This window comes from Zea mays, chromosome 10 (genome assembly GCF_902167145.1).
Source record: "Zea mays cultivar B73 chromosome 10, Zm-B73-REFERENCE-NAM-5.0, whole genome shotgun sequence".
NCBI lineage: Eukaryota > Viridiplantae > Streptophyta > Magnoliopsida > Poales > Poaceae > Zea > Zea mays.
In genome coordinates this window covers 35146773-35218861 of record NC_050105.1, presented here as the reverse complement: position 1 = coordinate 35218861, position 72089 = coordinate 35146773, and positions in this window count along the sequence as shown.

The window sequence follows — 72089 nt, the reverse complement described above, 5'->3', positions numbered from 1 at the left end:
TGTGGTTGAGCTCGAGCCCGTAGAACTTGTCTTCCAGGCACCGAACCTCATCGCAGTAGGCCTCCATCTTCGGGTCGCGGCAGTGGGAGTTCTTCATGACTTGGTCGATGACGAGCTGCGAGTCACCGTGAGCGTCGAGGCGTCGGACCCCTAGCTCGATGGCGATCCGCAACCCGTTGACCAGAGCCTCATACTCGGCCACATTGTTGGACGCCGGGAAATGGAGGCGTAGCACGTAGCGTAGGTGCTTCCCGAGGGGCGAGATGAAGAGTAGGCCTGCGCCGGCTCCTGTCTTCATCAGCGACCCGTCGAAGAACATGGTCCAGAGTTCCGGCTGGATCGGAGCTATTGGGAGCTGGGTGTCGACCCATTCAGCGACGAAGTCCGCTAAGACCTGGGACTTGATGGCCTTCCGAGGGGCGAACGAGATTGTTTCGCCCATGATTTCCACCGCCCACTTTGCGATTCTACCCGAGGCCTCTCGGCACTGGATGATCTCCCCCAAGGGGAAGGATGACACCACAGTTACCGGATGAGACTCGAAGTAGTGTCGCAACTTCCTCCACGTCAGGATCACCGCGTACAGCAGCTTCTGCACTTGTGGGTAGCGGGTTTTGGTCTCGGATAGTACCTCGCTGATGAAGTAGGCTAGCCTCTGGACGGGCAATGCATGCCCCTCTTCTCGTCTCTCAACCACAATCGCGGCGCTAACCACCTGAGTGGTCGCGGCGACGTAGATCAAGAGGGCTTCTCCGGCGGCTGGGGGCACCAAGATAGGCGCATTCGTGAGGAGCGCCTTCAGGTTCCCGAGGGCCTCCTCGGCCTCAGGGGTCCAAGTGAAGCACTCGACCTTCCTTAAGAGGCGATACAGAGGCAGAGCTCTTTCGCCGAGGCGTGAGATGAAGCGGCTCAGGGCCGCAAGACATCCCATGACCCTCTGTACGCCCTTCAAGTCCTTGATGGGCCCCATGCTGGTGATGGCTGCGATCTTCTCCGGGTTGGCTTCGATGCCTCGCTCGGAGACGATGAACCCCAAGAGCATGCCTCGGGGTACCCCGAAGACACACTTTTCGGGATTGAGCTTCACGCCTTTCGCCTTGAGACATCGGAATGTCACTTCAAGGTCGGAAAGGAGGTCGGAGGCTTTCTTCGTCTTGACTACGATGTCATCGACGTTGGCCTCGACCGTCCGGCCAATGTGTTCGCCAAACACATGGTTCATGCACCGCTGGTACGTCGCACCCGCATTCCTCAAGCCGAACGGCATGGTGACATAGCAGTACATGTCGAAGGGTGTGATGAAAGAAGTCGCGAGCTGGTCGGACTCTTTCATCCTGATTTGGTGATACCCTGAGTAGGCATCAAGGAAAGACAGGGTTTCGCACCCAGCAGTGGAATCCACGATTTGATCGATGCGAGGCCGAGGGTAGGGAACCTTCGGACATGCTTTGTTTAGACCAGTGTAGTCTACACGCATCCGCCATTTCCCTCCTTTCTTTCTCACAAGCACAGGGTTGGCAAGCCATTCAGGATGGAATACCTCTTTGACGAACCCTGCCGCCATTAGCTTGTGGATCTCCTCGCCTATGGCTCTGCTCTTTTCTTCATCGAATCGGCGTAGAGGCTGCTTGACGGGTCGAGCTCCGGCTCGGATATCCAGCGAGTGCTCGGCGACATCCCTCGGTATGCTGGGCATGTCCGAGGGACTCCACGCGAAAATGTCGGTGTTTGCGCGGAGGAAGTCGACGAGCACTGCTTCCTATTTGGGATCGAGCTCGGAGCCAATCCGGATCTGCTTGGAGGCGTCGCCGCTGGGGTCGAGGGGGACGGACTTAGCCGTCTCCGCTGGCTCGAAGTTGCCGACGTGACGCTTCACGTCTGGCACCTCCTTAGAGAGGCTTTCCAGGTCGGCGATGAGAGCCTCGGACTCGGCGAGGGCCTCAGCGTACTCCACGCACTCCACGTCGCATTCGAACGCGTGTTTGTACGTGGGGCCGACGGTGATGACCCGTTGGGGCCCGGCATCTTGAGCTTGAGGTAGGTGTAGTTGGGGACGGCCATGAACTTCGCGTAGCATGGCCTCCCCAGTACCGCGTGGTAGGTTCCTCGGAACCCGACCACCTCGAACGTAAGGGTCTCCCTTCGGAAGTTGGAGGGCGTTCCGAAGCAGACGGGAAGGTCGAGTTGTCCGAGGGGCTGGACGCGCTTCCCGGGAATGATCCCGTGGAAAGGCGCAGCGCCTGCCCGGACCGAGGACAGACCGACACACAGGAGCCCGAGGGTCTCGGCCTAGATGATGTTGAGGCTGCTGCCTCCGTCCATGAGGACCTTGGTGAGCCTGACGTCGCCGATGACGGGGTCGACGACGAGCGGGTATTTCCCCGGGCTCGGCACGTGGTCGGGGTGGTCGGCTCGGTCGAAGGTGATGGGCTTGTCGGGCCAGTCTAGGTAGACTAGCGCCGCCTCCTTCGCTGAACAGACCTCCCGGCGCTCTTGCTTGCGGTGCCGAGCCGAGGCGTTCGCCGCTTGCCCACTGTAGATCATGAAACAGTCACGAACCTCGGGGAACTCTCCTGCCTGGTGATCTTCCTTCTTGTCTTCGTCGCGGGCCCTGCCACCCTCCGCGGGTGGCCCGGCCCTGTAAAAGTGGCGCCGAAGCATGAAGCACTCCTCAAGGGTGTGCTTGACGGGCCCCTGGTGATAGGGGCACGGCTCCTTGAGCATCTTGTCGAAGAGGTTGGCGCCTTCGGGGGGTTTCCGAGGGTTCTTGTACTCGGCGGCGGCGACAAGGTCCGCGTCGGCGGCGTCGCGTTTCGCTTGCGACTTTTCTTGCCCTTCTTCTTGGCGCCGCGCTGAGTTGACGCCTCGGGGGCATCTTCCGGTGGGCGGCCCTTGGGCTACTTGTCCTTCCGGAAGATAGCCTCGACTGCCTCCTGGCCAGAGGCGAACTTGGTGGCGATGTCCATCAGCTCGCTCGCCCTTGTGGGGGTCTTGCGACCCAGCTTGCTCACCAGGTCGCGGCAAGTGGTGCCGGCGAGGAACGCGCCGATGACATCCGAGTCGGTGATGTTGGGCAGCTCGGTGCGCTGCTTCGAGAATCGCCGGATGTAGTCCCAGAGAGACTCTCCCGGCTGCTGCCGGCAGCTTCGAAGGTCCCAGGAGTTTCCAGGGCGCACGTACGTGCCCTGGAAATTGCCGGCGAAGGCCTGGACCAGGTCGTCCCAGTTGGATATCTGCCCCGGATGCAGGTGCTCCAACCAGGCGCGAGCGGTGTCGGAGAGGAACAGGGGGAGGTTGCGGATGATGAGGTTGTCATCGTCCGTTCCACCCAGTTGGCAGGCCAGCCGGTAGTCCGCGAGCCACAGTTCCGGTCTTGTCTCCCCCGAGTACTTCATGATAGTAGTCGGGGGTCAGAACCGGGTCGGGAACGGCGCCCGGCGTATGGCGCGGCTGAAAGCCTGCGGACCGGGTGGTTCGGGCGAGGGACTCCGATCCTCCCCGCTGTCGTAGCGCCCCCCACGCCTGGGGTGGTAGCCTCGGCGCACCCTTTCGTCGAGGTGGGCCCGACGGTCGCGGTGATGGTGCTCGCTGCCGAGGCGACCCGGGGCCACAGGCGCTGTGTTGCGCGTGCGCCCGGTGTGGACCGAGGCTTCCCGCATGAATCGGGAAGTCGCAGCATGATGTTCCGAGGGGTACCCCTGCCTCCGGCAGGCGGAGCTCTCGGCCCATCGGATCGCGGCGCCCTCTAGGAGATTCCTGAGCTCTCCCTGGATTCGCCGTCCCTCGGTGGTTGATGGCTCTGGCATCGCGCGGAGAAGCATTGCTGCTGCAGCCAGGTTCTGGCCGACTCCACTGGAAGCGGGCGGCGGCCTCATCCTGGCATCGTCGGCGATGCGATGCTGGAAGCCTTGGGGTAGATGACGTGTTTCCCCGGCCGGAGGTTGGCCCGCCCATTCCTGCCCGACGTCCCGGCGGATCGGCTCAAGTGCTCCTGCTCCCTCGTCGAGCCTGGCGGGCACCCCGCGGATTTGCTCGAGCTGTGGGTCATGACCCCCCACCTGAACGGGGACCACAGCTAGCTCCCGTAGGATGTCAACATGAGGCACCGGCCTAGGAAGATCACCGTCCTCCGGCGTACCGAGATGGTTGCCTTCGGAGGGACCCCCTAGATCGACATGGAAACATTCGCGGCTTGGGCCGCAGTCCTCGTCGCGGAGGCTGCGGCTACCGTCGGAACAGTCGGAAAGGCAGTAGTCGCATGCGGTCATGAAGTCCCGCATGGCACTGGGGTTGCCAAGTCCGGAGAAATCCCAACAGAAGTCGGGCACGTCGTCTTCCTTGGACCCAGAGGGCCCATAGGTCGAGACGTCCGTCAGCCGGTCCCAAGGTGACCGCATACGAAACCCCAGAGGGTTTGGACTCGCCTCTACGAGGGCGCCCGCCAAAGCGAGGTCGCTTGGCGGGTCGAGGCTGAATCCAGGGGGCGTGACATGAGAATCGGTCGGTACCTCTTGGTCGACGGGCTGTGATGAAGTCACGTCAGGGACTGACTGCACCGTCGTCTCTGGTACGAGGGTGACGCCCAGCAAGCCTTTCGCGAGCGTGCTGGCGTCGTCCGTTTGCTTGGAATTGGCGCGTTGCGGGGAGACGGCGCTCGTCTTCGTCTCAAACGCGAGGTCGATGCCTGGCGCACCCCCCGTTGGGGTGCTGGCGCTGTCGACTCGCTCGACGGCCGACGAGGCGCTGCCTCCTGCATGGCCTTGGTTGCCCCACCTCCTCCTCCGTCGGCGGGGGAGAGGACGGGGTGAGCTCGAATGTTGTTCTTCCACCACGCGGGGAAGATGTCGTCGATTCTGCCGCCGGCGGGCGGGCTGTCGGCCGCCATTGCTGTTATTGCACGACGGAGGAAGGAGTATCATGTCGTAGCTGCCGTCGAGGGACATGAACTCAAGACTCCCGAAACGGAGCACCGTCCCAGGCTGGAGAGGTTGCTGGAGACTGCCCATCTGGAGCTTGACGGGAAGCTGTTTGTCAACACGCAGCAGGCCCCTACCTGGTGCGCCAACTGTCGACGTTTCGAGACCGGGGGGTCCCTGGGCTGACGAGTGAAATGTCGTTGTGTGCCCCAGCCCAGATGGGTCGGCGCGAGGCCGAGCGCGAAGGGGGGAGAAAGGTGGCCGGAGACGGGCGTGAGAGAGGTGGAAATCTCGCGGCCTTCGTGTTCGTCCCGCGCCCAGGTCGGGTGCGCTTGCAGTAGGGGGTTACAAGCGTCCACGCGGGAGAGGGAGCGAGCGGCCTCACGCGAGCGCCTGTCTCGTCCTCGTCCCCGCGCGGCCAACCCTCTGTAAGAGGGCCCTGGTCCTTCCTTTTATAGGCGTAAGGAGAGGATCCAGGTGTACAATGGGGGTGTAGCAGAGTGCTAACGTGTCTAGCGGAGGAGAGCTAGCGCCCTAAGTACATGCCATCGTGGCAACCGGAGAGGTTTTGGCACCCGGTTCGTGTGGTGTCGTGGTCGTCGGAGGAGCGCTGGAGCCTGGTGGAGGGACAGCTGTCGGGGCTGTCGAGTCCTTGATGACGTCCTCTTGCTTCCGTAAGGGGGCTGAGAGCCGCCGTCGTCAGGGAGCGTGCGGGGCATCATCATTGCCTATCTGGTGGAGCGAGCCAGATGGGACGCCGGTCTTGTTCCCCGTAGCCTAAGTCAGCTTGGGGTAGGGTGATGATGGCGCCTCCTGTCGACGTGGTCGGTCCGTGCCCTAGGTTAGGCGATGTGGAGGCTCCTCCAAAGTCGAGGTCGAGTCTGTCTTCCGTGGCTGTGGTCGAGTCCGAGCCCCTAGGTCGGGTGAGGCGGAGACCGTCGGCTGAGGCCAAGACTGAGTCCGAGCCCTGGGGTCGGGCGAAGCGGAGTTCGTCGTCTTCCGGGGCTGAGCCCTAGTCCGAGCCCTGGGTCGGGCGGAGCGGAGTTCGCCGTCTTCCAGGGCTTAGCCCGAGTCCGAGCCCTGGGTCGGGCGGAGCGGAGTTCGCCGTCTTCCGGGGCTGAGCCCTAGTCCGAGCCCTCGGTCGGGCGGAGCGGAGTTCGCCGTCTTCCGGGGCTTAGCCCGAGTCCGAGCCCTGGGTCGGGCGGAGCGGAGTTTCCTATGGTGCCTGAGGCCGGGCCTGACTGCCTGTCAGCCTCACTCTGTCAAGTGACACTGCAGTCGGAGCGGCGCAGGCGGCGCTGTCTTTCTGTCAGGTCAGTCAGTGGAGCGGCGAAGTGACGGCGGTCACTTCGGCTCTGTCGACTGAAGGGCGCGCGTCAGGATAAAGGTGTCAGGCCACCTTTGCATTAAATGCTCCTGCGATTTGGTCGGTCGGCGCGGCGATTTAGTCAGGGTTGCTTCTTGGCAAAGACAGGGCCTCGGGTGAGCCGGAAATATGTTCGTCGCTGGAGGGGGGCCTCGGGCGAGACGGAGATCCTCCGGGGTCGGCTGCCCTTGTCCGAGGCTAGGCTCAGGCGAGGCGTGATCGAGTCCCTCGAATGGACCGATCCCTGACTTAATCGCACCCATCAGGCCTTTGCAGCTTTGTGCTGATGGGGGTTACCAGCTGAGAATTAGGAGTCTTGAGGGTACCCCTAATTATGGTCCCCGACAGGTCTGTAACCCCGCTTTATGGGAATATTCCGGGGATAACCTAGGTGTCTGAGGGCACATGCGTCCTTAACACAGGACGCTGGGCACTCAGATACATATAAATACCCCCGCACAGTGCCCTTGAGAGGCTAGATTAACAGGGCTATTGCCATCTCGTGCGAAAACCCTGTTTACGTTACTACACACCCCCGTTGGATCAACTTGCGCCGGAGAGCAAGTTCCAACATTTGGCGCCCACCGTTCGTGCTACGAAAAAAACCACCCGCGATGGCACCCAAGAAAGCTAGCTCAAAGGCTGACAAGGCTGCGAAGGCAGCACTGCTGGCCGCAAAAAAGGGCAAGGCCCTCGCCCTCACCCACTCCACCCACCAAGAGGCTACTGAAGACGACGTTCTCCGCACCTGCGAAGACGATGCTCACCGCACCTGCGGCCCTGAAGGACAGCCGCAACCTCCCCCAGGCTTTGCTCCACCAGAGGGCACGGACTTCACCAAGGACGGCGAAGTCATCGGTGTCTCCGCAGAAGAACAGCTACAGCTGCGCGCCCTACGCAACAAGAACCGCAATCTCCAGAAGCAAAAAGAAATACTTGAGGCCAAGCGCCAACGTGTGTCTGCACAAGCCAAGGTGCGGCAAATGATACGAGACGAAGAGCAGAAGGCCCAGGAGCTCGAGCAAGAGTTCGCGCTAATGTAGCGCGAAGGCCACTTCGGCCTGCAACAAGGGCCACCTGCAACAGTGCGCACAAGTCGAAGACCTACACTTCCCCCACCGCGACCACGCCATCCCACACGCCGCGGCATTCCAAGGTGTCAACTACCTCGACGAGCGAAGTCCCCTGGCGCCACACCTGCAAGTGACACCCTGGCCTGCCAACTTCCGGGCAGGGACCTATCCCATGTACAACGGCAGCACTGACCCAGCACAGTACATCATGAGTTATCAGGTCGCCGTTGCATCTTCTGGAGGGGACGACGCCACGATGGCCAAGTCTTCCATCATCGCCCTCGAGGGCCCAGCTCTCACCTAGTTCACCAGGTTGCCCCCGGTGTCCATTGACTCCTGGAGAAGCCTTCGGGACAAATTCCTGCTCAACTTCCAAGGGTACCGCCCAGACACCGACGCCTTGGCCGAACTCTCACTCTGGAAGCAGCTGGAAAAAGAGACTCTGCGGGAGTACTACCGCAAGTTTCTGACACTCAAGTCACAACTGCCCTCGGTCGATGACCAGATCGCCATCCACTACGCCATCAGTGGCCTTCGAGCCGGCGTCCTTTACAGCCACTGCATCAGAGATCCGCCCAAGAACCTCCAGGAGTTATATCAGCTATTTGAAAAATACGCTAAATCTGAAGAGCTCCACCAGCGCAAAGTTGAGTCTTAGAGGAAACCCAAAGACGATCCACAGTCCAGCCGCACGTGGACGAGGACTCCGCAGCCAGACTCCGGTCGGGACGGCCGCAATCAGCAGCAGGTGCACAACATCGCCAACCAGCACCCCGCTGGTGAGGCCCCTCGCCGCCAGGAATATCCCCCAGGGCCGCGGAAACGGAACTCGCGGATGGGGTCGGGGATGCGCGCAACCGCCGCACCGATTTTACTGCCTGTTTCATGGCAAAGACTGCGCCCATCAAACCAGAGACTGCCCAGAGACGAAGGCCACCAGAGACAGGATGGCACGGGCGCAACCAGCCGACAACCCTAGAGTTGTCGCGCACACATATCAGCAGCCCCCTCCACCATACATCCACGCCCCCGCTCTGCATCCACCACACCACGCATACCAACACCACCAGGAAGTACAAATCGTACCTCCCCCACCCCCACCTCCACATCAGCAACAACAAAACATCCACCACCCCCATGCCCCAAAACAAGAGGACTTCGCCGATCAGCCGTATCGCAGAGTCATTCATATGATCACTGGGGGGTCAAGCACCGACTTCGACACGAAGCGGCAGAAGCGGGACCACTACCGCAGCATCAACCACGTCGCCATCACCGGTCCGGTCGTGCAGACGAAGTGGTCCCATGTGCCACTAACCTTCGACGCTCGAGACGTCGATCTGCGCAGCGCCCCCCACATCGACGCCATGGTTATCAACTGCAGCGTGGCAGGCTGGGACCTGCACAAAGTCCTAGTCGACAATGGCAGTCAAGCAGACATCATTTTCCTCCATGCCTTCGACCGCATGGGCATAAGCCACAGCCTGCTCAAGCCTTCGGACAACCCGTTGTATGGTTTTGGCGGCAAGGGCACATTTCCCGTCGGCAAAATAGAGTTGCCTCTCTCCTTCGGTGTAGCACCCAATGCCCGAAGTGAGCAAGTGACCTTCGATATCGTTGATATGGTGTATCCGTAAAACTCCATTATGGGTCGGGGCTCCATCAACAAGTTTGAGGCAGCCATTCACGGACTTTACCTGTGCATGAAGATACCAGGTCCGTTAGGCGCCATCACAGTCTACGGCAACCAACAGACCGTGCGCAACATAGAACGGGACTTCGTCCCCGGGCAAAGAAACGTGCACTGCCTCACGGCCTAGCGCGAGGTCCCTGCGTCCGCCAGCCCAACAGACAAAGAACACGACAAAGCACAGCTACAGAGCAACGACGGGACCAAGACTGTTCCCCTTGACCAGGCCACGCCCAAGCAGACAGTCACCATCAGCGAAGACCTCACTTCGCATGACGAGGAGAAACTCCTCTGCTGCTTGTCCAAGAACAAAGACGTCTTCGCCTGGTCTGCCCTCGACCTGGTTGGGGTCAGCCGATCCATAATTGAGCACAGCTTGGGAATTGACCCTTCGGTGAGACCGAAAAAACAGCGGCTCCGCAAAATGTCTGACGAGAAGACAGAAGCTGCCAAGGCCGAGGTACATCGCCTCCTGGAGGCCAAATTTATCGTGCCAGTGGCTTACACCACGTGGCTCGCCAACGTTGTGATGGTGCAGAAAAAGAGCGGCAAGTGGCAGATGTGCATCGACTTCACCAGTCTCAACAAGGCCTGTCCAAAGGACAACTTCCCGCTTCCTCGGATCGACAAAATAGTCGATAGCGCGGCCGGGTGCGAAGTCATGTCACTCCTCGACTGCTTCTCCGGTTACCATCAAATATATATGGAGGAGGACAAGGCCAGCACCAGCTTCATCACACCCTTCGACACATATTGCTTCATCAGAATGCCGGAGGGACTCAAGAACGCCGGGTCCACTTTCTCCCGGCTCACCAAAGCGGTGCTCGAGGGGCAAGTCGGCAGAAATATATTCACCTATGTGGACGACATCGTCGTCGCCAGCAGGAGCAAAGAGGACCATCTTGCTGACCTCGCCGAGACATTTGCGAACATGCAGGACGCACGACTCCGCCTAAACCCCGAAAAGTGTGTCTTCGGCGTTCGCCAGGGGAAAATATTGGGTTACCTGGTATCACACCGCGGCATCGAGGCCAACCCAACCAAAATTCAGGCCATCATCAACATGACGCCCCTGCAGTCAGCCAGAGACGTTCAGCGCCTGACGGGCAGATTGGCCGCCCTCAACAGATTCATCTCCAAATCCGCAGAGCGAAGTCTACCCTTCCTCAAAACTCTCCGCGGCGCAAAAGACTTCTCTTGGGGACCAGAGCAGGCGGCGGCCTTCGCCTCATTGAAACAGTACCTGTCGAAATTGGCGGTTCTTACAAGCCCCGACTCTTCGCTACCCCTGTTGCTTTATGTTGCGGCCTCGCCGCACGCGGTCAGCGCGGCACTGGTGCAGGAGCAGACAGTAGAGGGCGTGATCAGGCAGTGTCCAGTTTATTACGTCTCCGAAGTGCTCACACCGTCAAAATGTAACATGACGGAACTGGAAAAGATTGCCTATGCAGTCGTTATGTCCTCGCGCAAATTGCGCCACTATTTTGAAGCATTCAAGGTCCGAGTCACCTCAGATAGGGGACTCAGCAAACTGTTCAGAAACCCGGAGGCATCGGTACGGATCGCCAAATGGGCGGCCGAACTCTCCGGTTACCACATCACTTTCGAGCCCAGGACAGCCATCAAGTCACAAGTTCTAGCAGACTTCGTCGTCGACTGGACTGGGCCAATAACACACCCGAACCCGTCCGCAGAGAAAGTTTGGACAATCCACTGCGACGGCGCATGTTGCCATGCGGGGGCAGGCGCTGCTGTAGTCATCACCTCACCCGCCGGGGTCAAGCACAGATACGCGGCACGCTTAAGCTTCGCTCTGGAATCTGACAGATGCACAAACAACATAGCAGAATACGAAGCCGTCATCCTCGGCCTCCGCAAGCTAAGGGCCCTTGGTGTCACAACCTGCATTGTCAGAACAGACTCCAAGGTAGTCGTCGGCCAAATCGAGAAAGACTATGCAGCAAAGGACCCCGCACTTATGCAATACCTCGCGGCCATCCGAAGTCTCGAGAGACAATTCAAGGGATTCACCTTGCAGCATGTGGACCGGGCCAAGAATGAAGAAGCCGACGCATTGGCCAAGGCTGCCGCCAGAGGCGAATCCCTGCCCTCCGACGTGTTCTACCATGTTATCGGCACGCCAGCCGTCCGGAGCCCCGAAGGGCTCCAAATAACCAATGACAGCGAGGGCCACCACATAGTCAACCTTATTATGACCGAAGACTGGCGGGCACCAATAACCCTGTTCCTACAGGGGTACTACCACCCAACTGACATCAACGAGGCCAAGCGCCTCAAACATCGAAGCCGGGACTTTGCACTGATTGAGGGCCAGCTCAACAAAAAGGGGGCCTGGACAATTCACAAAACTGATCGCCCACACATGGCCCCTGCCCACGGCTCTCCAGCGCCCACAAAAAGGGGGCCTGGACAATTCACAAAACTGATCGCCCACACATGGCCCCTGCCCACGGCTCCTCGATCAGGCAGCCCTTCGCAATTCACAAAACTGATCGCCCACACATGGCCTCTCCAGCGTTGGGGCCTGGACATCGTCGGGCCCCTGCCCACGGCTCAGGGGAACCTCAAGTTCACCTTCGTCGCTGTCGAGTATTTTACCAAATGGATCGAGGCGAGGGATGTTTCCACAATAACATCAAAGACTGCACAGAAATTCTTCTGGCAAAACATTGTTTGCCGCTTCGGAGTACCGTCCGAACTCACAGTTGACAACGACAAGCAGTTTGACAGCCAAGACTTCAAGGATTTCTGCTTCTCCATTGGCACCAAGCTTGCCTTCGCCTCAGTATATCACCCGCAGTCCAACGGAGTTGTGGAACGCGCCAATGGAAAAAATTTCACAGCTGTCAAGAAGATGCTCCTCGACGAAAAAAGGGCAGGTGGGCCGATTTGTTACCTGAAGCGGTATGGGCGCTAAACACGACTGAGTGCAGGGCGACTGGGTTCACCCCTTTCCGCCTTCTATATGGATCGGAGGCCATGACCCCACAAGAAATAAAACATGGGTCCCCGCGAACAGTTTCGTCAGCTGTCCCCGACATGGACGAACCCACTTCGAAGGATCTTATCGATGGAGACCGCGTCTTCGCTCTACAGGCTCTAAATAAATACCAAGCCCAGACAAAAGCATGGCGCGACCATGCAGTCATCCCGAGGGAATTCAGCGAAGGGGACCTCGTACTCGTCTGAACAGCTCGGACAGAGTCCAGGGGCAAGCTGGAGCCCAAGTGGGAGGGCCCTTTCATTGTCAAGAAGAAGGCATCCCCCAGCACATACAGGCTCGCAACACCAAACGGCGAAGACTTGGAGAATTCCTGGAACATCGACAATCTCCGCAATTTTTTATTTGACTCATCAGGGCCAGCTCGCCCTTGTAATTCGCAAAAACAATTTTATTCTGGCCCGCACTCTTTTCCTCCCGGGGGGTGAGGTTTTTAACGAGGCGGAGTCATGTAATATACAAGTGAAAAATCCCCCGCAAAAATCTACGTCGAAAAAAGACCGTGCCGACGGTCTTCGACATTCGACCAATACAAAGTCACCGCGAGGCCCAGCGCTAGCTACCCTCGCGTGCGACACTCCGCGCAAAAGTCGCCTAAGGGTGCAGCCGGACTAGCACAACAAGTGCGAAAAATCGAAGTCTTCCTCAAAAAAGACTATCCATGCAAAAGTCGCCTAAGGGTGCAGCCGAACTAGCACAACAAGTGCGAAAAATCGAAGTCTTCCTCAAAAAAGACTATCCGTGCAAAAGTCGCCTAAGGGTGCAGCCGGACTAGCACAACAAGTGCGAAAAATCGAAGTCTTCCTCAAAAAAGACTATCCGCGCAAAAGTCGCCTAAGGGTGCAGCCGGACTAGCACAACAAGTGCGAAAAATCGAAGTCTTCCTCAAAAAAGACTATCCGTGCAAAAGTCGCCTAAGGGTGCAGCCGGACTAGCACAACAAGTGCAAAAAAATCGAAGCCTTCCGCGAAGAGTATCCGTGCAAAAGTCGCCTAAGGGTGCAGCCGGACCAAGCACAACAAGTGCGAAAAAACTACACCAAACTGTCCGCGCAAAGACCGACTACATGCGCGCCAGACAGACATAACAAATACACAAGACCAAGTGCGCAACGCCTTTGTGAGCATAGCCGAATGTGCGAAGGCACACAACCTCATCATACAAGCCATTACATATGTACAGCGAGGGCATCACACTTTACATCGGCTCAACCTTCGGAATAATTCCCATCTCCCTATAGTTAAATAGCATTATCCTCACCTCCTCACCCGCAAAAAGACCTCGTAGCTCCCCCTAACCTACACTCGCAGCGGCCGGCAAGGACAACAGTTCCTGCCTGCGAGCCCTGCCCACATGAAGCCGAGTGCCGTCCGCCTCACTCACTCTACGCTTCGCAACCGCCCTTCGCCGCCTATGCCCCGCACTTGGACCAGGCACAACTTCAGCATCCACAGCACGCGGCGAAGCCTCCGCCGCTGCCACATCCAAGGCCGCAAAGTAATCCAAGTCCTCATCCGACGACTCTTCAGTCCACTCAACCGAACTCCCAGAGTCACCAAAATCAGAAAACTTAGACGCAGATTCATCCGATTCATTCCCATCATCCACGATCGAAGCCGACAAAAAAATAGCAGTAGCGGTTGCGTGCGCAGGCCCAAAATCTTGAACCTGCGCAGCAACCAAGGTTCAGCAACATATGCAAAATTCCCTAACTACCCACACCCACTAAGCCACCTGCGAAGACCCAGCCGTCGCGGGATCCTTCGCTGCCGGCTCCGCCGCCATCTTCACAGGATCCTCAGCCCTCGGCGCAGCAGTTGGCGACGAGCCACCGCCGGCCGTAGTGGCTGCGAGGGCATCAGGGGCGCCTTCGACGGTTTCTGGGGGCGGCGCCGGGGCGACCTTGGACATAGCCGCCACCGGGTTTGACTCCGAATCAGGCCGCGCGCTGTTCAAAGCCCCGAAGTCCTCCACTTTCTCGTTACGCGCCGCCTGAGACACAGCACACAGATTCAGCAAGCCCACATATAACCCACATTCAGCAACATTAAACAAGAGTCAAACATTACCTGACCCCTCGCCGTGTCGGACCTCTCCCTGACCACCTCCCGACCGTGGGGACCCCACATCCGGTCGAAGAGGGCTCCCGCGGATTCCTTCACCACAGGGTCCTCAACCTTGTAAATCTCGCGCTCGAAATCCTCATCAGATTGGTCGAAGACCTCATAGTGCCGGCACCCTTCGCGGGACAGCGCGTTCATCGCCCCTTCGCAGGTGACCAGGGAGGCATAGGACATAAACCCCTCCACAATGGCGGGGAGCGCCAGCAACTCCTCCTGCAGCCACTCGAGGCAGCAAAGTCCGGGCTCTTGGTCTGGCACTTCGAAGTCAGCGGTCCGCGCGCCCAGCTCGTGGTATGAATCCATAAGCTGTTTGCGCGTCCGCTCAGCCTCCGAGCGCGTCGAAGCCTCGGCCCTCTCCACACGGGTCTGCAGAGCGTTGAACCGCTCCTCCCATTCCTCGGCGTGCTGTCTGGCAAGGCTACCCTCCACCCGCGCCAAAATGGCCTCCGCCTGTGCAGATTGCGCCTTGGCGAGGACCTCATTAGCCTCCCTTCTCTCCTCCGCCAGTTGGCGCCGGAGGTCAGTCCTCTCGCCCTCCAGCGCGGCCACCTTCTCCGCCAGCTTGCGGCACTTGCTGTCAGCGGCCGACTTTTCCCGGACGGCGTCAACATGTTGCGCCCGAAGTCTCTCGACCTCAGCAGACACAACCGCCGTAAGGGCCCCCGATGCCACGCGGTCAGCGAAGTCAGCCGCCTACAAGACACACATAAGACCACAATCCCAATGAAACTGGTAAAAACCGAAGTCTAGCTCAACTTACCTGACTCAATGCCTCCTTCAGCCGGCGGGACACAGCGCCCGCCTCGTCCTTGACGGCAGTGAGCGCCGGAATCTCACCACCGGCGCTGAGAGCGCTACCCCTCGCCCTAGGCACCCCGGCAGCCGCCGCGGTCGCCACCGCAGGCGGAACAACAACAAGTTGCCCTTTGCCCGACCCTGCAACGCATCAACAGTTAAAAAGAAGAAGAAAAACCTCGGGCTAACGACTTACCAATGAGATAATCGTTCACGCTAATCTTGGTGGCGAAGTCGGCAACGTGCTTGCCCGGCGGAGGCAATTCTCGGGCCTTCGCAGCTCCGGCCGGGGCAGGCTTGGTTCTGCCGGCGCTGACCGCCTTGATGGCCTCCGGCACCCTGCTGGACCCAGGGGCGGCAGACTTCGCCGCCAGCGTCGGCTGGCTGCCGCCGGGGGCAGCAGCCTTCGCAGTCCCCCGCGACCTCTTCGACCTAGCCTCAGGCAGCCTGACGACCGCCTGGCGCTTCTGCGCAGCTCCCTGATGATCCTTGTCCATCACTGCCAACACAACAGCAGCAATATTCCGTCCATAAGGAAACACTCTCTAGTCACGAACCATGCGAGATGTAAAAAAGTCTTCGCCGGCCACGCGGGGGATAGGAACATTCTTAGGCCACCAACCCCCGGTAACCTTCAGCATCCGCGCCGAAGACTCCCGTAGCTCGGGCGAAGACATCCTCCCCCCGGGGGGCGCGCATGTCCTCATCAATTCCCTAGCAAAACCATCGGAAACCCCCAGTCCTCCCGTAGCAGTACCTAGCTTCCTCTTCTTAGAGGATGGGGCGACCGCCGGCGTGGGGTCGTCTCCAGTCTCTGCCGCCGGCTTCTTCCCGCGATGATCCACATCGTCTTGCCCGGGATAACCGCCATACGGCAGACGGTTCAACTCGAAGACCCTGTTCAAGCGGTCGTTGGACCTGCGTATATCCCAGCTACGCTGGCCCTCCGTCTTCGGCACGTACCGACCAACAATCCGCACTGCCCCATCCTCCGCCTCACGCACAAATGCGCCAGGATCGCGGCTATGCAGATCCAGTGCGAAGGCGGGACTTCGCACCAGCATCCCACCACAGGAAGGCATCTGGCGAGGGCATACTTCGCCCAGCGCCCAGCCATGTGCCAAAGGCCACACCCCATATGCCACAAACTCCTCAACCAAATCGCGCCTGCTACTCAGGCCGACCGTGCACTGCAGGGCCCCTTCGTCTGCATCCTCCTCCGCCACTTCAAACTGTGGGTATGCTGAGTAATAATGCGAGCACATCTCGGCCACGAGGAGCCCCGGATGGTCCTCGACTATGCCCTCCGCAACATAGAACCAAAACTCATACCAGTTGCCCCATTTATTGCGGGCGCAAGGAACCAACTCAACGACCTCCATCGAAGTCTTGCCGGTCTTCGGCGTAAATGTACAAGACCCAAACTGAGCAATCTTATTTCCGATCATCCTTTTCTGCCAGTGCAGACAATAGTACTTCGCGAAGACTTCGACCGATGGTTGTCCGCCGTACGAAGTCGTCGCCCAGACATATTTCGACAGGGCCACCACAGCATTCGGCGTCAGCTGGTGGATCTGGACGTTGAATCTGCGCAGGACTTCTCCCACGAATCGATGCGCAGGCAGGCGAAGACCAGCGGCAAAGAACGCCTCGAAGACAACCAACTCGCCTTCTGGCTCGGGTACCTCCTCCGCCCCCGGGACACGAGCGACTCCGCCGCCAAAGTAATCAAGCTGCTGCATATCTTGCAAGCGGACCGAGGACATCTACGACACACCAAAATCCACCGTGTCGCCGGCGCGCAACTCCTCCGCCGCCACAGTGCTCAGCGTCTCCTCAGACGACGCGTCAGCCGGCGGCGTAGCGGCAGCAGAAGAAGAAGAGGCGGCATCGCTACGTACCGTCGACGGCGGCGGGCGGTCTGCTTCACACGGGCCAGATCTCCGGCGAACAGGAGCAAGGAGGGCAGACGAGCAGCAAGAGGTTTGAGAAGGTGGTTAGGGTTTTCGCGGAGCGCGGAAAGATAAAGTTCAAAACGCGCCGCCCCCCGTCCCCTTTTATACACAGGGCGGCGCTTCGGGAAACCCGCAATCCAACAGTACGGCGTCAATCAACGGTCATGTCAAAAACCCCCGCGGAACCACTTCGAGCGAGGGCAGCGTCTCCGCCATATAGCGACGTCTTCGGCACCAGATGACTTAGTCGAACTGGTCCCTCGGAGGGCAAATGTTGGGGCGAAGGTGAAGACGCCACCCTTCGCTCGAGGCCTTCGCCGTACTCGCTGCACCAACGGTGACAAGACAACGGGCAGACTTACCCTTCGTCTCATACGCCACCGGACGAAGACCTGTGACGAGGTCGTCTCATCTTGCGACCTCGTCCAGAATGGAGGCCCGCGTGTGATCCGGCCCATTGTAACAGGCCCTGCGTGGCCGTTGCGCGTTACGGGCCTAATTTGTAAAGGCCTCCCTGTAATTACGGTCTGTAACCCCGCTTTATGGGAATATTCCGGGGATAACCTAGGTGTCTGAAGGCACATGCGTCCTTAACACGGGACGCTGGGCACTCAGATACCTATAAATACCCCCGCACAGTGCCCTTGAGAGGCTAGATTAACAGAGCTATTGGCATCTCGTGCGAAAACCTTGTTTATGTTACTACACACCCCCGTTGGATCAACTTGCGCTGGAGAGCAAGTTCCAACACCCACACTGACGGGCTTGCACGAGAGGGCTTTCCTCGTATTTTGTGGGAGGTACTTCAGGGGGCCGGATACACAACACCTCCTCAGTACGTGGTGCAGTAGTTCGAGAAGCACCGAGTGCCCCGCTGTAGGGTGAGGATGACCTTGGAGCCTCATCCCCTGCAGCCAGGCTGGCGTTCACTGGACTCTGAGTCCTTTGGATATCGGGCTGAGGATACGATCGAGGCGATTGCTCTGCATGGATTGACCACTTTCTGCGGATTCCATCCCTTGGAGCTGTCCACCCATCCCATTGGCTTGTTCCCCGCGGAGAAGGAGGACGACCCAATGTGGAAGGATTGGGTGGAGCATGCCAAGGACATCTGGGCTATCTACCCGGGCCAGACGGCTCACTTGACAGTGCGGTGCATGAATGCCCTGTACCGTCTGCAAGTGATGCATGGTGAGGCAATGTCCCATCTGATGGCATTGCTGGAGGCAACAAAGATCACCCTGGACAACAGAGAGGAGCTTCTGGTTGATTTGTCCACTGAGATGGTGGAAAAGGACTTGCAGGTGGAGCAGCTGTCAAATGAGATCCAAGAGATGGAGGAACTAGTGGGAACCAGAGAGAACACCATTGAGGTTCTCGAGGATCAGCTTATCAACACCCAGCAGCAGCTGGCCGAGGCTAATGAGCACCTGGATATGCATCACCAGGAGATCCAGGACATGGAGGCCAACGAGGACGTCGACATTGAGGGAGGAGAGGAGCCTGCCTCCAGCTTGGACACTGCTGGCTCAGGGAGACCACCTTCCCCCGAGTCGAGTGTTGCCTCGTTCGCTCACTAGGTATCAGGAGTAGGGCTAGAAGTCGGTAATGGTGGGACTCCTCTAAGCTAGCTTAGCTTTTGCACCCTTGGGGTACTAGGCTAGATAGAGTTGAGTCTTTTGGGCCATTGATGTAATCGTGATAAACTCTTTTGGAAACATGGTTGATGGATGATGTTAGTCTTAATTTGGGAAGAAAAGTTTATGCCTTAAGAAATCCTTTATATTTATGCAAGAATCTATCAATTTCGCCTTTTGACTCTTTCACCGCGATTAAACCTTAAACTTGAAGATGTGGTATTAAGAAAATATGTGATTTTTCAGATGGCCGGGAGAGCGCGTCGTGGCCAGAATGAGCGCATTCCTCCACCGCCGCCACCGCCTCCCACTCTGCAGGAGCTAATGGCTCAGCAGAATGAGATCTTGAGGCAGCTAGCTCAGCGCCAGCCACCACCTCAGCACTATGGTGGTGGAGATCATCAACGTCACCCCGCGGCAGCTACCTACCAGGAGTTCCTCAGTACCCAGCCTCCATTGTTCACCAGGGCAGAGGACCCACTTGATGCAGATGTATGGTTGAGAGTAGTGGAATCCAAATTCCCGCTACTCCATGGAGTTTGCTCAGAGGTCACTAAGGTCAGGTTCGCCACCCAGCAGCTTCGTAGACCCGCAAGGACTTGGTGGGACCATTTTCTTGCTACGCAGCCAGAGGACCGAGAGGTGGAATGGAGAGAATTCAAGGCAGCTTTCAGGGGGCACCATATACCAGCCGAAATTATGGACCGAAAGCTCAACGGGTTTCTGGCACTCACTCAGGGCAACCGGACAGTATTGCAGTATGCTCAGGCCTTTAATGACCTGTGCCAGTATGCCGGGTATCATGCAGATACGGACGAGAAGAAGAGAGACAGGTTCAGGAGGGGGCTCAGCACTAAGCTCCGTGACCGTCTCAACACCGTTAGGGCCAACAACTATAATGAGTTGGTCAACATGGCCATCTCCCAGGAGGACTGTATCACCGCTCGTCAGGCAGAGAAGAAGAGGAAGACCCCGGTGGCAGGACCCTCAGCTCAGCCGCAGCGCTTCAGGATTGTGTCTGACACCCAGAGCAGGGGACCTCAGCAGCAGCAAGGGCGTTGGGTGATCCGACCACAGCAGCAGCAGACACCCAACCGTACCCAGTTTCCAGCTCAGAGGAACAATCAGCAGCAGCAGCAATATTGCCAGGCAAATGACAACAGGTGTTTCACATGCGGCAACACCGGACATTATGCCAAGAATTGCCCCAGAAACCAGCAGAGGCAGGGGCAGAATGTTAATCAGAACCAAGGCAAGAGGAAGAAGGTGCAAGTGAGGCAAGGCAGGCTGAACTTCACCACCATGACTGATATTCCAGAGGGAGCACCCGTCTTGACTGGTATCTTTACAGTTTTGAATTATCCTGCTATTGTTCTTTTTGATTCTGGTGCATCACACAGTTTTATCAGTACCAAATTTAGTGCCAAGTGTCAGTTACCTTTCCTCCACACCAACGGGGGTATTACAATTTCAACACCAGGAGGCAGGATTGCCACCTATCAGATCAATAGACACATACCAATTAAGCTGGGTAGTTTCATTTTTAAAACCACTCTCTTGATAATGGGATTGGATAGTGTGGATATCATCCTAGGGACTGATTGGTTATCGTGGCACCACACGGTGATTGATGTCGCAGCCAGAGCCATAGAAATCCACTCCCCTTTGGATGGCGAGATCACCTTGTATCTACCCGACCAGGGTTGTACCCGTTCTTGTGCATTCACTATGATAGAGTCACCAGTGGAAGGGATCTCAGTGGTCTGTGATTACCCAGATGTTTTTTTGGATGAATTGCCAGGGATGCCACCTGACCGAGACATTGAGTTCGCCATTGAATTGCAACCCGGGACTGCTCCTATCTCCAAGAGACCCTATAGGATGCCTCCCGCAAAATTAGCAGAACTAAAAAAGCAACTGCAGGAGTTGTTGGACAAGGGGTTCATTCGCCCAAGTACTTCCCCTTGGGGATGTCCGGCCTTATTTGTGAAGAAAAAGGATGAGAGTTTGAGAATGTGTGTCGATTACCGCCCTCTCAATGCGGTGACTATCAAGAACAAATACCCACTGCCCCGCATTGATGTCTTGTTTGATCAGTTGGTGGGAGCCAAAGTGTTCTCCAAGATAGATCTTCGCTCGGGCTACCATCAGATCAAGATCCGTACCAGTGATATTCCCAAGACGGCCTTCTCAACCAGATATGGGCTTTATGAGTTTTTGGTGATGTCTTTTGGGCTGACCAATGCCCCGTCTTATTTTATGTACCTGATGAACTCAGTATTCATGCCAAAGTTGGACAAATTCGTGGTCGTTTTCATTGATGATATTCTGGTCTATTCCAAGAATGAAGCCGAGCACACTAAACACTTGCATATTGTACTTCAGAGACTGCGTGACCATCAGTTGTATGCCAAATTGTCTAAATGTGAATTTTGGCTGAAGGAAATTAAATTCTTAGGTCACCCAATTTCTCAGGATGGGATATCTGTTGATCCTGAGAAGGTACAAGAGGTGATGGATTTGAAACCCCCGACTACAGTGAGGCAGATTCGGAGTTTTCTAGGATTGGCATGGTATTATCGACGATTTATTCCAGATTTCTCCAGGATTGCCAAGCCAATGACTGAACTGTTGAAGAAGGGAGTCAAGTATAATTGGAGCCAGAAGTGTGAAGAAGCCTTTCATACACTAAGGCAGCATTTGACAACAGCCCCAGTGCTGGCTCAACCTGATAACACCAAGCCCTTTGAAGTTTATTGTGATGCTTCCGGCACCGGATTGGGATGCGTCTTAATGCAAGATAACAGAGTGATTGCTTATGCCTCCCGGGCACTCAGACCCCATGAGCAGAACTACCCTACACATGATCTGGAATTAGCAGCTGTGGTTCATGCTCTCAAGATATGGAGACACTACCTGATGGGAGCTCACTGTAACGTTTACACGGATCACAAGAGCCTCAAATACATTTTCACTCAGGCAGATCTGTACATGAGGCAGAGGAGATGGTTAGAATTAATCAAGGATTATGATTTGGAGGTGCATTACCATCCTGGCAAAGCCAATGTCGTGGCAGATGCCTTGAGCAGAAAGGCCCAGTGCAATTGTATGAGCATGGATTCAAGAGTTACCACCCTGTGTGATGAGTTGTGCAAATTGAACCTGGAAGTTGTTTCCTCGGGTGATTTAAATTATATCTCGGTGGAGCCCACACTGCAAGAGCAAATAGTCAGGGCATAGATTGAAGACAAGGGTGTGCAGGTTATCAAAGAAATGATCAAGCAGAAGGTGGAGAAATACAAGTGCTTCCGTCAGGACAACAAGGGAATTCTATGGTTTGGAGATCGATTGGTTGTCCCCAAGGACCCTGAACTCAGAAAGAGGATATTGGATGAAGCTCACCTTTCCAAATTCTCCATGCACCCTGGTAGCAACAAGATGTACCATGATCTCAGATCCTTATACTGGTGGACCAGGATGAAGAGGGAAATTGCCAAGTACATATCCGAGTGCGATACCTGCCAGAGAATCAAAGCCAGTCATTTGAAGGCAGCAGGCCCTTTGCAACCCCTTCCCATACCATCTTGGAAATTGGAGGACATTTGCATGGACTTTATCGTGGGATTGCCCAATACCTCTAGGCACCATGATTCCATTTGGGTTATTATGGACACATTGACCAAGACCGCTCATTTCTTACCAATGCATACCACCCACAAGACAGAGAAATATGCAAAAATTTATGTTGATCAAATAGTGTGGTTGCATGGTATTCCAAAAACCATTATATCTGACAGAGGAGCACCGTTTGTGGCACGCTTTTGGGAGCAGCTGCAAGACTCACTTGGGACCCAGGTAATACGAAGCTTAGCATACCATCCTCAAACAGATGGCCAGACGGAAAGGGTAAATCAGATTTTGGAAGACATGTTGCAGGCATGTGTCCTACACTACGGAAAGGATTGGGACAAGTGTCTTTCTTTGGCAGAGTTTTCTTATAATAACAGCTACCAGTCCAGTCTGAAGATGGCACCTTTTGAAGCCTTATATGGGAGAAGATGTAGAACCCCGCTAAATTGGTCTCAAGCCGGAGAGAGGGAAATATTTGGACCAGACTTGGTACTTGAAGCAGAGGAAAAGGTCAGGGTCATTAAGAAGAACTTAGAAGCTGCTCAGGCCAGGCAAAAGAGTTATCATGACAAGAGGCGGAAGCCTCTACAGTTTGAAGTGGGAGACCATGACTATCTTAAGGTGTCACCCACCAAGGGTGTTCAGAGATTCGGGATCAAGGGCAAGTTAGCTCCTCGCTACATTGGACCCTATGAGATCAAAGCAAGTTGTGGACCCATAGCCTATCAATTGGAATTGCCACCTCACATGTCAGCAGTTCACAATGTGTTTCATGTATCTCAGCTGCGGAAATGTGTCCGCCTACCTACTGAAGTGCTACCTGAACCAGACATTGAGATAGAACCAGACTTGTCCTATCAAGATTACCCCGTCAAGGTATTGGATCAGAAAGAGAGGTCAACGGGGCAAAGTCAATCAGAATGTATAAGGTTCAGTGGAGTCACCATTCAGTAGAAGAAGCTACATGGGAGACTGAGGATTTTCTACACTCTCGCTTCCCCGACTTTCTGCCCAAAGGAGTCAGTACGTAACGCAAAACCCCACCCCCACCTGCCCTTTGAATACAAATATAAGAAAAACTTAGATAACAAGGGTAGTCTAAGTTGTGGATTTAACTTAAAAAGGGCTTCCTTCTGAAGTTGCAAAGAGAATGACATTCGAAGAGCAGTTAACAAGAGAAACTTGGATAAAAGAAAGGGTAGCACACCAACACATCTTCAAGCACCCCTCCAAGGGACTCTACCTAAAATCTCGGGACGATATTCCTTTAAGGGGGGAGGGTTGTAACACCCTAGGTGTTACTCAGGGTGTCCACCCAGGGCTACACCATTTAAACCTACTATTACATGTGGGTTTGTTTGAGCAAAGTACATCAAACTTAGAATTCAAGGTCCTAAGCAAGTGCAACCCATCTTGGATATCATACCCTAACTTATCATGCACATCTAAAGGGGAGAATTGCCCAAAACCTTAATACAAACCCCTTTGGACAATGGGAACCCTAGATGTAAGTATGACCAAAAGGTCATGAAAACCTTTTGTTCATGGCTTGGGCCAAGTATAAAAGTTGTAGTACACTTAATAACCTACAAATAATAGTAAGAAAGTAACCCCAAAAAGATTTCAGAAAAGCCCCAAAAAGTTCACCAAAGGTTTGAGCACAAAAGAAAAATCAGAAAATGCCTAAGTCCAAAACTAACCTTTGGCCAAAGATCACACATGTTCACCCTCATCCAAAATTCAAAACACTTCGACCCAATTGACAAAGTGGCGCCAAATTACCCCTAGAATGCCCTGGAGGAAGTTGACACCTACCCTAAGTTGTTTGACACGACTTGGCATAGCTTTTGTCCCGGTTTGGACAGCTATGACATAGGCAACTTCTCACCCCTCTATCTCCCTACCCCGACCGTATCTTGACTTGGAACTCACAGCAAAAAGGTAGGATATGGAGCAGGGAAGAGACCGTACATAGTGGTTTTGCCAAGATACGCACGCTAAGGTGCTCAAATCCGCCGTTGAACCATGGCAGAAGCGAGCTCCCACGTGTTCGACGTGGGCTGACACTCGGGGGCACGCTCAGAGCACGCCCGTGCGCGAACCCCCGCGCGCCCGCGGCCGCCCGTGACCACGCCCGCGCCATGGCTATAAAGCCTATCCCAGTGCCCGGCTGCCTTCCCCGTTGCCTCCTCCGTACCACGCCTAACTCCCCCGAGCTTGCCCATAGCTCCGGCGACCTCCCCGCGACCCGCCAAAGCCCCCGAGGGCAACCACCATGGCCAACCCCTTTCCCGCCCTCCTCCGCTCGGTCCAAGCCCTCGGATAGCTTCCCTGAGAGGCCGTGAAGCTTGCACGAGCTTGAACCGAGGACCCGCGCCACCAGAATAGCGAAATCGTGCTCGCCGGAGTTCAGAACCCCGCCGGCGCACGTGGACCGGGTAAGTCACTGCACCATTTTTCGATTCAATGCACAGATAGCCTCTACATCACCCCGTGAAGCTCACCGTGTCATTGGATTGAACTAGATCGCCGTGGTTTGACCGAAACACTCGCCGCCGACGAGAGCCCCCGCCTACGCACGTAGATCGGACGATTCCGGCCACCCCCGCCGTCGAGCCGTACACCGTTGTGACCGTCAGAACCTCTCGGAGCCAACCCTGCCCCTCACCGGACCTCTCTCGCCGCCGGTAAGCCGCACCACCCTTTTCTTTCTCGCGGGTACTGTTTAAACCTAGGGAGGGACTGCAGGGGAGAAGAAGAAAAAGCTAGGGGTTTTGCGCAATGTCAGTGACTCAGATGAATAGTAGCGCGGGGGTAGAACTGAGAGAGTTAGTTTAGAAATAACCCAAGGACCTCGGTGCAAAGTGGTTTTCCAGGAAACCTTTTATTAAATCTGATTTAAAAATTGAACAGAACTTGAATAATTCATATCTTCTGTTGTATTCATCCAAATGTAGTCAAACCAATTTTGTCAGATCTTAAATAATATAAACTACTTAAGAAAAATATAAAACCCCTATGTACTATAGAAAACTTTAGGGTTCTGATTTAAATACTGATTTGACCAAAAGCTAAATAATGGGAAGAAAAATAGTTGCACTATTTAACTGGAGTTAAGAAAATTTGGAGAAGTTTATGACCACCTACTGACCTATTTAAAAATGCTAAACCCCTCTATACACCCCATTAAGGTAGAGTTTACCATTTATTTTACATTATGCTTAAGGTTAAAGAAAATAGGAAAAGTGATTTAAATAAAGAACCAGGGAGCCCCCATATTTTTGTTAGTATACTTATTCAGTGTAGGTTACTAGAAAAATTGATTATACCCTGGTTTAGTATAAAATAAATAGGATACCTTTTATTTTAAGAAAACAAGGAAAACTTAGAAAAGCCCTACAAAAATAACCCCAAGGTGAAAACACCCCAACCTTTGGGATAGTAAATCTTTTGTTATAAAGAACATAGGAAAAATATGAAATCTGCTGTTTGACATTTTTCAAATAGCAAGGTAGTGGAAAGTGCCTTTTTGGCAATAAACTTTGGAAAATCACAACTAAATGACCATCCCTTAGCTTTCTGTGATTTTTGGCACAGAAGCTTATTATTACTGTTAGATGCCAACAAAAATAACCCTTAGGATAGAACCCACTCCAAGTTAAGAGTTGTAATGCAAAGTGGCCCATTTACACAACTTTTGTTATTTTTGTCTAGAGCATAGCCTTTTTATTTTGAATCTCAAATTCCTAGAACAGGCTATATTGACCAATGGCAAGCTACTGTAATTTTTACAGAATTTTTGGAAAAAGTTAATTCCCTGTTGTAGTTCAAACCTACACTAGAATTCATAAATAGAAAATAAAGAAAGGGAAAATGAATAATGGAAATTAGTGTCATCCTAAAACCCTTTGTAAATTGTCCACTGAAATATATAAAGGAAATACCAATCCACTAGGCCTAGCCCTAACAAAACCTAAACCAAGAGTGATAAGCATAAACCACTAAAAGCCACGTATGACCAAGAAACCCTAAGTTACTCATTAACGTAGTTTTTCTTCCTTTAGCATAATGTTATTAAATCCTGCATAATCATGACATACATATTCATTGCATTTCGATAGACTATAACCTTGCAGACGGAGAGTACGTCCTCGTGCCGGAGCAAGGAGCTGCTCAGGAGGTAGCCCCGGATCCAGCACCAGAGCCTGCACCAGAGGACCTGCCTGCCACAGCTTTGGAAGGCAAGCCCCGGTTTTATGCATAACCTGTTATTTATGCTATTTTACTACACTTAATGATTGTAGGATTGAATGTGCACTTAAGTGTAGGAGTTGTTTGAAACCCTAGTTGCATGATCTCAGGAATCCTTTTGAGATGGATACTAGTATGCTAGGTCGAGTAGCTGCTTTATTTAATTAGGATCTCGGTAGAAGACGAGTGATTTTTCTAGCACTCGCGTGAGATCAGGAATTGGTTGTACCCACTTTCATATCATCATGATACTAGTCTGTGGACAACAATCCATGGGGATTGGTTGTCTACGAGATGGAAAATTTGGAATAAGGATTAACGTGCGGATACCTGTGTCAAGTGTTTGAACGTACTAAACACATACCGAGAAATATGGTAAATCAGTAAGCCTAGTACCTGAGTGAACCTGCCCGCAGACTTTGCCCCTCACGCGACCTGAGACGTGGTCTCCCATTCCGGTTATGGTGGGTACAAGTGCGGTCACTGCACGACGGCAGTCGGGGTCAGTGAGGCATTGTACGCCAAGGCAGTGAGCCCTGATCTGTTGCCAGGGAATCGATGGGGACGGTTGATGTGTGTGGGGACGGAGTGCCTCGCCACGTTGTGTGTTTAGGTTTACCTTGCAAGGATAAAAACTCGATTCGAATCGTCTGCTTCTCGCAGCTAATGAGACTGCTTGATCCATTGTACTGCATTGAGTAACAAGTGGAAATATGATGAGTTGATACAAGATGTTGATTGCTAAAAATGTTTGCTACTATGTATGAGTAGATAGTACACATTTAGCCTTAAGAGAGTCACACTTAAATTGGCAAAGTTAAAACTTGACTTAGAAACTCAGCTAGTGCTTTTGGCAACCAAACCCCACAGCCAAACAGCTGCATGTCTAGAGGTAGAGGAGTAGACTCCTCACACCGGGTAAGTCTAGCTGAGTATTAGTATACTTAGCCTTGCTTGTGGCATAATTTTACAGGTTCTTTGGAGGACATGGTTGCTGGAGTGACTTGGACGTCTATCTTGCCACCGGGTTGGACTGTCGAGTGGGACCCCGCCTCGGCTGAGGAGGAGCATGAGGAGTGATGGGACAGGCTTCCCCATCTCTCTATTTATCTATCGTTAGTTTTATTCCGCTGCACTTCGAACAATGATGACTACTTTTGCAAAACTCCGATGGTGATGTAATAATTTAATACTCCTTAATGCATGGTTTTATGCTTTATTGTATTTGCTCTGTGACTCACCATCGAGTGAGATTGTGGTACTTGATCCTGTCAGTGGCCTTGTCGGACTAGATCCGAGGGATAGACGGGTTATTCCCATTTAAGTGTGGTCTAGCCTCTAAGGTGGGACTTAGGCACTTAAGTCGGAATAATTCGAGCAGTTCCGCCACAATAGCATGATTTATAAAAAGATACAGGTTTATCCATGGACACATAGAGAGTTAATCATGGTAAATATATCAAATGATAACTACCCATGGAATGATTTACACAATCATGATTAAGCAAGCATCAGTGTGATCTTTGAAATCATGAATCAATGATTAAAAAGTATCCAACGTAAGCAATCTCAAAGACATAGCTGCAAATAGCACAACAATCAACCTTAAAAGCAATACTGATTTGCAATAATGTATTTAAGATACCCGGGTGCCGTCCTTTGGAGAGCAAGTTGCATATTGTCATCAAGGTCCTTTGCTTGATTCACCAATAATGATTCAAGACCTCTACAACATATTTAACTTGAGATGAACATGGGATTAGAATTGCACAATCATTCAACCTTGGGCCAATGAATGGACAATAACAATCAACAGCTTAAGCATAGAGTTTGAATTAACCATCTTAAGCTCTCCCATGGTCTCCAGTCCATCTCGAGGCACCTGCATGGTCTAGTTGGCACAGTTTGGTACCCATCTCGGGATGGGTCCATGACGTTCAACTAAAAGTGTCTTTGGTACCCAAATAGCCTTTGTGCTAGTTCTAGGTGATCTCGTTATAGATCTAGCACAAGTGTATGATTTGGGTCTCCTAAGCGAATGAGATTGAGACAAATTTACTTGCTTAGGAACCTCACCTTTATTACATACCTTGGATAGATGACCCTGCTCACCACACTTGTAGTAGAAGCGTCGCTTAACCTGCCATGACGCTTGTTGTTTATCTTCTTTCTCAGTGGGGGTCATCTCGGAGAGTGCACGTGCTTGGTTCATCAATAGCGGACACGAAGTGATCGTATGGTTCTTGTCATTGCATCCAAAGCATCTCCTTATCCCTTCACCCTTGTCGTTGTATGGACACGACGCAATGAGGTGTCCTACCTTATTGCACTTAAAGCACCTCCTTTTCCCTTTTCTCTTTTTGCTCTTGGATGACATAGAGAAATGGTCAGTGCAAACAACATGACTAATTGAATCTTTACCTTTTTCCAGGCTCATGTTGATTTCTTCATTTTTTGCTTTAGGAACATCCTTCTTATGGAGCTTAACACTTGCTGCAGTTTTTCCCGTCTCAAGCTTCTTCACCACGCGCCCGTGGATATCTTGAGAAGGTTGAGCAATGCGTCTTCTCCTTAGTTGCTTTGTTTTCTTGTTCCTTTCTTTATTGATTAGCACTTTTTCCTTTGATCCTGCAACTTGATGCTCATCCAAGAGTTGGCTTTCTTTTGAGCAACAGGGGTTAGCACATGGTGATATATTACTTAGATGTGCACGTGTGCAAGAATGAGGTTCACAAGTATTTAGGTTCGCTATTACAACCTCATGAGCAATATCAAGCATGATATGTCTATCCAAGAGATTATCATGATAACAAGACAATAAATCATAATTTTTTGTAAGAGCAAGTTTATCATGACTTAGCAATTCTACTTGACTCTTAAGCATGGTATTTTCCATTTTAAGTTGAGCAACACAAGATAAAATATCATCATTATTTCTTTGCTCAATTAAAACTGAATCATACCGTTGGACCAAATCATCATGAGAGCACTTTAGCTCCTCATGTTCTTTGGTCATCTTCTCCAGGCTATCGTTGGTTTTGATGAGAGTTTCCTCTAGCCTGAGAAGCGTCTCACCTTGTTCCTTGTTCCTTCTCAACAGCTTAACCAAGAGCGCTTTGTCTTCTTTGTTGAGATGGGTGTAGAAACGGCGAATCTCCTCTTCTTCCACATCGTCGGTCTCATTTTCCCTGTCATTATTATTAGTGGAAGTAAAACAGGAAAATGTACCTTGTGATGATGTAGATTCCTCATCCTCATATTCCTCCTCATTATCGCTTTTGTCTCCACCATCATTGTTAGCAATAAGACATTTATTACTAGTGGAAGACAAACCTGTTGATGAGGTGGATTCATCGTTTGGTGGCCAACGCTTTTCTTCTCCCTTTGAAAGGTTAGTATCACAAGCAATATAGGGAGTAGGAGCAGTACCATTTGCCACAAAATATTTTACTTTAATTTTATTCCATAAATCATGAGCATCAACAAATAAATCACTATCACTACTCATGATGGAAAACTAAGCACTTCTAGACAGAGAGTCAACTAAGATGTTGCAAGCATAGTGATTGAGAGATAAACATCTTAGTTCTTCATTAGAAGGATTTTTACTAATATCAGTGGGAAAAATGCTTCTACTAAAGATCTGTCTCAAATCAGGATCAACATGCATGAAAGCATTATAAATAGAGACGGACCAAGATTTATAATTAGAGCCATCGCCTAGTAGAAGTTCTACAGTTACCTCTTGTGACGACATCGTCATCTCCGGACGGCTAAGCCCACACTGGAGAGGCCTAGCTCTGATACCAATTGAAAGTTCCCTTTACCCGGGAACAGGATCTGGATGTCGCCTAGAGGGGGGGGTGAATAGGCGAATAAAAATTATCACTTTAAAACTTTAGTTCTTACTCTACTCAAAGACCAGATCGCAGTGGAATGAAAGATCCTTCGAGTAGGTTGCAGCGGAATAGAAGATCCTGTCTCAAAATGCCCTGCACTTCAAATATAACTTGTACCACAGATAAGTGTTGAAGTGCAGATATAAAAAGTGAGTAAGACAGAGAGTGAGCACACAATACAGAGCGAAGCACACAGACACAAGAATTTATCCCGAGGTTCGGCCAAGCCTGAAATGCTTGCCTAGTCCTCGTTGGAGTTAGCCACACCTGGGCTTGGAGTCTATTTCAACTCCTTCCTCCGTTTGCTCAGATCTGTCAGTATGACAGATAGAGCCTTCCACTATGTTGAGTTGGGTTACAACAAAGTCGCGGCTGCTTACAATCTTCTTGACAGCACTCCGGCAGAGTAACAATGCGCTCAAGACTTTGCTCTAGCTCTTTGCAGTACCTCTCCACTCTCTAAAGGCTTATAACTTTGCCTTCACACAAACTAGAGAGATATACACGAGAGTGAGAGAGAGAATCGATCCGAGTGATGTATACAATTGTTGGCTGCACTTTTTTTGGAGGCGCCTAGGAGTCCCTTTTATAGACCCAAGGGGCCTAGGAGCCGTTGGACTTCATTTGGAAGGCAATATTTGCCTTCTATCGGGTGGCGCATCGGACAGTCCGGTGCACCACCGGATAGGTACTGTAGCTTGTCCGGTGCCCGATCTCCTTCCAAAACTGGCACAGCTGACCGTTGGAGCAATGGTCGTCTTGGCTCACCAGACACTGTCCGGTGCACACCGGACAGTCCGGTGCGCCAACTGACCGTTGGCTCATGACACGCGTCGCCCGCTGATTGCGCTGCCGACCATTGGCGCAGTCGACCGTTGGCTCACCGGACAGACCGGTGAATTATAGTCGTACGCTGCCAGACTTTCCCGAGAGTGGCATGTTCACCGGACTTCAGCCTGGCGCACCGGACACTGTCCGGTGCACCACCGGACAGTCCGGTGTGCCAGACTGAGCTGAGTCTTGGCTGTACACAGCCAAGCCTTTTGCATCTCTTTTCTTTTCTTCTTTTCTCTGTTTCTAACACTTAGACAAATATGTTAGTACACAAAAACCAATGTAGTAAGTCTAGAAACATACCTTCTCTTGGATTTTCATCTCTCTATTATTTGACATTTGTTCTCCTTCTAGTGACCTTGTTCTCCTTCTTAGAGCTTGATCTTGAGCCTTATGACTTACACCACATAACCATAGATGTTTCCTCATTGGTTGTAAGTCACGTTCTTATGTAGTGATCCTTGATGTGCCATAGCTCTTCTCAACTCGATCACTCACTACTCATGATGGAAAAATAAGCACTTCTAGACAGAGAGTCAACAAAGATGTTGCAAGCATAGTGATTGAGAGATAAACATCTTAGTTCTTCATTAGAAGGATTTTTACTAATATCAGTGGGAAAATGCTTCTACTAAAGATCTGTCTCAAATCAGGATCAACATGCATGAAAGCATTATAAATAGAGACGGACCAAGATTTATAATTAGAGCCATCGCCTAGTAGAAGTTCTACAGTTACCTCTTGTGACGACATCGTCATCTCTGGACGGCTAAGCCCACACTAGAGAGGCCTAGCTCTGATACCAATTGAAAGTTCCCTTTGCCCGGGAACAGGATCTGGATGTCGCCTAGAGGGGGGGTGAATAGGCGAATAAAAATTATCACATTAAAACTTTAGTTCTTACTCTACTCAAAGACCAGATCACAGTGGAATGAAAGATCCTTCGAGTAGGTTGCAGCGGAATAGAAGATCCTGTCTCAAAATGCCCTGCACTTTAAATATAACTTGTACCACAGATAAGTGTTGAAGTGCAGATATAAAAAGTGAGTAAGACAGAGAGTCAGCACACAATACAGAGCGAAGCACACAGACGCAAAAATTTATCCCGAGGTTCGGCCAAGCCTGAAATGCTTGCCTAGTCCTCGTTGGAGTTAGCCACACCTGGGCTTGGAGTCTATTTCAACTCCTTCCTCTGTTTGCTCAGATCTGTCAGTATGACAGATAGAGCCTTCCACTATGTTGAGTTGGGTTACAACAAAGCCGCGGTTGCTTACAATCTTCTTGACAGCACTCCGGCAGAGTAACAATGTGCTCAAGACTTTGCTCTAGCTCTTTGCAGCACCTCTCCACTCTCTAAAGGCTTATAACTTTGCCTTCACACAAACTAGAGAGATATACACGAGAGTGAGAGAGAGAATCGATCCGAGTGATGTATACAATTGTTGGCTGCACTTTTTTTTGGAGGCGCCTAGGAGTCCCTTTTATAGACCCAAGGGGCCTAGGAGCCGTTGGACTTCATTTGGAAGGCAATATTTGCTTTCTGTCGGGTGGCGCACCGGACAGTCCGGTGCACCACCGGACAGGTACTGTAGCTTGTCCGGTGCCCGATCTCCTTCCAAAACTGGCACAGCTGACCGTTGGAGCAACGGTCGTCTTGGCTCACCGGACACTGTTCGGTGCACACCGGACAGTCCGGTGTGCCAACTGACCGTTGGCTCATGACACGTGTCGCCCGCTGATTGCGCTGCCGACCGTTGGCGCAGTCGACCGTTGGCTCACCGGACAGTCCGGTGCACCACCGGACAGTCCGGTGAATTATAGTCGTATGCCGTCGGACTTTCTCGAGAGTGGCATGTTCACCGGACTTCAGCCTGGCGCATCGGACACTGTCCGGTGCACCACCGGACAGTCCGGTGTGCCAGACTGAGCTGAGTCTTGGCTGTACACAGCCAAGCCTTTTGCATCTCTTTTCTTTTCTTCTTTTCTCTGTTTCTAACACTTAGACAAATATGTTAGTACACAAAAACCAATGTAGTAAGTCTAGAAACATACCTTCTCTTGGATTTTCATCTCTCTATTATTTGACATTTGTTCTCCTTCTAGTGACCTTGTTCTCCTTCTTAGAGCTTGATCTTGAGCCTTATGACTTACACCACATAACCATAGATGTTTCCTCATTGGTTGTAAGTCACGTTCTTATGTAGTGATCCTTGATGTGCCATAGCTCTTCTCAACTCGATCACCCTTGACTTTTGCAAGTCTTCTTCTTCACCCTTGGCTTTGGGTTCCTCAGCCTCTTTGACCTTCTCCCGTGCACTTGGTACCTCGAAGCTCTTCTTTCCTCCATCCTTGGCCTGATCAGTTGTCTCCGAGCTACGCACCCGAGTCTCACTTTATGCAATGTCCATCTTACTTGTGATGTCCATTATCTATCCATAATCTAGTCCTTGGACCATCACACTTGTTCACTTGTGTTGAACCTTGTTAGCTTTACATTAAGCACATGTTCAACACTTAGCACACTTGTTAGTCCTTTAATTGAGTTGTCATCCAAACACCAAAACCCACAAGAGAGCTTTCAGAAAGTCGTCTTCGGAATATCGCTGGCCCTGATCTTGATTTGGTGATAGCTAGAGTGAAGGTCTATCTTGGAAAATACCTTGGCTCCCACCAACTGATAAAACAACACATCAATGCGGGGCAGAGGATACTTATTTTTAATAGTTACCGCATTGAGAGGGTGGTAATCAACACACAATCTCAGACTCTCATCCTTCTTCTTCACAAACAAGGCCGGACATCCGCATGGTGAAGTACTTGGGCGAATGAACCCCTTGTCCAACAATTCTTGTAACTGCTTCTTCAGTTCTGCTAACTCTGTCGGAGGCATCCTATAGGGTCTCTTGGATATAGGTGCAGTTCCAGGTTGCAGCTCTATTGCAAACTCTATGTCTCTGCCGGGTGGCATCCCTTGCAATTCATCTGGGAAAACATCAGGGTACTCACAGACCACTGGAATCCTCTCTATGGGTGACTCTATCAGGGTGAAGGCACAAGAACGGGTACAGCCTTGGCTAGGCAAGTACAATGTAATTTCTCTGCAAATCGGTGAGTGTATTTCAATGGCTCTTGCTGTGAAATCAATCATAACCTGATGTCGGGATAACCAGTCCATTCCCAAGATTATGTCCACACTCTCCAATCCCATAATCAGGAGGGTGGTTCCGACTACGATACTACCAAATTTTATTAGTACTTGTCGGTTGAGTTGATAGGTGGCAACCTTGCCTCCTGGCATTGCAATCATAATAGCCCCCTTTGTGTGGTGAAAAGGTAACTGACACTTGGCACTAAATTTTGCGCTGATGAAACTGTGATGCACCAAAATCGAAAATAATGACGACATGAAAATTTAAAACAGAAAAGATACCAGTCATGACGGGTGCTCCCTCCAAAATGTCAGCCAATGTGGTGAAGTTCAGCCTACCCTACCTCACTTGCACCCTCTGCCTCTTGCCTTGGTTCTGATTTGCAATTTGCCCCTGCCTCTGCTGGTTCTTGGGACAATTCTTGGCATAATGTCCCGGGCTACCACAAGTGAAACACCTATTGCCATTGCCCTGACGGTACTGTTGTTGTGGCTGGTTGTTGTTCCTCTGAATTGGGGTTTGGGAGCGGTTGGGTGCCTGCTGTTATTGCTACTGTGGTCGGATCACCCATTGTCCTTGCTGCTGCTGAGGTCCCCTGCTCTAAGTGTCGGACACAATCCTGAAGCGCTGAGGCTGAGCTGAAGGTCCTGCCACAGGGGTCTTCCTCTTCTTTTCTGCCTGACGGGCCATGATACAATCCTCCTGAGATATGGCCATGTTGACTAGCGCATTGTAGTTGTTGGCCCTGACTGTGTTGAGATGGTCACGAAGCTTAGTGCTAAGGCCCTCCTGAATCTATCTCTCTTCTTCTCATCCGTGTCGGCATGATAGCCTGCGTACTGACACAGGTCATTGAAAGCTTGGGCGTACTGCAACACTATACGGCTCCCCTATGTGAGTGCCAGAAATTCATTGAGCTTGTGGTCCATGATGCCTGCTGGTATGTGATGCCCTCTAAATGCTGCCTTGAACTCTCCCCAGTCCACCATGTGGTCAACCGGCTGCATAGCGAGGAAATGGTCCCACCATGTCCACGCGGGTCCACGAAGCTGCTGGGTGGTGAAACGGACCTTGGCCACATCTGAACAATCTCCATTAAGCAGTGAGAATTTGGATTCCACCACCCTGAGCCACACATTGGCATCAAGGGGATCTTCTGCCCGAGTGAACAACGGCGGCTGAGTACTGAGAAACTACTGATAAGTGGCCGCTACTGGGGGACGCTGATGATGATCACCACCACCATAATGCTGAGGCTGTAACACCCCAGGTGTTACCTTGGCTAGAGCCCACCTTGGCACTAAAGGCTGTGATCACATGTGGTAGAGACTTAAGGGAACATATAAGAACCTTGGAGGTATTGTGTTAATCAAGTTGTTAATGGCCTAAGAAGTATTAATCAAACCCTTGCACACTTATTACCTTGGATAAGAGGGGGGAAAGAACCCTAGGCCCTCCTAAACCCTATCTCCCAAACCCTGGTTAAGGGGGGGGAAAGAGAGTAAGCAAGATGCAAAACATGAGTGGTCTTTAGCAAAGCCCTAACTAACCTTATAACCATCAATTAGGGGAGGGTAATATTGCAAAAGACCCCTGGAGAAACCCTAAATCAAATCTCCAAGTGGAGAGAGAGCTAGAGCTCTCTATTTCTCTCTAAGTCAAATTCTAACCCTAATCCAAAGACCAACCGTGTTCACCTCGAAAATGGCACCAAAACCACTTAGGTTCTATACCAAAAGTGTGGCATACCACCTAAGGCACCCCCTGGAAAAAGTGGAAACCGAGACTTTGACGTTTGACAGGTATTGGCATCAGTTTTGTCGCGATGTGGGCAGTGAGACAAACCAAAATTGGCGCCCGTCTATCTCCTGATCTAGGGCGTATCCTCCATTGGAACTCACATGAACTAGGTAGCTCTAGGTGCAGGGAAGAGATCTCCCACAGGCGACAGGGCAAGATTCGTACGTTTTGGCCGCTCAGCAGAGGGAAGAACACAGGCAGAAGCAACGAGCCACGTGTTCGACGCGCTCTGAGCTCGCCAGAGCACGCCCGCGCGCGCCCCCGCATGCCCAGCGTCGCGCCTGAGCCAAGCCAGCGCCATGGCCCGCGCCCGCGCCTATAAAGCCCTCCCAGGCTTCGACTGCACTCTTCCGCGCACCCTCAAACCTCACCGGAGTTTAGCTCGCCGCCGTTTGCCCCGTGCGCAGCGTGTCCGCGGCCGCCCAATCCCTCTGCCACCGTAGACCGGCCAATAGAGCCATTCCCAACCCCGTCCAGCCCTCGGAGAAGACTGTGCACACCTCCGTGAAGCTCCCCGAGCGAGGAATCGGAGTTTGCTTCGCCGGAGAGGCCAGTCCACGCTCGCCGGAGCTCTCAACCCCGCCGGAGTATGTGGACCGGGTAATCCACTCAACCATCCTTTGATTCCTTGTGCACACGGTCACTACGTTACCCCGTGAAGCTCACCGTGCCCTTGGATTGAACCAGTTCGCCGTGGTTTGGCCGGTACACTCGCCGTCGACGAGAACACCCGCCTGCGCGCGTGGACCGAGCGATTCCGGCCATCCCCGACGTCAAGCCGTACCTCGACGTGACCGCCAGAGTCTCCCCGAGCCAACCCCACCCTTCGCCGGACCTCCCTCGCCACCGGTAAGCCGCGCCACCCTTTTCTATCTCGCGGTTACTGTTTACATTGGGGGAAGGACTGCGGGTGAGAGGGAGAGAAGGTCAGGGGGTTTTGTGAAATGTCAGAGACACAGGGGAATAGTGGTGCAAGGGTAGGATTGCGAAGGTTGATTTAGTTTAAACCCAGGGACCTCGGTGTAAACTGTTTTTCCAGAAAACCTTTATTAAGTCTGTTTTTAATTTGAACAGAAACTTTAAAAACTCATAACTTCAGTTTAGTTCATCCAAATTTTGTCAAACCAATTTTGCCAGACTTTAATTAATGTAACCTACTTAAGAAAAATATAAAACCCCTTGGTACTATAGAAAACTTTAAAGTTCTGATTTAATGTTAGTTTTAGCCAAAAGCTCAATAATAGAAAGAAAAATAGTTGTGCTATTTGACTAGAGTTAGAAAAATTTGGAGAAGTTTATATCTACCTACTGACCTGTTTAAAAATGTTAAACCTCTCTGTCCACCCCAATAAGTTAGTCTTTACCCCTTATTTTGCAATATGCTTAGGATTAAGAAAAATAGAAAAGGGGGTATAAATAATGAACCAGAAGGCACCCCTATTTTTGTTAGGATACTTATTCAATATAGTTCACTGGAAAAATATATCACAACCTGTTTTAGTATAAAATAAGTAGGATACCTTTTAATTGAATAAAACAAGGATAACTTAGAAAAAACCCCACAAAAATAACCCCAAGGTGAAAACACCCCCACCCTTGGGATAGTAAATGTTTTGTTATTAAGAACTTAAGAAAAATATGGAATCTGCTGTTTGACATTTTTCAAATAGCAATGTAGTGGAAAGTGCCTTCTAGGCATTAAACTTTAGAAAGTCATAACTAAATAACCACCCATTGGCTTTCTGTGATTTTTGGCACAGAAGCCTATTATTAATGTTAGATGCTAGCAAAAATAACCCTTAGGGCAGAACCCACACTTAATTAGGAGATGTAGTGTAAGTGACCCATTTTACACCACTCTTACTATTTTTGTCTAAAGCATAGCCTTTATATTTTAAGCCTCAAATTCTTAAAACAAGCTAGAATAGCAAATGGTAACCCACTGTATTTTTTACAGAATTTTTGGAAATTTTTAAAACACTGTCATAGTTCAAACCTACACTAGAAATCATAAGAAGAAATTAAAGTGAGGAAAAAAATGAATAAGGATAATTAGTGCCATCCTAAAACCCTTGTAATTTTGTCCACTGAAATATATAAAGGCAATACAAGTCCACTATGTTATCTTCAATGGAAACCTAAGACTAAAAGGTAATAAGTATAAACCACTTGGAGCCTCGCATGACTAAGAAACCCTAAGTCACTTCTTGACGTAGTTCTTTTTAGCATAATGTTATTAAATCTTGCATAATCATGACATACATGTTCATTGCATTTCGATAGACTGTAACCTTGCTGACGGAGAGTACGTCCTTGTACCGGAGCAAGGAGTTGCTCAGGAGGTAGCCCCGGATCCAGCACCAGAGTCTGCACCAGAGGACCTGCCTGCCACTGCTTTGGAAGGCAAGCCCCGGTTTTATGCATAACCTATTAATTATGCTATTTTAATATACTTAATGATTGTAGGATTGATTGTGCACTTAAGTGTAGGAGTTGTTTGAAACCCTAGTTGCATGATCTCAGGGACCCCATTGAGATGAATACTAGTATGCTAAGTCGAGTAACTGCTTTATTAATTAGGATCTCGGTAGAAGTCGAGTGATTTTTCTAGCACTCGCGCGAGGTCAGGAAATTGGTTGTATCCACTTTCTATCATAATGGTGTTGATATGTGGACAACAATCCATGGGGATTGGTTGTCCACGGGATAAAAATTGGAATAAGGATTAAGGTGTGGTACCGTGAGTCAAGCGTTTGAACGTACTAAACACATACCGAGAAATATGGTAAATCGGTAAGCCTAGTACCTGAGTGAACCTGCCCGCAGACATATCCCCTCACGCGACCTGAGACGAGGTCTCCCATTCCGGTTATGGTGGGTACAAGTGCGGTCACTGCACGACGGCAGTCGGGGTCAGTGAGGCATTGTACGCCAAGGCGGTGAGCCCTGATCTGTTGCCAGGGAATCGATGGGGACGGTTGATGTGTGTGGGGACGGAGTGCCCCTACATGTCGTGTGTTTAGGTTTACCTTGCAAGGATAAAAACTCGATTTGAATCGTCTGCTTCTCGCAGCTAATGAGACTGCTTGATCCATGCTGCTACATTGAGTAACAAGTGGAAATATGATGAGTTGATGTAAGCTGTTGATTGATAATAATGCTTGCTACCATGTATGAATAGATAGTACATATTTAGCCTTAAGAGAGTCACACTTAAATTTGACAAAGTTAAAAACTTGATTTAGAAACTCAGCTAGTGCTTTTGGCAACCAAACCCCACAGCCAAACAGCTGCATGTCTAGAGGTAGAGGAGTAGACTCCTCACACCGGGTAAGTCTAGCTGAGTATTAGTATACTCAGCCTTGCTTGTGGCATAATTTTTACAGGTTCTCTGGAGGAAATGGTTGCTGGAGTGACTTGGCCGTCCATCTTGCCAACGGGTTGGACTGTCGAGTGGGACCCTGCCTCGGCTGAGGAGGAGCATGAGTAGTGATGGGACAGGCTTCCCCATCTCTCTGTTTAATTACCGTTAGTTTTATTCCGCTGCACTTTGAACACTGATGGCTACTTTTGAAAAACTCCGATGATGATGTAATAACTTAATACTCTTTCATGCATGGCTTTATGCTTTATTGTATTTGCTCTGTGACTCACCATCGAGTGAGATTGTGGTACTTGATCCTGTCCGTGGCCGTGTCGGACTAGATCCGAGGGATTGACGGGTTATTCCCATTTAAGTGTGGTCTAGCCTTTAAAGCGGGACTTAGACACTTAAGTTAGAATAATTCGGGCAGTTCCGCCACAGCTGGTATCGGAGCTTGTACCACCACAGAGGAATCAATAAAATGTAAATACCATCACTTTTCCAAGTAAAACTTGATAGAAACAATGTTGGATAGATAGTAGGACGAGCAGGATAGACCTAGGACGTGAAGCCTTAGGGTAATAGAAGGGTAGCTAGGTGGCTAAGTAACTAGGCCCTACAGGCCACTTTTACAGGATGGGAGTTCTTCCCTATTCCTTTTATCTTGTTGTGAGGTCGTTCAGGACGAGCATGCATGCATTCTTAATTAAGCAAATGGATAACTAAGTAAGGACTTAAAAACAAGATAACAACCAACTAGGTCCCCAGTACCATTTTATTTTAACTAGAGAAAGGAGCTGAGTTTTATTTATTTTTTTTGTTCTTTTTATAATTCTTTTTCTTTTACTTACGCTTAACCGTACACAGATGACTTCCCACGGATCCTCCGATGACGGAAATGCACTGTCCCACACTGACGGGCTTGCACGAGAGGGCTTTCCCCGCATTTTGTGGGAGGTACTTCAGGGGGCCGGATACGCGACACCCCCTCAGTACGCGGTGCAGCAGTTCGAGAAGCACCGAGTGCCCCGCTGTAGGGTGAGGATGACCTTGGAGCCTCATCCCCTGCAGCCAGGCTGGCGCTCTTTGGACTCCGAGTCTTTCGGATACCGAGCGGACGACACGATCGAGGCGATCGCTCTGCATGGATTGACTACTTTCTGCGGATTCCATCCTTTGGAGCTGGCTACCCACCCCACTGGCTTGTTCCCCGCCGAGAGGGAGGACGACCCAATGTGGAAGGATCGTGTGGAGCATGCCAAGGATATCTGGGCCATCTACCCAGGACAGACTGCGCACTTGACCGTACGGTGCATGAATGCCCTGTACCGTCTGCAAGTGATGCGCGGTGAGGCGATGTCCCATCTAATGGCACTATTGGAGGCAACCAAGATTACCTTGGACAACAGGGAGGAGCTTGTGGTTGATTTGTCCACTGAGATGGTGGAGAAGGACTTGCAAGTGGAGCAGCTATCCACGGACATCCAAGAGTTGGAGGAGCTAGTGGGCACCAGGGAGAACACCATAGAAGTTCTCGAGGACCAGCTCATTAACACCCAGCAGCAGCTTGCCGAAGCAAATGAGCACCTGGATATGCATCATCAGGAGATCCAAGACATGGAGGCCAACGAGGACGTCGACATCGAGGGAGGAGAGGAGCCTGCCTCTAGTGTGGACACTGCTGGCTCAGGGAGACCACCTTCCCCTGAGTCGAGTGTTGCCTCGTTCGCTCACTAGATGTCCAGGATAGAGTTAGACGTTAGTGATGGTGGGACTCCTCGCAGCTAGCTTAGCTTTTGCACCCTTGGGGTACTAGGCTAGATAGAGTTGAGTCATTTTGGGACAATTGATGTAATCGTGCTAAACTCTCTTGGAAGCTTGTTTGATGGATGCTGTCATCAGTTTAAATTTGGAAGGAAGAATTTATGCCTTTTAAAATCCTTTTGTTGAAGTCGGAGTCTATCATGTTGTTTTTAACTTTTTCTCCGCGATAAAATCTTGAACTTGGAAATAAGGTGTTAAGTATGTGGTTTTTCAGATGGCCGGGAGGCAGCGTCGTGGCCAGAATGAGCGTGTTCCTCCACCGCCGCCACCACCTCCCACTCTGCAGGAGCTCATGGCTCAGCAGAATGAGATTTTGAGGCAGCTTGCTCAGCGTCAGCCACCACCTCAGCACTATGGTGGTGGAGACCATCAGCGTCACCCCGCGGCAGCCACCTACTAGGAGTTCCTCAGCACCCAGCCTCCATTGTTCACAAGGGCAGAGGATCCACTTGATGCAGACGTGTGGTTGCGAGTGGTGGAATCCAAATTCCCACTACTCCATGGAGCTTGCTCAGAAGTCACCAAAGTTAGGTTCGCCACCCAGCAGCTTCGCGGACCCGCAAGGACTTGGTGGGATCATTTTCTTGCTATGCAGCCAGAGGACCGAGAGGTAGAGTGGAGGGAGTTCAAGGCAGCTTTCAGGGGACACCATATACCAGCCGGGATTATGGACCGGAAGCTCAATGAGTTTTTGGCACTCACTCAGGGCAACAGGAAAGTGTTGCAGTATGCCCAGGCCTTTAATGACTTGTGCCAGTATGCTGGGTATCACGCAGATACGGATGAGAAGAAGAGAGACAGGTTCAGGAGGGGGCTCAGCACTAAGCTCCGTGACCGTCTCAACACCGTCAGGGCCAACAGTTACAATGAGTTGGTCAACATGGCTATCTCCCAGGAGGACTGCATTTCAGCCCGACAGGCGGAGAAGAAGAGGAAGACCCCTGTGGCAGGACCTTCAGCTCAGCCACAGCGCTTCAGGATTGTGTCCGACACTCAGAACAGGGGACCCCACCAGCAGCAAGGAAGATGGGTGATCCGACCACAGCAGCAGCAGCAGGCACCCAACCGCACCCAGTTTCCAACTCAGAGGAGCAATCAGCAGCAGCAGCAGTACCGCCAGGCAAATGACAACAGGTGCTTCACATGTGGCAACACCGGACACTATGCAAAGAATTGCCCCAGGAACCAGCAGAGGCAGGGGCAGAATGTTAATCAGAATCAAGGCAAGAGACAGAAGGTGCAAGTGAGGCAGGGCAGGCTGAACTTCACCACCATGGCTGATATTCCAGAGGGAGCACCCGTCATGACTGGTATCTTTACAGTTTTGAATTATCCTGCTATTATTCTATTTGATTCTGGTGCATCGCATAGTTTTATCAGTGCCAAATTTAGTGCCAAGTGCCAATTACCTTTTCACCACACCAATGGAGGTATCACAATTTCAACACCAGGAGGCAGGGTTGCCACTTACCAAATTAACAAGAATGTGCCTATAAAGTTTGGTAGTCTGATAATTAAAACCAACCTCCTCATTTTGGGGTTGGATAGTGTGGATATCATATTGGGAACTGACTGGTTGACCAAACATCAGGCTGTGATTGATATTGCAGCTAGGGCCATTGAGGTGCACTCACCAACTTGTGGTGAAACTACACTATATCTGCCTGACCAGGGTTGTACACGTTCTTGTGCCTTCGTCATGATAGATTCCCCGGTGGAAAAGATCCCAGTGGTCCGTGACTACTCGGATGTGTTTCCGGATGAGTTACCAGGGATGCCACCTGATCGAGACTTTGAGTTCGCAATCGAATTGCAACCCGGGACTGCTCCTATCTCTAAGAGACCCTATAGGATGCCCCCCCGCGGAATTGGCAGAATTGAAGAAGCAATTGCAAGAATTGTTGGACAAGGGGTTTATTCACCCAAGTACTTCACCATGGGGATGTCCAGCATTATTTGTGAAGAAAAAGGATGAGAGTTTGAGGATGTGTGTTGACTACCGCCCTCTCAATGTGGTGACTATCAAGAACAAATACCCACTGCCCCGTATTGATGTTCTGTTTGATCAGTTGGTAGGAGCCAAGGTGTTCTCCAAGATAGACCTTCGCTCAGGTTACCATCAAATCAAGATCCGTGCCAGCGATATTCCCAAGATGGCTTTCTCTACCAGATATGGGCTGTATGAGTTTTTGGTGATGTCTTTTGGGCTGACCAATGCCCCGGCTTATTTTATGTACCTGATGAACTCAGTATTTATGCCGGAATTGGACAAGTTCGTGGTCGTTTTCATTGATGATATTCTGGTTTATTCCAAGAATGAAGCCGAGCACACCAAACATTTGCATATTGTACTTCAGAGACTGCGTGACCATCAGTTGTATGCTAAGTTATCTAAGTGCGAATTCTGGCTGAAGGAGATTAAATTCTTGGGTCACACAATTTCTCAGGATGGGATATCAGTTGACCCTGAAAAGGTGCAGGAGGTGATGGATTGGAAACCCCCGACTACAGTGAGGCAGATTCGGAGTTTTCTGGGATTGGCAGGGTATTATCGACGATTTATCTCGGATTTTTCCAGAATTGCCAAACCAATGACTGAACTGTTAAAGAAAGGAGTCAAGTATGTTTGGAGCCAGAAGTGTGAAGATGCCTTTCATACCTTGAGGCAGCATTTGACAACCGCCCCAGTGCTAGCTCAACCGGACAACACCAAGCCATTTGAAGTTTATTGTGATGCTTCTGGTACCGGATTGGGATGTGTCTTGATGCAAGAGAATAGAGTCATTGCTTATGCTTCATGAGCACTTAGGCCCCATGAGCAGAACTACCCCACACATGATCTGGAATTGGCAGCTGTGGTTCATGCTCTTAAGATATGGAGGCACTACTTGATGGGAGCTCACTGTAACATCTACACTGATCACAAGAGTCTCAAGTACATCTTCACTCAGGCAGATCTGAACATGAGGCAAAGGAGATGGTTGGAGTTAATCAAGGACTACGATTTGGAAGTGCATTACCATCCGGGCAAAGCAAATGTTGTGGCAGATGCCTTGAGCAGAAAAGCCCAGTGCAATTGTATGAGCATGGATGCAAGAGTCACCACCCTGTGCGATGAGTTGTGCAAGCTGAACCTGGAAGTTGTTTCTTCGGGTGATTTAAGTTATATCTCGGTGGAACCCACATTGCAAGAGAAAATAGTAAGGGCACAGATTGAGGATAAGGGTGTCCAAATGATTAAGGAAATGGTCAAGCAAAGGGCAGAGAAATACAAGTGTTTCCGACAGGACAGCAAGGGAATTCTATGGTTTGGAGATAGAGTGGTTGTTCCCAAGGACCCTGAGCTCAGAAAGAAGATACTAGATGAAGCTCACCTTTCCAAATTCTCCATGCACCCTGGTAGCAACAAGATGTACCATGATCTCAGATCTTTATATTGGTGGACCAGAATGAAGAGGGAAATTGCCAAGTACATCTCTGAGTGTGATACCTGTCAGAGAATCAAAGCTAGTCATTTGAAGGCAGCCGGCCCTTTGCAACCCCTTCCCATACCATCTTGGAAATGGGAGGACATTTGCATGGACTTTACAGTGGGATTACCCAATACATCCAGGCACCATGATTCTATTTGGGTTATTGTGGACAGATTGACAAAGACTGCGCATTTCTTACCAGTGCACACCACCCACAGGACAGAGAAGTATGCGGAGATCTACATTGACCAAATAGTTCGTCTGCATGGGATACCAAGGACTATAGTCTCGGACAGAGGAGCACCATTTGTGGCATGATTTTGGGAGCAATTGCAGGAATCCCTTGGGACCCATGTCATACGAAGCTCAGCCTACCATCCTCAAACAGATGGCCAGACAGAAAGGATAAATCAGATTTTGGAAGACATGTTGCGAGCATGTGCACTACATTATGGGAAGGATTGGGACAAGTGTCTGTCTTTGGCAGAGTTTTCTTACAATAACAGCTATCAGTCCAGTCTGAAGATGGCACCTTTTGAAGCCTTATATGGGAGAAGGTGTAGGACCCCACTAAATTGGTCTCAAGCAGGAGAAAGGGAAATTTTTGGGCCAGACTTGGTACTTGAGGCAGAGGCAAAGGTCAGGATCATCAAGAAGAACCTAGAAGTTGCTCAGGCTAGGCAAAAGAGCTATCATGACAAGAGGCGGAAGCCTCTACAGTTTGAGGTAGGAGATCATGTCTATCTTAAGGTATCACCCACCAAGGGTGTCCAGAGATTCGGGATCAAGGGCAAGTTAGCTCCTCGCTATATTGGACCCTACGAGATCAAGGAAGCTTGTGGACCCGTTGCCTATCAATTGGAATTGCCACCTCACATGTCAGCAGTTCACAATGTGTTCCACGTATCTCAGCTGCGGAAATGTGTTCGCCTACCCACTGAAGTACTACCGGAACCAGACATTGAGATAGAACCAGACTTGTCCTACCAAGAGTACCCCGTCAAGGTATTAGATCAAAAGGAGAGATCAACTCGGGCAAGGTCGGTCAGAATGTACAAGGTTCAGTGGAGTCACCATTCAGCAAAAGAAGCTACATGGGAGACTGAGGATTTTCTACGCTCTCGCTTCCCCGACTTTTTACCCAAAGGAGTCGGTATGTAACCCCAAAACCCCACCCCCACCTGCCCTTTGAATTCAATTATAAGAAAAACTTAGATAACAAGGATAGTCTAAGTTGTGGATTTAACTTAAGAAGGGCTTCCTTCTGAAGTTGTAAAGAGAATGACATTCGAAGAGCAGTTAATAAGAGAAACTTAACACACCTTCAAGCACCCCTCCAAGGGACTCTACCTGAAATCTCGGGACGAGATTCCTTTAAGGGGGGAGGGCTGTAACACCCCAGGTGTTACCTTGGCTAGAGCCCACCTTGGCACTAAAGGCTGTGATCACATGTGGTAGAGACTTAAGGGAACATATAAGAACCTTGGAGGTATTGTGTTAATCAAGTTGTTAATGGCCTAAGAAGTATTAATCAAACCCTTGCACACTTATTACCTTGGATAAGAGGGGGGAAAGAACCCTAGGCCCTCCTAAACCCTATATCCCAAACCCTGGTTAAGGGGGGGGGGGAAAGAGAGTAAGCAAGATGCAAAACATGAGTGATCTTTAGCAAAGCCCTAACTAACCTTATAACCATCAATTAGGGGAGGGTAATATTGCAAAAGACCCCTGGAGAAACCCTAAATCAAATCTCCAAGTGGAGAGAGAGCTAGAGCTCTCTATTTCTCTCTAAGTCAAATTCTAACCCTAATCCAAAGACCAACCGTGTTCACCTCGAAAATGGCACCAAAACCACTTAGGTTCTATACCAAAAGTGTGGCATACCACCTAAGGCACCCCCTGGAAAAAGTGGAAACCGAGACTTTGACGTTTGACAGGTATTGGCATCAGTTTTGTCGCGATGTGGGCAGTGAGACAAACCAAAATTGGCGCCCGTCTATCTCCTGATCTAGGGCGTATCCTCCATTGGAACTCACATGAACTAGGTAGCTCTAGGTGCAGGGAAGAGATCTCCCACAGGCGACAGGGCAAGATTCGTACGTTTTGGCCGCTCAGCAGAGGGAAGAACACAGGCAGAAGCAACGAGCCACGTGTTCGACGCGCTCTGAGTTCGCCAGAGCACGCCCGCGCGCGCCCCCGCATGCCCAGCGCCGCGCCCGAGCCAAGCCAGCGCCATGGCCCGCGCCCGCGCCTATAAAGCCCTCCCAGGCTTCGACTGCACTCTTCCGCGCACCCTCAAACCTCACCGGAGTTTAGCTCGCCGCTGTTTGCCCGTGCGCAGCGTGTCCGCGGCCGCCCAATCCCTCTGCCACCGTAGACCGGCCAATAGAGCCATTCCCAACCCCGTCCAGCCCTCGGAGAAGACTGTGCACACCTCCGTGAAGCTCCCCGAGCGAGGAATCGGAGTTTGCTTCGCCGGAGAGGCCAGTCCACGCTCGCCGGAGCTCTCAACCCCGCCGGAGTACGTGGACCGGGTAATCCACTCAACCATCCTTCGATTCCTTGTGCACACGGTCACTACGTTACCCCGTGAAGCTCACCGTGCCCTTGGATTGAACCAGTTCGTCGTGGTTTGGCCGGTACACTCGCCGCCGACGAGAACACCCGCCTGCGCGCGTGGACCGAGCGATTCCGGCCATCCCCGACGTCAAGCCGTACCTCGACGTGACCGCCAGAGTCTCCCCGAGCCAACCCCACCCTTCGCCGGACCTCCCTCGCCGCCGGTAAGCCGCGCCACCCTTTTCTTTCCCGCGGTTACTGTTTACATTGGGGGAAGGACTGCGGGTGAGAGGGAGAGAAGGTCAGGGGGTTTTGTGAAATGTCAGAGACACAGGGGAATAGTGGTGCAAGGGTAGGATTGAAGGTTGATTTAGTTTAAACCCAGGGACCTCGGTGTAAACTGTTTTTCCAGAAAACCTTTATTAAGTCTGTTTTTAATTTGAACAGAAACTTTAAAAACTCATAACTTCAGTTTAGTTCATCCAAATTTGGTCAAACCAATTTTGCCAGACTTTAATTAATGTAACCTACTTAAGAAAAATATAAAACCCCTTGGTACTATAGAAAACTTTAAAGTTCTGATTTAATGTTAGTTTTAGCCAAAAGCTCAATAATAGAAAGAAAAATAGTTGTGCTATTTGACTAGGGTTAGAAAAAATTTGGAGAAGTTTATATCTACCTACTGACCTGTTTAAAAATGTTAAACCTCTCTGTCCACCCCAATAAGTTAGTCTTTACCCCTTATTTTGTAATATGCTTAGGATTAAGAAAAATAGAAAAGGGGGTATAAATAATGAACCAGAAGGCACCCCTATTTTTGTTAGGATACTTATTCAATATAGTTCACTGGAAAAATATATCACACCCTGTTTTAGTATAAAATAAGTAGGATACCTTTTAATTGAATAAAACAAGGATAACTTAGAAAAACCCCACAAAAATAACCCCAAGGTGAAAACACCCCCACCCTTGGGATAGTAAATGTTTTGTTATTAAGAACTTAAGAAAAATATGGAATCTGTTGTTTGACATTTTTCAAATAGCAATATAGTGGAAAGTGCCTTCTAGGCATTAAACTTTAGAAAGTCATAACTAAATAACCACCCAATGGCTTTCTGTGATTTTTGGCACAGAAGCCTATTATTAATGTTAGATGCTAGCAAAAATAACCCTTAGGGCAGAACCCACCCTTAATTAGGAGATGTAGTGTAAGTGACCCATTTTACACCACTCTTACTATTTTTGTCTAAAGCATAGCCTTTATATTTTAAGCCTCAAATTCTTAAAACAAGCTAGAATAGCAAATGGTAACCCACTGTAATTTTTACAGAATTTTTGGAAATTTTTAAAACACTGTCATAGTTCAAACCTACACTAGAAATCATAAGAAGAAATTAAAGTGAGGAAAAATGAATAAGGATAATTAGTGCCATCCTAAAACCCTTGTAATTTTGTCCACTGAAATATATAAAGGCAATACAAGTCCACTATGTTATCTTCAATGGAAACCTAAGACTAAAAGGTAATAAGTATAAACCACTTGGAGCCTCGCATGACTAAGAAACCCTAAGTCACTTCTTGACGTAGTTCTTTTTAGCATAATGTTATTAAATCTTGCATAATCATGACATACATGTTCATTGCATTTCGATAGACTGTAACCTTGCTGACGGAGAGTACGTCCTCGTACCGGAGCAAGGAGCTGCTCAGGAGGTAGCCCCGGATCCAGCACCAGAGTCTGCACCAGAGGACCTGCCTGCCACTGCTTTGGAAGGCAAGCCCCGGTTTTATGCATAACCTGTTAATTATGCTATTTTAATATACTTAATGATTGTAGGATTTATTGTGCACTTAAGTGTAGGAGTTGTTTGAAACCCTAGTTGCATGATCTCAGGGACCCCATTGAGATGAATACTAGTATGCTAAGTCGAGTAGCTGCTTTATTAATTAGGATCTCGATAGAAGTCGAGTGATTTTTCTAGCACTCGCGCGAGGTCAGGAAATTGGTTGTATCCACTTTCTATCATAATGGTGTTGATATGTGGACAACAATCCATGGGGATTGGTTGTCCACGGGATAAAAATTGGAATAAGGATTAAGGTGTGGTACCGTGAGTCAAGCGTTTGAATGTACTAAACACATACCGAGAAATATGGTAAATCGGTAAGCCTAGTACCTGAGTGAACCTGCCCGCAGACATATCCCCTCACGCGACCTGAGACGAGGTCTCCCATTCCGGTTATGGTGGGTACAAGTGCGGTCACTGCACGACGGCAGTCGGGGTCAGTGAGGCATTGTACGCCAAGGCGGTGAGCCCTGATCTGTTGCCAGGGAATCGATGGGGACGGTTGATGTGTGTGGGGACGGAGTGCCCCTACATGTCGTGTGTTTAGGTTTACCTTGCAAGGATAAAAACTCGATTCGAATCGTCTGCTTCTCGCAGCTAATGAGACTGCTTGATCCATGCTGCTACATTGAGTAACAAGTTGAAATATGATGAGTTGATGTAAGCTGTTGATTGATAATAATGCTTGCTACCATGTATGAATAGATAGTACATCTTTAGCCTTAAGAGAGTCACACTTAAATTTGACAAAGTTAAAAACTTGATTTAGAAACTCAGCTAGTGCTTTTGGCAACCAAACCCCACAGCCAAACAGCTGCATGTCTAGAGGTAGAGGAGTAGACTCCTCACACCGGGTAAGTCTAGCTGAGTATTAGTATACTCAGCCTTGCTTGTGGCATAATTTTTACAGGTTCTCTGGAGGAAATGGTTGCTGGAGTGACTTGGCCGTCCATCTTGCCACCGGGTTGGACTGTCGAGTGGGACCCTGCCTCGGCTGAGGAGGAGCATGAGGAGTGATGGGACAGGCTTCCCCATCTCTCTGTTTAATTACCGTTAGTTTTATTCCGCTGCACTTCGAACATTGATGGCTACTTTTGAAAAACTCCGATGATGATGTAATAACTTAATACTCTTTCATGCATGGCTTTATGCTTTATTGTATTTGCTCTGTGACTCACCATCGAGTGAGATTGTGGTACTTGATCCTGTCCGTGGCCGTGTCGGACTAGATCCGAGGGATTGACGGGTTATTCCCATTTAAGTGTGGTCTACCCTTTAAAGCGGGACTTAGACACTTAAGTTGGGATAATTCGGGCAGTTCCGCCACAGAGGCGATGGCTGACGCTGGGCTAGCTGTCGCAGAATCTCATTCTGCTGAGCCATCAACTCCTGCATGGTAGGAGGTTGCGGCGGTGGTGGAGGAATGCGCTCATTCTGTCCACGGCGCGCTCTTCCTACCATCTGAAATTTAGGATGTTCTTAATATCATATTTTGAAATCCGTGATTGCACATGTTAAAAGATCTTAAATAACAAGGTTTGTAAGATTCCAAATATTTCCTTGCTTTTCACAATTGGTACCAATAGAATATAATCTCATTCATACTTAAAAATAGGAACCATCCATCATTCATCATGCCAAAAGAGTTTTCCAATAGTTACAACAGTGCCCAAAATATTCAACTCTCCATCTAGCCTAGTACCTCCCAGGTGCAAAAGCTAAGCTAGTTTCGAGGAGTTCTATTGTTGCACACTTCTACCCTAACTCTAAGATCTAATGAGCAAACGAGGCAACGCTAGACTCGAGGGAAGGTGGTCTTCCTGAGCCAGCAGTGTCCAAGCTGGATGCTGGCTCCGGCTCCTCTCCTCCCTCGATGTCTACATCCTCATCGGACCCTTCTGCCTCCATATCCTGAATCTCTTGATGGTGCAGATCCAAGTGCTGGTTGGCTTCCTCAAGTTGTTGCTCGATGGTCTGGAGCTGATCTTCCAGAACCTCGATGGTGTTCTCCCTGGCCTCCACCTGATCCTCAAGCTCTTGGATTTGAGTGGCCATCTGCTCCACCTGGAGATCCTTTTCCACCAGCTTAGTGGACAAATCGACCACAAGGTCCTCCCTGTTATCCAGGGTGATCTTGGTAGACTTCACTAGACCCATCAGCTGGGACATTGCCTCACCTCGCAAGGCCTACAGACGATACATGGCATTCTTGCACCGAACCGTCAGGTGAGCGGTATGTTCAGGGTAGAGACCCACACATCCTTGGCGTGCTCAACTCGATCATTCCACATTGGGTTGTCCTCCTTCTCAGTGGGGAACAAGCCAATGGGGTGGGTTGACAACTCCAAGGGGTGAAAACCGCAGAAGGTTGTCAACACGTGCAGAGCCGTGGACTCAATAGTATCCTCGGCCCTGAAACTGAAGGACTCCGAATCTAAGGAACGTCAGCCTGGCTGCAAGGGATGAGGCTCCAAAGTCATCCTCACCCTACATCGGGGTACCCGGTGCTCCTCGAACAACTGCACTGCGTACTGGGGAGGCGTAGCATAACCGGCTCCCTGCAGTACCTCCCACAAAATGCGGGGAAAGCCCTCTCATGCAAGACCGTCTGTGTGGGAATGTGCGTTCCCTCCTTCCGTGGATACGTGAGAAGTCATCTGTGTAAGGGCAAGTGTAAGCGAAAAAGAATCCCAAAAATAAAAGGAAGCTAGTGCTTGGCTTTTCCATGGTTAAGTTGAGATCTTCGATGTAGACTTAAAATATTATTACGGGTGTCTCTTTGCTTATGTAGCTTTTTATTAATATTGACATTTTACTAAGAGGCTAGAAAATAATGCATGCATGCTCGTCCTAAGCGACCTCACATCAAGTATATAGGGGTATATGAATCCCCCACCTATATCGTAGCAGCCTGTAGGGCATATTCAAATAGCCACCTAGCTACCCATCTAGTATCCTAAGGCTTCATGTCCTAGGTCTAACCTTATCATCGTGACGATCTATCCAACATTGGTTTCTAAGCAAGTTTTACTTTTGAAAAGGTTGGTAATTACGATTTATTGATTCCTCTGTGGTGGTACAAGCTCCGATACCAGCTGTGGCGAAACCGCCCGAATTATTCCAACTTAAGTGCTTAAATAGGAATAAAACGTCAGTCCCTCGGATCTAGTCCGATAAGGCCACTAACAGGATCAAGTACCACATACTCACTCGAAGGTGAGGCACAGAGCAAAAACAATAAAGCATAAAACCATAATTTAAAGAAGTACTTAAGGTTATTACAACATCATCAGAGTTTTGCAAAAGTAGTAATCATTGTTCGAGATGCAGCGGAAATTAGCTAACGATAAACAAAAGGGAGGATGGGGAAGCCTGGCCCATCACTCCTCCTGCTCCTCTCCTGCTGAGGTAGGGTCCCACTCGACTGTCCAACCCGGTGGTAAGGTAGACGGCCAAGTCACTCCAGCAACCATATCCTCCAGAGAACATGTAAAAATTATGCCACAAGCAAGGCTGAGTATACTAATACTCAGCTAGACTTACCCGATGTGAGGAGTCTACTCCTCTACCTCTAGACATGCAGCTGTTTGGCTGAGGGGTTTGATTTGCCAAAAGCACTAGCTGAGTCTAAAGTCATGTTTTAGCTTTTCAAATTTTAGTATGATCCTTTTTAAACTAGATGTGTACCTAGCTAATCATACATGGTATCAAACATTTTTATCAAACAACATTTTTTGCCAGTCATCTCATTTCCACTTATTACTCAATGTAGCAGCATGGATCAAGCAGTCTCATTAGCTGCGAAAAGCAGATGATTCGAATCGAGTTTTTAAACCTTGCAAGGTAAACCTAAACACACGACGTGGCGAGGCACTATGTCCCCACACACATCAACCGTCCCCATCGATTCCCCGTCAACAGAAAGAGGCCCACCGCCTTGGCGTACAATGCCTCACTGACCCCAACTGCCGTCGTGCAGTGACCGCACTTGTACCCACCATAACCGAAATGGGAGACCACGTCTCAGGTCGCGTGAGGAGATCAATCCGCGGGCAGGTTGACTCAGGTACTAGGCTTACCGATTTACCATATTTCTCGGCATGTGTTTAGTACGTTCAAACGCTTGACACACGGTACCACACCTTAATCCTTATTTCCATTTTTCATCTCATAGACAACGCATCCCCATGGATCGTTGTCCACAGACCATCATCATTCTGTTATCAAAATGGATACAATCAATTCCTGACCTCACGCGAGTGCTAGAAAAATCACTCGACTTCTACCGAGATCCTGATTTAGCAAGCAACTACTCGACCTAGCATATTAGTATCCATCTCAAAAAGGAATCCTGAGTTCATGCCACTAGGGTTTTCAGATAACTCCTACACTTAAGTGCACAGTACAAACCTACAATCATTAAGTGCAGTAAAATAGCATATATAACGGTGATGCATAAAACCAGGGCTTGCCTTCCAAAGCTGGGGCAGGCAGATCCTCGATGGCAGGCTCTGGTGCTGGCTCCTGGTCTACCTCCTAAGCAACTCCTTGCTCCGGAACGAGGACGTACTCTCCGTCAGCGAGATTACAATCTATCGAATGCAATGAATAAGATATATGCATATTAATGACATGCCAATTTGTAAATGCTACGCATGGTGAAACAAGATTAAAACAGTGGGTAAACTAGGGTTTCTTTATCGGATGGTGCTCTTAGTGTTTTGTACACACCTATCTTAGGGTCTTTAGTGAACTTAAGGATTTCAATCATCTCCTTTATGTTTTATTGGACTCCTAGAGAGGTTTAGTTGTATAATATTAATTTCTTCCACAATGTCCCTTTTACTTTCTATTTATGCTTATTTTTTAGTGCTCTTGAATTACCATGGTAATTTAGCATTTTCCAAAAATGTTGCAAAAATTTCAGTGGTTAAACATTGGTCTCTGTAGTTTATCCTACAAATTTGAGGTTAGAATGAAATTAGATAAACCTTGGGCAAAAATGACAAAAGTGAGGGTAGATGGTCACTTTGTACTACAACTCTGATTTAGGTGAGGGTCCTGTGCTAAAATTTATTTTTGCCAAAATTTATGGGTAATAATAGGTCTCTGTGCCAAAAATCACTGAAAGTGACCTAATGGTTATTTTGTTGTGATTTTGTAAAGTTTAATGTCAAAAGGGCACTTATTACTAACTTGTCATTTGAAAAATATCAAACAACAGAACATATATTTTTCCTAGATTCATACTAGTATATTATTAGTTATCCCAAGGATTGTGGTGGTTTCTTCTTAGGGTTATTTTTCTAGGATTTTTCTAAGTTCTTACTGTTTTTATGAAATAAAATGTGGTGCATTTCTTTTGCACTAACAGAGGGTTCAACAAAATTTTCTTATGAACTATGTTGCTTAAGCAAGATAGGAAAAATGTGGTTGTCCTCTGGTTCTTATTTTAAATCCCCCTTTTTCATTTTCTCAATGTTTGGGTAAATGCAAGTTTTAATGGTTAATCCCTCCTTAATATGGTGTACTGAGGAGTTTAACATTTTTAAATAGGGTAGTTAGTAGTTAAGTATATCTCCAATTTTTCTTAACCTCAGTCCAAAAGTATTTCTATTTTTCCTCTATTTATTTAGTTTTGGGTAGTACACTTAATTAAATTAAAACTCTAAAAGTCTTGCAGTACTCAGGGTGTTTGTTATTTTTCCTAAGTAGTTCATAATATTTAGGACCTAGCAAAATTGGTTTGACCAAATTTGGTTGGATAAAATTCGAGTTATGAATTTTGCAAGTTCTGTATTCATTTAAAGAAATAAAACTTAAAAGGTTTAAAGAAAACCGGTTTGCACTGAGACCCCTGGGGTTTCCTCTAACTATTCCTTTCAACGGTGCCCCTGCGGAACTATTTCCCTAAGTCACTGACCTCGCAAAACCCCCCTGGCTTTTCTTTCTTTCAACCCGGGCTCCTTCCCTATTGCAACAGTGACCGCAGAGACAAAAAAGGGTGGCGCGGCTTACCTGCGGCGAGGGAGGTCTGGTGAAGGGCTGGGTGAGGTCCGGGAGGTCCTGGCGGTCACGTCGAGGTGCGGATTGTCGACGGTGATGGCCAAAATAGGGCTGGCCGCGTGCGCAGGCGGTCGGGCTCGTCGGCGGCGTGTGCTCCGGCCTGCTCACGGCGGTAGGGTTCAATCAAATGGCACAGGGAGCTTCACGGGATGCGAAGGATGCTATAGGTACAAGGAATCGACGAATGGCTTACTGTGGGGCTCGGTCTACGTGTGACGGCGGTTGGTTGAAGTCCGGCGATGTCGATTCGGTGTCTCCGGTGAGGTAGTGTCCAAACCGCAGCTCGGGGAACTTCACTGAGGTCCGGAGAAGCTATCCCAAGGGTCGGACGGGGTGGAGGATGGCTAGCTTGGCCGGTCTACGGTGGCTGTGGCTTGCGCGGCTGCTAGCACGCCGTTCTCTGGGCAAACGCCGGCGAACTCGGGCTCGGGCGGGGTTAGGAGCGTGCGGGGGTGTACGGTCGAGACCGGTGTGGGTTTTATAGCCGTGGGCGCGGGCGTGGGCATGGTGTGACACGGCGCGGGGCTGCGCGCGCGGGCCGAGCGCCGAGGGCGTGCTCTAGCGTTGCCAGGGCGCGTCGAACACGTGGTCGTGTTCATCTGCCCAAGTTCTTGCGCCTGCAGAGCTCACAAACGTGCGAATCTTGCCAAAAGTCTTGTGCAAGATTTCTTCCTGGCACCTAGGGCTAGCTAGTTCATGTGAGTTCCAAGGGAAGATCTGCCCTAGCTTAGAAGATATGGTGGCGCCAAGTCTTGTATGTCTGCACTGTTCACCAGCGACAAAAAGGATGCCAACCGTGTCAAACGACCCTGGTTTGGGTTCAAATTTTTCAGGGGTGTGCCTTGGGTAGTTTGGCCACTTTTTGTTATTTGGACCAAGTGGTTTTGGTGCCAGCACAAGGGTGAACACATCTGATCTTTAGTCTAGGGTTGATTTGGGACATAGGGAAATTCTTGATGGCTCTAGTGTGTTCTCCACTTAGTGAATTGATTTGGGGTTTTTGTGGGGCCTTTTTGCAACATTTTCCTTACTAAATCTTGTAGATTTACTAATATACTTCATCTTTGATAAAGGTTTCATTTCATGATTTGGCTATTTGTATAATCTTTTCCCCTTTTATCCCATGTTTAGGGTTTAATGGCTTAAGAGGGAAATTAGGGTTTTAGAAGCTTTTTCATGAGGGAGAATGTATGAAGGCTAGGGTATCTCTCTTATTATGATAAATACTTAGCTTAGCCATGATTCTAAAGCTTTTAGTGCCTTCACTTTCCAATTTAGCATATAGGATAAATAGGACATAAATGTGTTCCTTTGGCCAGGGCCTTGGGTAACACCTGGGGTGTTACAGTTGTGGTTTCTTTTCTCGCATAGTCGTAGAGGCCAGTCCTACGCCACGCGTCTGTTTAGTTGTAATATTTTATTGTGGTTTATTGTTTATTTCTATGTTAAGATTGTGGAATGTATGTTTGAACTCGTATAGATAACGGTCCGTTGGCGGAGTCCGATGGAGTTGCAGGCGAAGACCCTAAGCAGCAGCTGGTTGGTGAAGGAAAGTGTCCTCTGACCTATTTTTGTCCTACTCTTTTTATAATTCACTCCCCGCATTTACACAATTTATACCTAAGGATTTATTAGTTCTCGTTTATCCTATCCATGTTCACCTATTTAGGTTGGTCATTTTTGGATTAGCTCTATGCTAGCGCATTACTTTAATCAATGAACATGATGAGATTATTTATGATACGATGTTCACTTTTGATTATGATGATGGCATTATGACATTTAAGGGGGCTCGAGCGGTTTCTCGAGTGCCTCTCCATAAGGACTGGTTCGTTGGATGACCACCCAGGAAAACAATATAGCCATGAGAGTGGTATGGGATGCCCTTAGCTAATTAATTAGAGGAACTATGGTGTAGTTTTCTTCACTGTCGTGCCATCAATGGGGCTCGGTGTATGTGGCTCGCTCTACCGAGAGTGGTTTGCCCCTTGGGGAGGAGTGCGGTACATTAAGGAAACCTAACGAACGCTACAGCCTCTGGGAATCTTTGTAAAGGCTACGTAGTGAAACCTTTCCTATTCACCTTGGTAGTGTTTAAGGGTTTGATCGGCCCGAGCCAAAAAGGAATCACGGCTCGTGGGTAAAGTGTGCAACCTCTGCAGAGTGTTATAAAACTGATATATCAGTCGTGCTCACTGCTCTGAGCGGCATTGGGAGCTCCATTGACTAGAGATACTATGATTACAGATGAGGTTGAGGATAATTAGGGTTTTGATGATTATGATTATGGCGTATGGTATTCTTTCCGTTTAGAAGGGGTACTTTTGGGCTAATAACTTGGTTTTAATGCTAAAACCTGGCTCTCTACTAGTAATAATTACCTGACCAACTAAAAGCAACTGCTTGATCTTAACCCCACATAAAGATAGTCCACCACAGCCAAACGGGACAATTGCTGAGTATGTTGATGTGTACTCACCCTTGCTTTACAACACCAAACCCCCTAGGTTATTCACATAGCAACCATTGCTCAGGAGAAGATGAAGTTGTGGTGGAGGATTTCTAGGAGTTCCAAGAATATGATGAGTTTTAGGCATGGGTGAGCGACAAACCCCCAGTCGGCTGCCTGTGAAGGCCGTGTTTAGCTACGTTTCGTTTTCGCACTTTGATCTATGTTAATGACTATGTGGATGTCTCCTGTCGTTGTCTAGTGTTCGACCGCACAACCGGGGATACCCTCGTGGTGCCTTTGGGTAGGACGGTGTTGCTGATCGTAGCTCAATGGTTTGTGCCAGGAGCACGAGAGAGTAAGAGATACAGGCGATTTTCTGCAGGTTCGGGCTGCTTTGAGAGGCGTAATACCCTACTTCCTGGGGTGGCTCGGTATGTGTGATGTGTTACAAGTGGTGTCTCCTGAATGGAGAGGGGATAATGAGATTAAAATGATGGGGTTCCCCCTGGGCCTTATATACACGACAGTGGGGCACTCCCTACGTACATGATGATCACATTCTTCTAGCATATCTCCTAGCTAATAGCGAACTAACTTAGCTTATCTTAAGGAAAACCCGCCGACTCTGTCTCGATCTATCCCCGACGTTCAAGGATGTCGGGCACAAGAAAAACGGACGGTTCCTTGAGATTGTACGTAATCCATGGATGATCCGGGCACGAGCCCGTTGCCCTCTTGGGTCGGCCCATTTCTCTTGCGGTCTTTGTCCGGCCCACGATGATACGACCTTGCGGGGTAACTGGTCTGTGGCCCCATGCAAGTGTCTTTCGCTTCCTAGTGGACCTGGGGAATATCTGTCCCCCACAAGCCCCCAATCTTCGAGTTGATTTTGAAATAATCGACTCGAAGGTTCCTAGTCCTACCTATGGGTTTGTTGCATGGCTTGATCTTTTGTACTGCTGTTGGGTGCACCCATTGAGTGTAGCCCCCGAGCTTTGAGTGGATTTAGAAATAATCCGTTTAAAGGTCTTCATTTTGTGCCTTTTGAAATCAGCATTTTGTCTTCAAGGTACTGTGAATCTATTGGGTGTAGCCCCCGAGCTTTGAGTGTGTTTTAGAAATAATTCATTCAAAGGTCTTCATTTTGTGCTTTTGAAATCAGCATTTTGTCTTCAAGGTACTGTGAATCTATTGAGTGCATCGAAGTGGGTGTAGCCCCCGAGCTTTGAGTGGATTTAGGAAATAATCCATTTAAAGTTCTTCATTTTATGCTTTTGAAATCAGTATTTTTAGAATAACCAGGCGACATCTGTCCATGCCTTGTTAGGTTTGAAATCAATTTGATCGGTGACAAGTTGGACATCTGGTTGGTTGAGACAGATGGCCTTCGGCTGGACACCACCCTGCTTTGTGCTTCCATGCTTCTGTTGATTGGACTTAGGCTTTAGTAACCACAATTGTGCTTCCTCCCGTTTCAGCCTATCTCCTCCTTTTGTTGCGATACATTCATTGCGTATATTTTGTGGATATCGTTTCTTCAGAAAATCTTGAAAATTTTGGGCAACACACCCAATGGGTGTGCCCAAAGGGTGTCTTGGTACGCAGAGTGTTTATCGTGTTGTCCTGAAGTAGTAACTTGATGTGATGGAGAGGTGTAATCATTTGCCTGAGCGATTGACTTGGGTCCAACCGGTGTCGTGTTACGCGAAATGGCGCTAGTTGCCTGACTCATTTTCAGACGGCTTGAATTGCTTATTGAATTCTTGCGACTGTTCGGCGAGCGGGGTAGGAAGTGGACGGTCACCCCTCGGCCCCTTTAAGTAGCCCGCTTGCCCTGGTTGTTTCCTTCACTCGCTCTTGATCATTTGCTCTCTTCTTCTTCTTCTTCACTTCTCCACTTTCCGCACAGCCATGGGTAGGGGCAAGAACGGCAAGGGTTGGCCTCGCCTCGCTGATGGCAAGTGCAAGCGCCCCCCAAGTCCTCCCTCGAAGGATTTTGGTGACTTGGAGTACTCAAAGGAAGCTTCCTCTGAGTATGAGCGATCGCCCGTTCCCGCATCCCCCGTGGTGTCATCCGAGGACTCGGATGACTCCATGGGGCTGTCCACTGTAGTTTGAGCATATTGGCGCTCTATCGAGCGCGCCGGGCTCGGTAGATCGGGTGACTCGGAGGAGGTCTCCTCGGAAGACGTGGACTCCTCCGACTCCTCTGAGGAGTGGAGCAGTGGCGAGGACGATGGCAGCAGCGGCGAGGACGACGGCAAGGGCGGTGGCGGCGGCGACAGCGAGGGTGATGGCGACGGTGAGGGCGACAGTGGTGACAACAAGGGTGACGGTGACGGCGACGGCTAGGGCGATGGCGACGGCAAAGGCGACGACGGCAAGGGGACGGCAGCGACGGCAAGGTCGGCGGCATAATACTGCTAGTTTAGATATTAGTATAGATAGCAGTAGTAGTAGTAGTAGTAGTAAGTAGTAGTAGATTAAGGTAGTATTAGGTAGTAGTATAGCGTAGTGTAAGTAGTAGAGTAATGTAATGTAATGACCAAGGGGTGAAGAGGCCGACTTGTATTGAGTCGGTCTCGAGTTTGCGACGATCTCCCCTATTAATAATAATGCAGTTCATTGCTGGTCCATTGCTGCGCGCTTTTGTTTGCGCACTTAGCGGCTCGCTGGCATTTTAGAGGTAATGCCCGAGTTTTGCTTGTGATCTCCACTTTTCCGAGTTATGATCTGGCACTTTTGCGCCTGACTTACCGAGCCAGCTCATATTTATGCTGACGTATCCCATCGAGTTCCGAACCCTAATTCTCGCTTTTTCCTCTGCTGCTTCTTTGTTTCCTGAGCTCTTGAGTCCACCCGCTTCGCTTGAGAGATCGCGATGGCTCTCAAGAGGAAGAGATAGAGTGTTGATGTTCTAATTATTCCGCCAATTGATCCTAATAGCCAACTTCCATTTGCTAGCAACCACATGTCTGTTGTCTCTGAGTTTGACCTCTTGCACCTCGTCAAAACTGGTGTTCTTCCACCAAAGGAGTTGTGCTCTTGGCGAATCTGGCGCGGGGTTACCGTTCCAATAGAGGACACACATGAAGTTGTCGTCTTCATGCCCTTTCTTATCCGAGGACTGGCCCTATCGGCCTCTCCCTTTTTCCATGGCCTCCTCAATTTTTACGCTCTGAATCTTACACATTTAAACCCCAATTCTGTTCTTCAAATTGTCGTGTTTGTTCACCTCTGCGAGGCTTTCCTTGGAATTCTTACTCATTTCGGGTTTTGGAAATATCTCTACCACTGTCGGCCCGGGATGGCTGGAGGACAGCATCAACTTGTTGGTGGTGCTAGCTTGGAGCTTCGTCGGGGCAGGAAAATCGAATACCTTGATATCCCTCTGAAGGATAGCATTAAGGGGTGGCGCCTTGAGTGGTTTACCATGAAGAACCACAACAAATCTCTCCCCCCCCCCCGATCGGGGAGGCAACCCGATGTCCGCACGCCTAGCTGGACATAGTCCCCCACAGCTTCAGAGCTAGCCGAGTCCAGGGTGTTGCTTGCTGAAATATGCATGCTGAAAGACAAGGGCCTGACTGTCAAAGCTGTTGTTGCTGACTTTGTCTTCAAGAACATCCAACCTCTGAAAGATAGAGTGTACCAGCTTATCTGTACACCAAGGTCAACGACCCTACCCGAATTACCAATAGACAGATTCGTGACGGGGACCTGCTGAGCCGGATTGACTTGATGTTAAGGGGCAAGGTTTTGAATGCTAGTGCTCCTCAATCTTATTCTGCCTAGAATTTACCTCCATGGAGTCCCTTTTCTGAATTCATTTCTAACTCTCCTGTTCAAGATGGCAGTCTGGGTCATAGAGTGCAACCCTCATTGGATGACATTGAGGCTTTCCTTGCTCCATTCCGGAATCTTCCTAAGGTAGAGAGGCAGACTCATTTGCAGATGCCGATCAGTGCTGATGAGGACGAGGTGAACGCTGTTCTCAGCATGCTGGCTGGAGAATTGTCTGACTCTGCTCGTATTGAGTCGATGGCTGTTGCGATTGGACAGAACCTTGGTGAGCACGAAGAAGTTCATAATCCTGAAGGTGTTCATCGTAAGCGATTGCACCGGACGAACTACCCAACCACGCTGGAGGAGAAAAAGAGAAAGAAAAGACTTCGGCAGTTATCATGCTTGGAACAAGATGTTGGTCCCTCGACATCACTCCTCGACGGTGGCCCGGAGAGCACCACCCTCGAGGATGATATCAGAGGTTGTGATGATGCCAGAATTGGCGGTTGTGTGCTTGATGAGGACAAAGAGGCGGAAGAAGAAGAAATTCCCTTGATTCGTAAGAACAGCCGCATCAGTAGGAGCAGCGACATTCTGACGCAGGCCTTATCAGGACTTGTTAGCCTCCAGGGGTTAACAATGTCTGCCTTTGACCATGCATTACAAGAGACTATCCCTAAAAATCTTTTGTCAGAGCCTACTGAAGTTGAAAGTTCCATCGTCCGTTCAGAGGTTCCGGATGATGGCCCTTTGCCATGCGATCCTATCGGGCAAGAGGTAACCCGGACAGCTTCCCGTGCTTCGTCGACCTTCGATGGTGGTCTAGCTCACGAGGACATGCTGGCCCTTGATGCTGCTGGTCAGAGTCATCCAGTTCCTCTCGGTACGATCGAGGGTGTTTCAATTTCGGAGGTTGCCGCTAAGGAGGTCCCTGTGGGGGACAGATATCCCTCGGGACCACTAGAAGGTGAAAGGTCCTTGCGCGGGGCCTTGGGCTAGTTACCCCGCAAGGCCATTGTTGGGGGCCTTCGTCTTCCAAAGGTCCTCAAAAACATGATTTAACAATGTTTCCCAAGTGTAACATATGTACAGGTACCTTCGGACTCGAAATAAAACAGTACACAATATGAAAAGTATGGTCGAGACGAAGGATGATGCAGCTCCGAAGCTATGCGCAAGGGAGCTTCGGCTCAGCAGCAGAAAAAGGAACCGACTTAAAGGGGAAAAGGCTATTTAGACCTCGCTGGATTGTCCTTAAGTCAATGATAAATGTAAAGGGCATGAATGTAATTTTACACAGGTTGTGCCCTGTGCTTATAAATAGATGAACAGTACCCCCGTACTGTTCACGCTGACTTGTATTCATTCGTTCGTCACGCTTGGACTTTTTGCCTTCTTTCAAGCCGAAGGTACAAATGTAATTCAATATCGTTCTTACTCATCCATGATGATATAATAAAGATATGTTAATAACGTTATATGATTATCCATGATATTTCTCATGTTTCGTATGCTTCATCTTTCATTAACATATACTGCAATGATGAAGGTACGTCCTTCGTAACCTTCATCCGAAGATCGCTATATCCTAAGGGAAATAATGCTTCGAAGGACGAAGGACATTAACAATTAACTTTTATTTGTGTTGCCTTGTTCTTAATTCATAGCATTTGAGAACAAGTCCCCAACATTGGCGCCCACCTCTGGTGTACTCACTTCCACAATCTTCGGCAAAGCATCAACCTTCGTCATGCCGCCGAAGAAGATAACAACGCTAGGGGTTGCACTGCAGCCACTGGACACAAACCAGGAGACTCTCTCTCTCCGAGAGGCCAGAAGCCAAAAGAGAAAGGCCACCAGTCCAACACTTCAGGAGGAGGAGTTGGACCAGGAGATCGGGGACATGGAAATCATCCACCAACAGGTGCAAAGGAAAAAGGAGAAGATGGCTCGGCTGGCCGATCTTCAAAGGAAGATCGATGAAGCTACTGAGGAAGTGCGTCATTTTACTCAAGATGATCATGACCAAAGGCCCCAACATAGCAAGCTTCGTCAAGAGGGCTCATTCAATGAAGATGGATGGTAGGATGATTTTAATCATGGTACCTTTACTTTTGATGATGCTTCTCCCCTGGTAGCAGAATTGCAGGCTATCCCATGGCCACAATCCTACAAGCCACCCCAGCTACCCATGTACGATGGGCACTCGGACCCAAAGCAATTCTTGATGAGCTATGAGGCAACAATATCCTCATACGGAGGCAACACAGCTGTCATGGCAAAGTCCTTCGTCATGGCAGTCCGAAACGTGGCCTAGACATGGTACTCCTCTCTTCGGCCAGGGACAATCACGTCATGGCAAAAGCTCAAGGACATGCTGGTTACCAGTTTTCAAGGCTTTCAGACGAAGCCAGTCATAGCTCAGGCCTTGTTCCAGTGCACACAAGACCATGAGGAATACCTTTAGTCGTATGTCCGAAGGTTCTTGCGACTGAGAGCACAAGCGCCCGTAGTGCCCAATGAAATCGTCATTAAGGCCATGATCTAGGGTCTTCGGCCAGGACCTATGGCCCAATACTTCGCTAGGAAACCCCCTCAAACTCTAGAGAAGCTGCTTCAGAAAATGGATGAGTACATTCGGGCTGACAATGACTTCCGACAAAGAAGGGAGGAAGCTTACAGATTTTCTGAGATGACTACGGGCTTCGGAGGAAGAATCCACCCTAGGCATGTTAGATCAATCCACAGCTCCAGTCAGACTGATGACAAAGGAAGCCAGCTTCAGAGGCCACAGCACACCTCACAGTCTTCGGGACAATAGCAAAGCTCCTTCAGGCCACCAGCTCCAAGGGGCAGAGGCGGCAGGGGCTTCGAAGGAAGATATGGGGATCAGCCCAGAAAAATTTATTGCTTATTCTGTGGTGAGGACAAAGGTCACACTACAAGAACGTGTCAGATCACTATTCTGAAGCAAAAAGAGATTGCCGAAGCAGAAGCTCGGCAGAATCAGCCGAAGCAAGTCCTACATACTGCTTCATGCCGCTCTCCCTACATACCAGAATATGTGGGCAACCAACCTGCAGCTTCTGTTGCTTTGGCAAGTCACTCACAGGCTTCTTGGCCCTAGCTCCCACCGCCACCACTACTTCAACCTACTTATTCCCGAAGCCAGCAGCCAGAAGGGCGCCAGCACTCCCAGCAACAACGTGAATTCAGGGAGGAATCCGAAGCTCGTACAGTCAATAGTACTGTACCAGAATCAAAGCACATATACTGAGCGATATCATGTTTCTAAAATACTTTTATGTTCTATGCCATTTTTCTTTTTAATAAGGAACAAGCAATGTAAATTTAGTTTTAATTTCTTGTAATGATTTTGCCTCTATCAGAATGAAATATATCTTCTTCACAGATTTATGAAGCTCAAAAGTCGTTCCTAAGGGAATACAGAACCTAAATTGCCGAAGCTACAAAAAGTCATTCCTAAGGGAGCGCAGCGTAAGTTTCGAGCTCAAAAGTCATTCCTAAGGGAATGCAGAGCCTAAATTGCCGAAGCTACAAAAAGTCGCTCCTAAGGGAGCGTAGCGTAAGTTTTCTACTCAAAAGTTGTTCCAAAGGGAATGCAGAGCCAAATACCATCGAAATATAAGGCAAAGAAGTTCAAAAGTTGTTCCTAAGGGGATGCAGAACTTATACCGCCGAAATAGAAAGCGAAGAAGTTCAAAAGGCGTTCCTGAGGGGATGCAGAACTTATATCACCGAAATAAAAGGTGAAGAAGCTCAAAAGTCGTTCCCAAGGGGATGCAGAGCTTGTGTGTTCCAGTTTGGGCGTGTGGGAGTGTGTCTTCGGCATCATATCATTACATCATTTCACATAACATCACATCATACATCATATTGCATCAATGACACGAGAATTGAATACGAAGTTGATCTTCGGCAAATGTTTCGTCAAAATAAAAAGGTGCTAAGGCACGAAGCAAATTTCGGGAAATACAGTTTTATCAGCCTTGTCACAAGAAGGGATCTCTCTTTACAAAGCATGGATATCTTTCTTTACGAAGCATGGATCTTTTTCTTTACGAAGCATGAAAATAAGGGAAGGTGTTTTTTCACCGAAGGCTCAAAAACGGTATGTGTGAATTTCATGCATTGCAAAGAAATAAACTGCAACAATTTACATATTCAATTAAACATTACACACTCCAAATATGACATAGTTTCGTTACAGTAGAAACCTAATCTTCCATCATTTGTTATATACATCAAACTTTTTAAAATGTTTATTACAATAAAATTTATTCCTCTTTAAGGACTTTTTCTGCAACTTCGTTCAGCAATTTGTTGACGACATCGTCGATAATGGATTCAGCCATGTTTACGACGTCTAGTGCTTCCTTCATTTTTGGATCAGCTAGGGGATCGAACGGTTCCGGCGGTGGAGATAATCCAGCTGAAGTAGGAAAAATTAATTAGTCCAAAGCCACAAAAACAAATGCCAAAGCTAAAAACCAAAAATAATACCTATACGCTTTTCGCGCTCTGCAGCTTCTTCAGCTCGTCTTGCTTCTGTTCGGGCATCATGGGTGTCTTTTTCACTTTTCTTTATAATTTCATGGGCCATCTCTCGGCCACGATTCACCCAGACATCATTGTAAAATTTCCCACCCATCAAGGTTGCTTCAGCTTAAGGATCCTTCGTATCATCTGTGGAGAAGGCAGCTTCGGCCTGGGCTAAGGTTTTAATGTGATCACATCCCGCCTTCTCCAAGATGGCTGAAATTCCCCGCGCAGCGGAAAACGCGCAAACATCCCTGCGATCACTCAAAATTCCTTCGAAGGTTTCAGCTTCTCCACTTATCCATTCAACAACGCCTTCGGGGTCGCCTCATATGAAGTTTTCTTCAGCAGAGTAGGCACCCACTTTGGCGAAGCTAGCTTTTATTTTCTTCATGCAATCCAAGGATTTCTCAAAGCACCTTTCCTTGGATGTGCGAAGTTCTTCAACATTTTTCTCTAGATGATTTTTCCAATATTCGCTAATTTCTTGATTAGCTTGTGCGAGTGCGCAGTTTTCTTTAGCTTCGGCCAGTTGTTTCCGAAGGTCTTCGATTTCAGTCTTTTGGGCATCGGCCTAAGCTTTGAAACTAGCTTTGTCTTCCTTCACTTTGTGTACCAATGAAATTAAGATTTTGTCTTTTTCAAGACCTTTGTTTCTCAATTCAATCACCTCTGAATGAAGGTTATTCAGAGCCATTGTATAGCCTTCTTCTTCAATATTCTTCTGTTCCCTCAGGGCATTGCTAAGAATCAAGCCCTGTAACAAAAGAGAAGAAAGAATTGAGCATGATAAATAAAATACGTCATTCTCAAAATCAAGGCTAACTTCTATACCTTTATATTGTTGTATGCTAGGCTATCTGCAAGGTCATCCTTCGACAAAATCGAAAGACCATCTTCTAGCTTTGGGAATCCCATGCTTTTACATATCTCCCGACAAACGGATATTTCTTTGTTGTCCGGGAGACAGTATAAGAAGTCATCATCATTAGTGTCATTAAATACTAAAGCTCCCTTTGGATATTTTAACTTCTGCGCATAATGTCTAGCTTCCAGAATTTCTTCTTCGGTCAATTTCTTTCCCGAAGCATGTCGAATGATGTAGTCAACATTTTCGATCGAAGCTTCGGGAGCAAGAGTTTCAATCTTCTCAGGTGAAATCTGCCCTACCGTTCTTTCTTCAGGTGTGGCAGTCTTCGTCGCGGCGGGCGCTAAAGGCTCACCTTCGACTTCAGCCTGAGTTTTTATAGCTTTGGCTTCTGCTTGCCCAGTTTTGGCTTCGGATTGCGCTTTGGCAGTTTCAAAAATTTTCTTCGTAGGAGCAGGGCTCAAGGCCTTTGTAGTCTCCATCACAGCATCCAACACGTTAGCCATCCTACTTCTCTTGGGAGTTGCAGCAGGAGCTCTATGCATCTTTGGCAAATCTATCGCTGCCAGTGGGCTCAGGATTTCTGGCATTTCTATCACTCTTTCCACCTGTGACTCTTTGGCCTTATTATCTTCAGCCTCGGCTGGCCCAACTGTAGTTACCTTCGGCACTACAGTCGGCTCTTCAGTGCTCTGCACAATCGGAACGGTTTCTTTTACTTCGGCAGCTGAAGAAGTCCCTTTGCCAAATTCAGGTATCACGGCCGGTTCAATATAACACGGCCGGTGAGTCAGAACCTTTATCTTCTTGCCCTTCGGCTCAGCTGTGATGACCGAAGCAGCAATCTTTCTCTTTTTCTCTTGCCCTCGCAGCGGGTAGCGATAATTAGGGTATACGAAGCTAATAGCATCAAATACCCTGTTCAATCTTTTCTTGTTCCGACCCCCAAAAGCTGTGGACAAAGCATTGTCCTCGGCCTTGGAGTATGCCCCAAGTAGCTCGTTGCTAGTAGCTTCAATACACTTCAGCCAATCATCGTTTGGCTCATCAAACTTATCTCCAAATCTGAAGGTATACTTCAATTGGACTAAACCACCCTCACTAGAATCGGTGGTGGTCTCCTTCGGTATTTCCCAGCTCTCCACAAGTGGCCATACCCTGAACGCTATGTGCTCTTGAATTAAATCTCTTGTGCCAGTAAATGAACACACAGTGCTAAAGGCCTTCTGACACTCTTCAACGCCGCTATCAATTTCCACCTTCGGCCTTTGGAGGTCGAAGCGGGACCATATGGGGCGCTAGATAACTTCCCTGATATCCTCTTTTTCTTTAAATCATTCTTAACATAAAACCACTCCTCCATCCAGGCCCTGGGCCATCTCTTCTGTAATGTTGGCACCGAGTGGCTTGCATTGGGGCGAGCAATAAATCCATAACAACCGAAGTTGTTGTGGTACTTTTCTTTACGAGTAGCCTTCGTCTCATACAAAAGCTCGTGCATTCTACAGAAACATTTTGCGCTTGGCTCTAGCCCCTGACTCCTTATAGCCCAGATAAAAATTCCCATCCTTATTATGGCTTCGGGCGTGATCTGATGAAGGAAGATCTGGTATATAACAACTTTGTTTTCCTCCGGTATATAACAACTTTGTTTTCCTCCGGAGCAGGAGCAGTACTGTCTCCTCCAACTCTGACAATAGACATGTCGTGAAAATATCTCCCTCTCATGGCATCAATATGACTTTGCTTGACAGTTGATTTTCCGAAGATAGTATGGCTTGGGTGCCATGGTCGATCCTCAGAGTCTTCATCCCCACTTTCCACGTCATATCTATCACTCTCATCAGAATCTTCGGATAAACCCTCCAGGATCTCCTTAGTAATTTTCTCTGTATTTGTTTTTGCCATGGACTCAATAAACCCAGCAATGTAAGGATCTGCAACCTTCTTCTCTTCAAACAACTTCGTCTCCTCAGTTAGCTTCATCTCCTCAGTTATTTTTTCCCCAGACATGGTGCAAACGCGTCTTTAAGTCGAATCTCGAAAAGCTTGAAAATCAGGCGAGAGCTAGTAAGCAAGAGTTAAAAAGTTTGAGAAAATAACGCGAATGCTAGAAATAGCGTATCAAATGTTGCCGGTGTGGGTTCATATTTATACGCCCAGTGCCTTGCAATTCAGTGGACCCCATCAGTCATTGACTATTGCTATTCTAGCAAAGGGAAGGTGTTTTTTGGACCTTCGGCTTAATGCCTTCGTTCATGTCGCAGTCTGAATTCGTTGTTATAACAAATTAATACTTCGAGGGGCTACTGTTGGGGGCCTTCGTCTTCCGAAGGTCCTCAAAAACTTGATTTAACAATGTTTCCCAAGTGTAACATATGTACAGGTACCTTCGGACTAGGAATAAAACTGTACACAATATGAAAAGTATGGTTGAGACGAAGGATGATGCAGCTCTGAAGCTACGCGCAAGGGAGCTTCGGCTCAGCGGCAGAAAAAGGAACCGACTTAAAGGGGAAAAGGCTATTTAGTCCTCGCTGGATTGTCCTTAAGTCAATGATAAATGTAAAGGGCATGAATGTAATTTTACACAGGCTGTGCCCTGTGCCTATAAATAGAAGAATAGTACAGTCGTACTGTTCACGCTGACTTGTATTCATTCGTGCGTCACGCTTGGACTTTTTGCCTTTTCTCAAGCCGAAGGTACAAATGTAATTCAATATCGTTCTTACTCATCCAAGATGATATAATAAAGATATGATAATAATGTTATATGATTATCCATGATATTTCTCATGTTTCGTATGCTTCGTCTTTCATTAACATATACTGTAATAATGAAGGTACATCCTTCGTAACCTTCGTCCGAAGATCGTTATATCCTAAGGGAAATAATGCTTCGAAGGACGAAGGGCATTAACAATTAAATTTTCTTTGTGTTGCCTTGTTCTTAATTCATAGCATTTGAGAACAAGTCCCCAACAGCCATCCCTTCGTGGGCCGAGCAAAAGCTACTGGCGGAATGGGCCAACCTGAGAAGGTGACAGACTCGAGCCCAAGCAGTCCGTCGAATCATGCGTTATCCAAAGAAACTGTCCGACTTTCCCATGCTTAGCGCCCTCAAATGTCGTGGCGGATTAGGGATAAGTCGGCAGGATTTTCGGGAGATTAGTTCAGTCGGTTCACTATTATTTAGGAGACATGTGATCATTTTCATTCCCATCTACTTATTAGGCCCAGGGGGAACCCCATCATTTTCATTCCCATCTACTTATCTCATTAGCTTTTCTCCATTCGGGAGGCACCGCTTGTAACACACCATATACAGATCCACCCCAGGAAGTAGGGTATTAAGCCTCTCCAAGCGGCACGAACCTGTAGAAAATCGTCTGTCTCTCTCTCTCTCTCTCGTGCGTCCAGCACGAACCATTGAGTTACAATCAACAGCACCATCCTACCCAAAATCACCGCAAGGGTAACCCTGGGTGTGCGGTCGGACTCTAAACACCGACAGCTGGCGCGCCAGGTAGGGGGTGTGTCGTTGATCCAAGCTAGCTCAATGGTCATCACCTCCAATTGCCAGATCGCCTTTCGCCCCGGAACTATGTTCTGCTTTGGAACCATCTCGTCCATAGCATATGAAAAGGAGACTCTGCACCTCGTGGTAGATCCGTTGGAGAAGAAGCTTTCCTCAGAAATCCCGAGGGGAGTCAGAGCAGAACAGCGGATGGCGCCACCACCCGCATCTCGAGGGAAGATGACCCCTTACAAGCCGAAGGTCGGGAGCTCGCCTACCCGAAGAACTCCGCTGTCCACCTGGCCCACAAACGAGTGGACACGGATCACTCGAAAGAAGGAAGCAAACACCCCGAGTCAGGGGACGAGAACACACCGAGCCATCTTTCTGACGCCTTCGCCCTCAAAGGAGGATGGAAAGAAGAGTGCCATCGCGCTGGCACCTTTCTACCCCGACATCCTCTTCATTGGGGGGAGATTGGAGTCAGCACCCGTCTTCGACGACGAGCCTACCATGCAAGGGGAAGAACCTCTCCAGCGTGAAGCACGGCGACGGAGGAACGGTCGCGCGGAACGTGTGGTGACATCACGAAGTCGCACCACTCGTGTTGAGTCGGTCATAGCCTCGACTAGTGGGACATTCTAGGGACGGTCGAGAAAACATACTACTGACTCCCCTCCCTGGGACCGACAGCACGAACACCGACAGGAAGACACGTGTGGAGTTTCCATGCTTACTCCGCGTCTCTGGGCCATCCAGTGCCGCCCCCAACTTCAAGGTCTCCAACATCGACAAGTACGAGCCCAAGCAGGACCCGAGCGGCTGGTTGCCTGTCTACACGACTGCCACCCGGGCCGCCAGAGAAACGGAGGACATGATGATGGCGTACTTGCCATTGTGCTGGGGCAAGACGCGCTGCAGTGTCTCCGACATCTACCCCGACATTGCACCGATGATTGGAGCGACTTCAGTAGGTGCTTCATCGCCCACTTCCAGTCCCTGTCCGATAAGTCAGTGCAGCCATGCGACCTCAAATCCATCCGGTGCCAGAGCTATGAAACCCTTCAGTCATACCTCAAGAGGTTTCAGACAATGAGGAACCACATCCCCGAAGTCGTTGAGGCGGCGGTGATTGAAGACTTCTACCGAGGATCCAATGACTCGGCCTTTCTCCGAGCCATACTCTAGAAAGCGCATGCCACCTCCGAACAATTGTTTCGGGAGGCAGACCTCTACATCACCGTGGATGAATGGGCCGAGGACCTCATCGGAGGCACGAAACCCGCACCACCCACGCCACGGCGTGACACGAACTAGCAGTCGGACAGGCGCTGGGAGAAGAGGCCCCGCAAGGAGGTGCACACCGCCGGGCCACCCGTCGCTCGAGCCCGCGGCGCACCCCACGGAGGGGTACGGACACTGGATGAAATCCTCGATGCCCAGTGTCTGTACCACAAGGACATGCGCCACACGCTACGGAACTGCAGGGACTTCAAGCACTCCGCCTGTCACACCCGGTTTTAGAAGGCAAACCGAATGCGAACCATGTACGTGCCAGGATCAGTTATTCACGTACACAACAGTTACATAATATGGACATCATCACACAGTGCTCAAAATAGTATTAATAAGG